We start from the raw sequence: 72089 nt of genomic DNA, 5'->3' as shown, positions 1-72089 counted from the left end.
TTGACTTCTTCTTTGCCGATTTGGATGCCTTTGATTTCTTTTTGTTGTCTGATTGCTGTGGCTAGGACTTCTTTTTTTTAAAATTTTTTTTTTTTAAGATTTTATTTATTTGCGAGAGAGAGAATGAGAAACAGAGAGCATGAGAGGGAGGAGGGTCAGAGGGAGAAGCAGACTCCCTGCTGAGCAGGGAGCCCGATGTGGGACTCGATCCCGGCACTCCAGGATCATGACCTGAGCCGAAGGCAGTCGCTTAACCAACTGAGCCACCCAGGCGCCCGTGGCTAGGACTTCTAATACTATGTTGAATAGCAGTGGTGATAGTGGACATCCCTGCCGCGTTCCTGACCTTAGAGGGAAAGCTCTCAGTTTTTCCCCATTGAGCTTTCCCCGTTTTTACTTCTGCTTCTCTCTATCCATGAGAGTCATTTTCTCAAGCCAACTTACTAGATCTTGTTTGACCGATCACAGGAGGATCCCGAGAGGTCTGGCTTGGGTCTTGAGCTCGCTCCTGGTTGGGGGAGGAGAGGTGGAAATATATTCTACTGGAGAGAGTGGGGGGAAGGGGGCTGAAAAGAAAGCAAGTGTCTGTCATCAGAAGCAGAGGAGGTGGAGGAGTCACAGTCCCTGAGGGGATTATTTTGGAGCAGGTGGCCACTGTGATTGGCATCTACTTATTATAGACATTATGGTCCAAATGTACTAAGCGAGCCTGGAGGTAGCCAATAAATCCATGTTATTTAAATCCTTCAAAGCCATTCATTCAACACCATTAGAATCTAGGCCTCGTCTCCCTTGTTCCCCCTCTCATGGAGGAAAACCCAAGTATGCTTCTGCTTATCTTCCTCCAGCATTTCACTGTCTACCCTACCAGTTAGAACCGATTGTTCCCATTAATCATCACCTCCATTCAGGAGGGCAGAAGCTTGAAATGGTCCCCTAAGAATCTACTCCAGTGCTGCTAAGACTTTAGTGGGCGTCATTCACCCTGAAGGCTTGCTAAAACACTGATTCCTAGGCCCCATCCCCGCAGAGTCTGAGTCAGTTGGTATGGAGTAGGGCGGGTGATCTTGCATTTCTAACAAGCTCCCCAGTAATGCTGATACTGTGGGTCCATGGACCATACTTTGAATAGCACTGAACTAGTCCATGCCTCAAAACCCATGTTTCCATAGTAACCTCAAAAACTCAGTGGTTTTCACCTGGGGGGCAATTTTGCTTCCTGGGAGACAGTGGGCAGTGTATCTGGCACTTGGCGCTTGTAGATATCTGGAGATAACTTTTTATTGCCGTTACTTGGAGAGTGGGGTTGGGGGCTACTGGAATCTAGTGGGTAGAAACCGGGGATGCTGCTAAACATCTTATTTTTTTTTATTTTTTATTTTTTATTTTTTAAAGATTTTATTTATTTATTGGACAGAGAGAGACATAGCGAGAGCAGGAACACAAGCAGGGGGAGTGGGGGAGGGAGAAGCAGGCTTCCTGCAGAGCAGGGAGCCCGATGTGGGACTCGATCCCAGGACCCTGGGATCTGACCTGAGCCGAAGGCAGACGCTTAATGACTGAGCCACCCAGGCGCCCGCTGCTAAACATCTTATAATGCCCAGGAGAGCTGCCCAAGAAAAAATTATCTGGCATAAACATATCAATAGTGCTGGGGTAAAGAAAGCCTACTTTAGTCCATGGGGTCAACCCACAGAAAGATGGACTTTGCAAGTAGTTTTGTGAATCTTCCACCTTTCTCTAAAAGGCAGCATCCAGTAAAAAATGCCCCACATCGTATGTCATCAGGGAAATGCAGATTAAAACAATGGTGAGATAGCACTACACACCTATGAGAATGGCCCAAATCGAGAAACACTGACAACACCATATGTTGGCGAGGATGTGGAGCGACAGGAACTCTCGCTCATTGCTGGTGGGAATGCAAGATGGTACAGCCACTTTGGAAAACAGTTTGACAGTTTCTTACAAAATTGAGCGTACTCTTACCATATGATCCAGCAATCACACGCCTTGGAATTTACCCAAAGGAGCTGAAAATTTATGTCCACATAAAAACTTGCACACAGATGTTTATAGCAGCTTTCTTCACGATTGCCAAAACTTGGAATCGACTTCCATAGGTGAATGGATACATAAACTGTGGTATGTCCAGACAATAGAATATTATTCAGCTTTAAAAAGAAATGAGTTCTCAAGCCATGAAAAAACATGGAGGAATCTTAAATGCATATTATTATGTGAAAGAAGCCAATCTGAAAAGGCTACATATATATGATTCTAGCTATATGATATTCTGGAAAAGGCAAAACTATGGAGCCAGTGAAAAGATCAGTGGTTGCCAGGGGCTGGGGGGGGGGAGGAAAGGATGAATAAATGGGATGTAGAGGATTTTTCGGGCAGTGAAATTACTCTGTACGATACTATGATGATGGAGGCTTGTCTATTATACATTTGTCCAAACCCATAAAATGCACACCACCAAGAGTAAACCAGAATGCTGTAAGGTGAACTATGGACTCTGGGTGATGATGATGTGTCAGTGTAGGTTCATCATTTGTAACACACGTCCCACTCTGGTGGGGGACGTTGCTAATGGGGGAGGCTGTGCGTGTGCGGGGGTAGGGGCTATGGAAAATCTTTGCACCTTCCTGTCAATTTTGCTGTGAACCTAAAACTGCTCTAAAAAAACAGTCTTAAAAAAAAAGGGCTGCAAAAGAAAGTAAATTATAGTATAATCAACTTAACATCTGTTGTTTTATATTGTGCTTACCTCCTTATATTACCAGCCTGGCCCCTAGAGGCATCTGAATTTGCAACCCTCTGATCTAAACCAACCTCTCTGTAGATGAGGGAGGAGTGCGGAGATGGGCCAAATAATTTGCCCAAGGTTCAACAGGGAACCCAGACTTGAAATCCAAGCCTGTGACAGTGATCACGATACCAGTATGAATCAACACACACACACACCAGCACTCTAGTACTTTCAGGTAAAACTATATTATGTATTCATTTATTTATTCTTTCAGCATCCATTCCCCATACACAGTGTTCTTATTTGCACGCACGCACACACATTAAATACTTCGATAGATAAATCAGAGGTTCTCATGTATTACCTAATAACAGCATTGGACACGTGACATGTCTGGCCCATGATATTTATTTAGCATCCCCTCCAAATGCTTAAAGATAGAGATGTTCCAGCAACAAGTTCTATTTTGGAAATACCAAATTGAAACTTGGAACTTATTATGAGACTGGATGGCTCTTCCATCTATCAATACAGAGTGAAAACAGCTGCCCTCTTAAAATGTGTGAGCTGTGGCCAAATCAGTTTTCTTCCCTTCAGAGACATTTGACACTATCTAGGGTTTTTTTTAATCTTTATCATTTTAGCATTAAAAGAATTGTAAAAAACAAAAACCAAAGCAATGAGCAACAACAAAACCACAGGATAAAAAATTCAAAATATTAAAGAGCAAAGAAAGAGGCTAAATTACACTTGAATGCTGCCCCTAGGAAAGGGGTTGGCATACTATGGCCTGCATGTCAAAGCCAGCCCACCATCTGTTTTTATAAGTAAAGTTTTATTAGAAGACAGCCACGTCCATTCGTTTACATATTTTCAATGGCTACTTTCATGCTACAGTGGCAGGGTGGAGTAGTGGAACAGAGACCGTATGGCTGGCAAAGCCTAAAATATTTACGATCTGGCTCTTTGTGGGAAAAGTTTACCAGACCTGCTCTTGATGATGTATTAGGTTGTACCATATGAAATTGCCAACATTTGGCAGTTTTGACCTATGCTTTTATATGGTTCACTCTCTCTCTTTCTTTTTTTTTTTACGATTTTTTATTTATTCATTTGAGAGAGAGAGCGTGCAAGTGAGAGCATGAGCAGTGGGCAGGGTCAGAGGGAGAGGGAGAATCAGACTCCCTACTGAGCAGGGAGCCCAACAGGGGGCTCCATCCCAGGACCCTGGGATCATGACCTGAGCTGAAGGCAGACGCTTAATCGACTGAGCCACCCAGATGCCCCTCGTATGGTTCACTCTCAAAAGCAAAGGATGTTATTCCACTGAAAAAGGGCATCTTTTTCTTGTAGGCCAAAACTTGTAGTGACTCTTGGAACACAAAACAGAATTTCACAATGGCCATGTTTATCAATAAAATCACTTCCTCATCTAAAACATAAAATAACATGAAAACCATCCTTCCTTTTCTCAGGAAATGGAGACCTCCATGAGAAAGGCCTCACTGGCCTTGAAACAGAATTTTCTAGTGAAAGATTTTGCAGCTCTCCGTAAACATAGATCCACCCTTCCCCACCTGTGAAATCTCTCTTAACGGCAGTTAGCCATTCATGAGGACTTGTTCGTAGCTCCCTCTGCCCATACCATTTTGTGCAAGCACTTATGTCTATGTTTCACTTAAGAGGTGGCGCTAATATGTTTGCATAACGTGGGGTGCTATAGGTCATTGCTAACGTAACAGAGTAAACCTCCACTCAGATGGCCTCAAGTTACACCACACCCATAGCTGTCAATTTTCATCTTCCTGTAGAAATATCCAGCATGGTGAGAGGGAACGAGCTTAGGCATGTGACTTAGGCCAACTTACTTTGGAATTCTGGCCCTACCTCTTACCAGTTGTATGAACTTGGGCAAGTTCTGTAGCTTTGATGAGCCGCACTTTCCTTAACTGTAAAATGGGGGTGGATGCCTATTTTGCAGAGGTTGTTATAAGGATTAATAATTATGTGTGGGCCACCTGGGTGACTCAGTCGGTTAAGTGTCTGATTCTTGATTTTGGCTCAGGTCATGATCTCAGGGTTGGGAGACCAAGTCCTACATTGGGCTCCGTGCTGGGTGTGGACCCTGCTTAAGATTCTCTCTCTCCCTCTCCCTCTGCCCCTCCCTGCCCCTCTCTGTCCCCCTCTCTAAAAATATTAATAATTATTATTATTATTATGTGAACAAAGTGCCTGACAATTAGCAAATTAGTTGAACCACATGAAATTGCTACCCCCCTCAAAATGGCAATAACATGTTATTTGACCTAAAGTTGTCCCCGTTGGGATCGGTTGCCGTTATTGTGTGTGCGTGGGCCAGGCCCAGATAAAGTGGACACAGCACTATGTGCCACCTGGAGCTTCCAGTCAGGGTCTGGACTAGGGTGAAGCTGGTGAGGCACCCAAGGTACAAAATTGAAGAGGCCCTCACTGTCAGGTGCAGCCCCTGCACCACCATGACTCTGAAAGCATGTGCTTTCTTAAGTTTTCCTCCTGAGGCACCTCTCTTGACCCTCCATAGTTCCAGCTCTGTTGCAGGGTTCCCCTTACCTAGCTGAGAAATTCCTCATCTCCTTAGCTCAGGTGCTCTGTGCCTCTCCCTAACCTGAAAACCATCTCTTGGGTGACCCTTTAATAACTAAGGGATGAATGAGTCACAGCAGATTGTAACATGACACCCTCCCCAAAATGCTTGCTTTAAGAGAGGATTAAAAATCTTAATTAAAAAAGAACTAAGGCAGGATTTAAGTCATGACTTAGTCAGTGGAACAGAATGTCGCAGGAGACCAGCAGCCTGTGGGGATCCTGAAAACTCTCTCAGTTGGCAGATAGTGTCTCGAGTCACCCCGCAGGTCCAAGCACATAAACATGTAGCCACAGAGAAACTGATGCACTGGGGACTTCAAGTGAGTCTTGAAGAATGGTTACATGGTCAGATAGATAAGAAGGGAAGGATCTCTTCCTCATTCTTTCTGTTTTTCCTTCTCCAAAAATGACTTGATATGACAAAGGACTCCTGTGGTAGCCAACTTCCAAGATGGCCCCCAGTGATTCTCCCCTCCTGGTACTCATGCTCATTATGTAGTGAGTCCCCTCCCACACTGAATCAGGGCTGGTCTGGGTGACCAATGGAATATGATGGAGGTGAGGGTATGTGACTTTTCAGGTTAGCACATAAAGGGGATTGTGCCTACTACTTTGCTCTCTTAGAATGCTCATTCTTAGAGAAGCCAACCACCATGTCATGAAGATATTCAAGCAGCCCTTTGTGAAGAGAACCATGTGTGAAAGGAACTGAAGCGCCATTCCAACAGCCAGCACCAACTTACAAGTCAAGTGAGTGCACCATCTTGGAGGTGGATCCTCCAGTTTCCGTGTTAAGCCCTCAGATGACTGCGGCCCCAGCTCACCTCAGACTACAACCTCCTGAGAGATCTTGAACCAGCACCAGCCCAGTCAACTGTTCACAAGTTCCTGACCCACAGAAAATATGAGATAATAAATATTTATTGTTTCAAGCTGAAAGGCTTTAAGAATTCAGACCAAAAAAACACCTCCTTAAATCAGTCAGAAAAGGGCAAACAACACAACAAAACAACGGGCCAATGACTTGAAGAGACACTTCACAAAAAAGGAATATCCAAATGGCCCATAATCATGTTGTTATAGACTGAATGTTTGTGTCCCCCTAAAACTCACATGATAGTATTTGGAGGTGATAGTATTTGGGGGCCTTTGAGAAGTGATTAGGTCATAAGGGTGGAGCCCTCATGATTGGGGTTAACACTCTTGTAATGGAGACCCTGGAGAGGCCCTCATGCCTCCTTACATGGGAGGACACTGCGAGAAGACAGCGTTCTATGGACCTGGAAGCCGGCCCTCTTCTCCAGACATCAGATCTACCGGTGCCTCGATCGTAGACGTCCAGCCTCTAGAACTATGAGAAATGAAGGTGTGTGGTTTATAAGCCACTCAGTCTATGATGTTCTGTTATAGCGGCCTGAACTAAGATAGAAAGTGGTCCCAAGAAATGGGGGTGCTGCTGTAATAAATACTTAAAAATGTGGAAGTGGCTTTGGAACTGGATGATGGGTAGAGGCCAGCAGAGGGTAGTGGGGCCTGCTAGAGAGAGCCCGGATGGCCAGGAGCGGGCTGTTTGGCGCAATGCTGAGCGCCCAGAAAGGAAAGAGGAGCAGTGTGTGGAAAGCTTCAGACTCAGAGAACCCCGAACCCAGAACAGAATGGCAGGAGGAATATGGATGGGGAAGGCTGATGGGGTCTTGGCCAGCATGAGGAACATGTTATGGGAAACCGGAGGAAAGGTGCTCTTGTTATAAAGCAGCCAAGAACTTGGCTGAGTGTGTTGGTGTTCTGGCGTTCTGTGGCAGGCGGACCGTGCAAGCGATGTGAGTGGAGAGATAGCTGCACCTGTTGGTAAGGCAAGCGGTGAAGGTGTGCCTGGGCCCCTCCTGACACCACCCACAGTGCCCCGTGGGAAGAGGGAAATGACTCGAAGACAGAAGTGTTAAACAAAAAGGAAGCAGAGCTTAAAGATTTGGAAAATTGTCAGCTTGTCCATATTGCAAAAAGGAGAATGCAGAGGATGTGCCCAAGTGACCTAGATAAGGAGGTCAGTGTGAGTCAGCCTTCTCTCCAGAAGCTAGGAGCTGCTTCCAAGACAGTGGAAGAATGATGCCCAAGGCAATTCAGAGAGGCTCAGGGGGGCTGCCCCCCCGCCCCCCCCATGCAGGGGGCTTGGGGGGCACCCAGCGCCTGCAGGTCCTCAGCACTCACTGCCCGGAGCCACCTCACCTCGCAGGCTCTTCTCCCCACACTCTGCAGCACCTGCCCCCCTAGAGGCTGATGGCAGCAAATGTGGTAGCCTCTCCCAGAAATGTCCTTTTAACCAGTCTGGAGTCACCTGTTAGCATGGGTGAGAAATCCGCCCAGCAGACCCCTTCCGTCCCCCATAGGAAGGTGACCTTGCCTGAAACAATCCACTTTTTGCTAGAAACTTCCTTTTCCTGCCCCTTTCTGCCTATAAAACCTTCCATTTTGTACAGCTGCATGGAGTTCCTTTCTGTCTGCTGGAAAGGATGCTGCCTGATTCATGAATTGTTGAATAAAGCCAATGAGATCTTTAAAATGTACTCAGTTGAATTTTGGTTTTTAATGCTGGCAGAGCCTCAGGCCCGGGACAGAGGTGGGGACCCAGACCCAGAACTGCTGTGGGCAGCGTCCCCGAGCTGTGGGGTGATGCTCCACGCACCGAAGTACTCTGCGGCAGTACCGTTGAATGAGCGGCCGGTACACACAGCGACGGAGCTGTCTCACCACATAGTGTAGACCTTCGTGCGGGAGGGGGGCTGGGGATGGCGGTTCTCTATTTTGTAATCTGGGTACGGATGACATGGATCTGTTCAGTTCGTGCAGATCTGCCTCACTGTAAGAAAAGATTTTGAAAGCATCCATTTTCTGAGATGTATTAGAAGGCAAGAAGCTCCCAGTTCAGATCCTGACATCCGTAGTTCTGAGTTCCAGGTTCAAGGTGAAGTCTCATTTGGATGCCTGTTCCTCGAACTCAGTGGTAGGCAAATTTATAGCTTGTAGGCAAAATCAAGCCAGCCATAGTTTTTTGTAAATAAAGTTTTATTGGGGCACAGACACATCCATTTACGTATATGTTATCTGTGGCTGCTTTTTCCCGACGTCAGCAGAGCGGAGTAGTTGTGATGGGGATCAGTTCCCTGGCCCACGAAGTCAACAGCTCTGATTGACTGAGAAGCTTCTGATGCTGCTGCATCTCTCACCTCTTCATCCTTTCGACCCTTGATCCTCCCTTCGCCCGGCTCGAGGCTGTGCATCGCATGCACATTATCTGAGTGCAGACAAGCCCTGTGATGCTCTGGATAAAGAACATGTAGGGCCAGGACCTTGCTGGCCATTGCCCTGCCTCTCCATTGCCACATACCCCAGGTGTTCCTGCAGGTGCACCCTGAGGTGGAATTATCAGAATGTTCATTTGGCTCATGACCAAGGTGCTCCTGAAGATGTGATTGAATCTGACAACAATGGTCATTCAGGGCATGCAGAATAGCTACCCACATTCAAGCCACTAAGCAGAAAGAGACCTGTAAGTGCATAGTTCTTGGAATAGGACATCTGGACAGAATCGTTTTGATCGCTAACTTCCACTCCACTGTAGCACATGATCGGAGATGGGCTCTGGGTTCCCATGGCTTTGTTTTTTGTTTTTTGTTTTTTTAGCCAAGAGTATGTGACACATGCCAGGTGTTTGGCAATTACATCTTGCTGAATGTGGTCACTTACATGGAAATACAAAAAAATCATCCACTGTTAAAAATCAAGAAAATTGTCACTGCCAGACATGTTCGAGATGTTATTTTTTTTTGAAGTATTTTCTCTCCCCCGTCTATACTCAGCTGTCTTTTAGGCATCATTTTTCTTTAAGAAAGGAAGGAGTCATTGGAATGGAAGAAAACACTTTGGAGAGGGATCGTCCAGTAGTTACAACTCTAAGTTTCAATTGAAAAAGTTGGCCGTCTTGTCTGCATTCTTCCAAGGCTTTGCTCTGTGACCTTGGGCTTGCTTAGCCTATCTGGTCTTCCATCTGTAAAAAGTAAATGTTTCAGTTCATGCTTACTCGACTTCCTCAACTGATCTAGGGGATGATAGTTGTTCACGAAGTTCTTTTAGCTGTCTCGGTGGACTCGAGATGGAATTAACCCCCTGTGACAAGAGCCAGTACATTTCCACGGCCAGGACTTTGTGATAAAGAGGGGAGATTAGCGGCCAGACTCGGTCTTAACTTGCACAGTCTCGTTGAGTGATACAGCCATTGGGTGACTTCACGTACCTAAGGGAGGCCAAGAGGAGTCTGGGTGAGGAGAAGAATTCCCTTCTGAGAGGGAGAAATTGTACAGAAGCACAAAGGGAAAGACCTTCTAAAAGTGTTTATTACTTTTTCTTTCTTTCTTTCTTTTTTTTTGGTTGTATTGGTTGAATGTTCAATTAAACCAGAAACACATACTGAACAATACATAATAATTCAGACACTATTGTGGATACATTTTAGAACCCTCTTTGTGAGATACTAAAGCTTTCAGAGGAAGAAACCACAAGTGCAAATTTTGTCTACACCTGTTACTGGATACGTGATCTGGGGGAGCCTACTTAGTTTATCTGAGCCTTAATTTCCTCATCCAAAAAATGGAGATAATCATCCATTATCCACCCATCCCTTAGCATTGCAGGGAGAAGGAAATGAAATAAAGGATATAAAGTGCTCAGTAGAGTGCCTGGAAAGAAACCAGCAGTAAAGCTTAGCCATGTGATCGTTGTTGTTACGTTAAACTGGGTTTTACAATTGAATCTACTTTTGTTAAGAAACAATTTCCAAAACCTAGAACACAGAAAGATTACAGTGTGCCTTTTCAGTGCCTGCCAGATCATTACCTACAGGCCCACGTAAGGGGCAGCTAATGTAGGCAACTTGGTTTGACTTATTATTTACTTGGTTAGACCCAAGTCTTTATCAAATTAAGTGATAACTTGTAGGAAATTGGTAAACTGGAAAAGATTTTTGTTAGGTGGAGATGTAAATGATTTCTAACAGAAAAGTATTACGGTTTTAGTACTCCATCAGATATTAACCATTCTGTCTTTAACGTGGAGATCTTGTTTTGGCATTCTTTCTTTCAGAGACTATAAATACTTCAATCTTCGGTATTCTCTTTTGGGCCAGCTACACCATCCTGCTGGCTGAAACATGCTTATTCACTGTAGGTATGTGAGCTTTGCTTTTAGCTCTTTGAAAATTATAATCTGAGGGTTTCTAGCCTCATCTTTTTTCTTTCTTCTTTGGACTGAGTAGAGGAGGAAGGTATTTGAATCTTCCAGGATGCTCATTGGAGGAGCTGAAGTTGTTCTGATGTGAGAGGGCTAGAATGTTTCGTAACAAAAGATCCATAGTTAAGGCAAAAAGTCATTGTACCTCAGTGCCTAGCACATGGTAGATGAAATGTGTACTTGCCCACCCCTAACACCCACCCCCATCCTTACACATTAACGTACCATCACATTTTGAATCTAAAATGTGTCTCTTGTGGACAGCATAGAGTTAGATCTTATTTTCTTTATCTCGTCTGACAGTAAGTGCTTTTTGATTGCACATTGTCTAAGCCATTATAGTTATTATCAGTATGGTTGGATTTATGTCTGCCATTTTGTTTTGTTTTCCAAATGTCTCAGATATTTTCTGTTCCTGTCTTCCACCTTTACTATATTCTGTTGTAGTAAGTGGATATTTTCTAGTGTATAATTTTCATTCTTTTAATCATATTTTTACTGTCTCTCTTTTTTTCTTCGTGGTTGCTCTAAGACAAAATACATCTTAACTATTATCATAATGCACTTCAGGTATACTAATTTAATCCCAGTAAGATGCACAAACTTCAGTCCCGTGTAACTCCATTCCTTACTCCAGTAACGTGTGCGTTACTGCTATACGTATTGTTATATCTGTTAGAAACCAAACAATACATCGTTACAGTTACCGCCTTATGTAATCTTATGTCTTCTAAAGAAGCTGAGAGAAGGAGAGCAAGTATATTAACCTTCTTATTTACCATTTTTGGATCTCTTCATTTCTTCCTGTGGATTCAAGTTAGCATTTGGTGTCATTCCCTTACTCTATACCCTCACAATTTAACTTCTTTATAAGAAATAGACTTTATAGTCTCAGCCTCTGTGTGTGTGTATGTGTGTGTGTGTGCGGGGGTGGGCGTTCTAGAGAAATAAACATGCCTTCTCTGATTCAGTGTAAGATCTTTGTCAATAAATTTTAACCTTACCTCTTCACATCTAAAATAAGAATAGCTGGATGTTAGCTCTTCTACACACAGGAAGACAAATACAAACATTTCTTATTACTTAATCCCACCCTAAATCCTTTCTCCTATAAAATACGTTTAAAACATGAAGAAATCAGAGGCCTTTTTATGGACACTGGTTTATTCCGACAAACGAATGACGGAATGTCCTTTAACTTCAACCTAAAAGCTTTTCCTGGGAAAAGACAAAAGTGGTTTTTTGGAGGGCTTTTGCTTTAATCTATTTTTCCTTCAGTTGCTGGGGATTTTGATAGGCGACCGCACTGTTAGCACACTGTGCATTTTAATTACAAAAAATCTAGCTCTGGTGACACATTGCTTGCTTTCTCCAGAAGAAGGCCTGCACTTCCTTCCACCACTAGCGATGTTTCTGGTTAGATGAAGAGGTGAGGGAAGGGAGAAGGTATCTCTTCTTTGGGCTAAAATATGGGAAGTGATCCTAGTGTTTCTGCTCACAGAGAAGCCACACTTGAGTCTGTTTCGAAGCAGTGCTTCCCAAACTTTAATATTCATACGAATGACCTGTTAAAATGCGGATTCTGATTCAGGACCAGGAGGGTTTGGCCCGGGAACCTGCAGATGTCGTTAGCGGACCCACAGCTCAAGCAGCAAGGGTCAGGCCACTCATTCTCAAACTTCCAGCGCCTGGTAATCAGTGCGGAGTTTTCAAAAACTCCTGGGGCCCATGCTCAAAGGTTGCAATTTGAACGATTGTGATTGTGATCGTAATGTGCGGACAAGTTTGGGAACTTATCGGGAATTGCAAGTTGAGAGGCCAAGAGACGATGATCAAGCCGGGAGTATCCTGTCCTGGTCCCTGTGTACCCCACACCAAGTTGGGTATGCTTCCAGAGTTGAGTCTCTTCGTGGTGGGCATGTCCCGGCCATGGCTACCAGGTAAATCTGCTTTCTCTTTTTTCACATCTATCCACATTCAGCATAACCTTCGTACAGCTGCCCCCAGGGCGTAGACCAACCCTCTGGGGTGCAGGCCATAGAGGGATGCAGGTAGAATGTTAAGCAACAGTTGAGAGACTGAAGACACAAATGGACAATGGCCCGACCACATAGGACGACAAAACCCTGACTCACAGCCTCTGCGGCCGCCAACTTGAGAAGCCAAGCCACAACCCCTGCGGTCATCAGGCCAGAAGGGCTGGACTTTGTCAGTGACTGGCAGCTCCCCTATTTTTTTGCCCCAGCTCCCAACACCGGACCAACCAGAGAAAGTCAAATATGCTCCCCAAACCAATGCCACAAGATGCCCCACTTGTTTGTTTGTTTTATTTATTTATTTATTTATTTATTTATTCATGAGAGACAGAGAGACAGAGAGAGAGAGAGGCAGAGGGAGAAGCAGGCTCCCAAAGAGCAGGGAGCCCGATGCGGGACTCGATCCCAGGACGCTGGGATCATGACCTGAGCCGAAGGCAGATGCTTAACCATCTGAGCCACCCAGATGCCCCATGATGCCCCACTTGTAATTGCTCTCCTCCAGCTTCCCCATGTCCGCAACCTCCAGTCAGGGCATACTTGGAGCCCTCCTGTGGTTCCAGACACGTTTCCACTCCTCTGCTCGTCTTTGAGTCTCAGCCAAGGTAAGTGATGGAGGCTGAGTCCCCAGCTCTGACTAATCAGCCTCTGTTCTCTTTCGGGTGGTCTTCATTATTTATACACGAATGAATCAGAGTCTGCTTTTTATTATCACCCTGCCCCAGCAACTCTAAATAATTTCAGTGATATAATACCTCCCCGGGGTGAGGGTGGCCTGGGCACATCGCCCTGGCCCCTTGGTGATGTCGCTGCTTTTTAGGCACTTTTCCTACTAATTTTTAAACCATAGCTGGGTGGCCAGGCTGGCCTGGAGCTCCAGACAGCTCTCTTTTCCCTGAACTTGCTGCATTTTGAGCCCGCTGTCTCCACACCAGGGGGCTCTTCCATTTCCTGAACCCTTCCTACAGCTGCAGCCCTTTTCCAGATCACATTTTTTTCCCCAGGAGGTCACAACCTCTGACTCACTCCTCTCCCCCTTTCTTCCCGGCAGCACACCCCGTCCCCCCACCCCCCCGCCCCCCACCAGCCAGCCCAGGGCCAGGCTCCAAAACCTCAGCCTTTCACTTTGGTTTCTATTGTTCTATTTCCTGCCAATTGATCCCTGGCCCAGTGAAAATTAACATTTTCAGCGTTGTGTAATTTACATGGGATAATCTAAGTGGCTCTTCTCTGTGAAAAAAGTGTGGGCATCCTTCAGTCACCAAGTGTGTTATTTAAAGTCAAAACTGCAGGTCATAAGCTGCTTCCAAACCAGTTTACTGGTTTCTGATAGGGCACGTTAAGCCTATAGTTATGGTTCGTGGTTTGTTTTTTTTTTTTTAAGCCACTTTTGTTGTTCTGTTTTGCCTCATTCTCCTTCCCCAACACCACCTATCCTCACCCGCCCCCATCCATCTAAATTCTTCACATTTCTGGGGTGTATTGAAAACTTTCACATCGTGAAGCCTAACTTGCCAGTGTATTCTTCCTACCGTCTTGATTATGCCTCAACATAGGGCAGGAGAGGAATAATATGTAAAGTGTTAAGAAAAATGATCCAAATCTCAGCAAAAAGGCCGGGGGCGCTCAGGATCTCCTTTCAATGCCATAGCGGTACCCTTTTCAGCGAGCCCAGCCCAGGACCACGCAACTGGCTGTAGAAGCTGTCTCCGTTTGACTTGCTATTTACTAGTTGGGACATAAGAACCCCGGACTACGTGAAGTTATGTGTTCACGTGTATATTTTGTCTGGAAAGACATGCAAATCATTTCTGGCTGGTGGAAAAGAACACCCCAAAGGTCATGGTGTCATAGACCCGTAGGACGCGGAACAGTGTCGTGTGCAACCTGGCAAGCTCATGCGAACGTCCTTCTTTTTACACAGTTTCCCCCCGTGCTCCTTGCAATACCTTGACTGTCTCATTGATCCCGTCGTTAAGGAATTGCAGAAAGTCTTCAACGGGAGCCATGTTTTTAACTTTTTGGAAATTACAGCTTTGAAGAGTCCGGAAAAGCCGGCGTAGGAGCCCCTCCTGGCCGCTGTGGGGGGTGAAGAGCATCTAGGTCCTTCAGTGCAGCTGTTCGAACCCTCTCAGAGAGCCCCCCTCGCAGAGTTATTTATTTTTTTTCCCAACCTATACTGTTAACGTCCGTCCAGGAACCAGAGCCCCGGGAAAGCTTTTCCACAACATTAATTAAAAGGGGAATCTGAACACGTAAATAACATTTGCGGCCTCCCCTGTGTGCCTGGTAAAGTATCCCTGGCACACAGTGAAAGAGCCCCAGGGTGCAGTGGGTTTTCCAGCGACTGGCCCACCAGCAACCAGCGCGAAGGAGGAAAGGTAACCGGTTTTTCCAGAATGATGAGGGAGTAATAAAGCAGAACCCACTCGAGTCTAAGCGTCGGCCACAAACACACGTGTTGGAGCGGCAGCAATTTCACAGGAATCTGGAAAAGCCCAGACCCCTGGTGAGTTCTAACAGCAAAGCCAGGCCAGGCCCTAGCCTCCGGGCAGGGGCGCACACTCGCTTGCAAAATTTGTTGGCAATAAAATATTTGAACAGCTGGGGTCCCGCGCAGAGTTCTGACATGGGCCATTTTATACAAAGGAGTCTTTTTTTGTTCTCCGCACTCCAAAAAGGGAAAGGTCTTTTCATGTTTGTATTGAAAAAGTAGCCAATCGTCCCAAAAGGTCAGTTGGTCTATTCGTTTTCTGGCTTCTTTAACACAATTCCTTGTTATTAGCTATGTGTTTTCAATCACCTGGCGTGCATTTAAGCAGATTATTCTAACATAAAAGGCATTTCACTTTTTAGAGATATTAGAAGGCACGTTTGTCTCTTCGTGGTACTGTTGGTATTCAGGCTACTGTTTGCGCTGTGGGCCACTGTTTTATGTGCTGTTTCATATTCATCTGCCTCTGAATGGTTGACTGCTCGGGAGAGACTGAGAGTGTTGATCTCCATCATTCAGATCTCAGAACTTAAGGCTTTTCCATTTTGTTTGGGTTTGAAATATTAAGGTGACCAAGCGAGAACATAAATGAAAAGCTTATTTAAAAAATAGTCTCCTTCGGGGCGCCTGGGTGGCTCAGTTGGTTAAGCGACTGCCTTCGGCTCAGGTCATGATCCTGGAGTCCCTGGATCGAGTCCCGCATCAGGCTCCCTGCTGGGCAGGGAGTCTGCTTCTCCCTCTGACCCTCCCCCCTCTCATGTGCTCTCTCTTTCATTCTCTCTCTCTCAAATAAATAAATAAAATCTTAAAAAAAAAAATAGTCTCCTTCGCTAAAAATACCCAGAATCCTTCCATGCTTTCTAAAAAAAAAAATTTGTTTATTTGAGAGAGAGAGAGAGAGAGAGAGAGCGAGCATGAGGTTTGAGGAGGGGAGGGGCAGAGGCAGAGGGAGAAGCAGACTCTCCGCTGAGCAGGGAGCCCAAAGCCGGGCTCAATCCCAGGACCCCGTGATCATGACCTGAGCCCACGGCAGACGCTTCACCGACTGAGCCACCCAGGTGCCCCCATTCCATGCTTTGGTAACTCTTTAGTGAAGCTGTTTTGTATTTTTTAGCAGACATGCAAAAGGATTAGCCAGGGCCTAGGACAGTGCCCTTGTAATTGCTGGCTGAGTTTTCTTAAACAATAAAAGCTACCTAAATGGTCAATTTGTATATATTTCATTTTGCCTTAGTCTAAGAATTCATCTGTGCCCAAATAAATCTAGAAAGCCGAGCCAAGGAATAGGGTAGGCTAAGGGTTTTACTATTACTGTTCTGCAGGGCGAAGCAGTACCTTCGTCCATCCTTGGACCTGAAAAAGGTTTTTTTGATCAGGGGTCCCCTTACCCCCGTGCTCAGTCCCCAGATCAGTGATGTGTTCACCGGATATTCGCTGCCTTCCGAGCTGGTGACAGGCTGATCTGTTTGCTCCTGGCTTTCTCTGGCTCCCCCTCCTCCCACGTAGTATGGCTACTTGTCAGGAAGGAAACACAGAGAGGACCCTAAAGACCTAAAGACCCTAAACTTACAGCGTTTTCCTTAAATGACTTTAATGCTGCTTATTTCACAATAAATTGAGAAGATCTCCCTGAAAGTTTACTGCTTCCTTTTGGAGGTATCAGCTCAGGCTTTTCCCTTGCATTTTCCAGAAAATTCCATCTTCAAAGAGTTGAACACCCTTGCCCCGTATAACAGGTTCAGGTTCCGGGTCTGCCTGACCCCCTCTGGCTTTCGTGCTGCTTTTGATACTCAAATTACTTGTTCTGCTGCAGGAAGACCTTCACTTACTGCCTCAAATTGGACTTGTAAAGGCTGTATTTATTGAAGAGGAGGAACTTGTCTGTTTTTCCCTTTTGTTCTGCCATGAAGCTAAGATTAATGGCCCCATATAAATTGCTGGTCTGCTCCTTTATCTGCAATACGTGAAAAGTTCTGACCCCATAATACAGGTAATGAAAGTCAGCGGTAGCAAATAAATCAGCTTCAAGTGGGTCAGTTCATTAGAATAGCTTGCTTTGTTGCATTTGTCTGGAACCCCTGGAATCTCGGCTCCACCCCTTCTAGTTCGGAGACACCGCTGTCCTGGCCCCCACCTTCCTCAGGGCAAGCTGCTGTTCCTGGGGTGGGGGGCGGCTAATCTCTTTCCCGGTTAGTGGCAGGCTTTTCCTTTGGCCTGCTCTCCTTCTCACAAGCCTCTCGGCCCGTCAGGGGAGACTTGGCTTCCTCTCGCTGCCCTGAGGCCTAGAGGAAGGGCTGACCCCTTTGTTGGGGCCACTCCTTCAGCCTCTACGCTGCTCTCCAACATGGCAGCCACGAGCCACACTGTAGCTATTGGGGGCTTGAAATGTGGCCACTCGGGGCTGAGATGTGTGGGGGGTGTAAAATTCATACCAAATGCCAAAGACTTCATACAAAATAAGTAAGTAAACAAAAGAATATCAAATACCTCAATAATTTTTACACATTATACATTGAAATGACAATATTTTGCATCTGTTGGCTTCAATAAAACGTATTATTAAAACTAACCTCATGATCTTCTTTTTACTTTTTTTTTTTAATGTGGCCACTAGAAATGTAAAACTCCGTACGTGGCTTGCATTTGCGGTTCTTGCTCCATTCCCATTGGACCGCGCCGGCCCCCCACTCGCTATTTCTCTGCCTTTGCACACGGGGTGGCCTCTTTCCACCTGTCGCGGCTCCCGGGACACTCCTCGGTCGTCCTCTGGGCTGGGATTCCCGCTCTTCTCCCTCCAACTCTTCTCATCCTAACTCTGGGCCAAGACAACTGTAACCGTAGCTACACGTAGCCAGTAAGTATTCGTTCGGCACTTACTGTTGTCAGGTGCTTTGAGGCTCTGGATCTATGTATTTCCTTACAGGGTAAGAAACGGATTGCAAAGAGCGTATCATCTCTTGAGAGGGAAGGGATTATAACCAACAGGACAAAACGAGAAGGGTTCTGGAACGGGTCTGTGTATAAAGCACTATTGGAGGCCACGGGGGAAGCACCCACGGGAGACAGAGGTGGAAAGTGCCTCGCAGGACCAGATGCCAGAGCTCCACGAGGCCAGGGTGGCAAGGCTGCAGGGGGGGGAGCGGACCAGCCAGCGCTCTGGCCGGGGCACCGGGTGGTCAGGCTGCAGAAGAGCAGATGATGGTGAGAGGAAGATGGGCTGATGGGGCCTCGGGGGGGATACGGCTGCAGTCCTGCTGGCTCCAGAAGCCGGAGAGGAGGATCTGGGTGGCGAAGCTGGAGCAGGGCACGGCACAGAGGCCCTTACAGGACAGGGGCGGGGTGCTGAGCTGGATCAGTGCTGAACCCGGTCATGCGTCTTTGTGAGCATCCACCGGGCACTGGCAGGGGGAAGGGGCCGGAGAACTTGCTCGTGGGTCCCGGCTTCTACAAAGGTCCGCAAGTCTGCTCTTGGACCGGAGAGAGCTGCTTTTGCACTCAGAAGTTTAGCAGAAACAATGACCTCGTTCACCAGCCTCCAAGGGGCCGGCTTGCCGAGGCAAAACGCCCGAGGTTTATTAAAAGTGAAAACTCATTCTCCAGTAAACGCCTTACCTGTCAGAACCTTCTCTCTACCTCCCCGTGACAGGAAATCCAGGGTAATGAGCAGTTACAGAGCCCATGTATTTTCTTGATTCTTGAAACCCAGAGACCACACGTTGGAGGACCCTCTCAGCTCAGGGTTGTTGCAGACCTGTGCCGGCGGGCCCCCCAAGACTGGATTTCAGGCAGCAGGTAGCTCTGCGTCCGTGTGCCCAGGACTAACACACCCACCCCTGTTGGCTTTCACCGCTGTGTGTGGACAGGGTGCTCGGAGGGGAGAAAGGCCTTGCTCCAAAAAAAAAAAAAAAAAGTCAATATTGGGGTGAAGTTTATTTTATAACGAAAATTAAGGCAGAATCTCTCCACCAAGCCAAGGCCAGAGCATTGCTTAGAGATTTTCAGCTCACGAGATTATCTGCGGACCTTAAAAAAACACCACCACAGCAAAGAGCTGCATCCCTGGAAAGTCTGACGTCATTGGCCTGATCTGGGCTTTTTTTTTTTTTTTTTTTTTCTTTGAGCACTCCCAGGTGGTTCCAATCTGCAGCCAAGGTTGCAAACCTGAAAACGACTGAGTTAGATTTTAAAAGTCCCTCTTTTAAAATTTTATGTATTTATTTATTTTGCACTTTACTCGGCTCTGATGTTCTGCCTGAAGTGGGAGGAGGGGAAATTGAGGTGGTTGATTCAAGGCTTAGGAAACCAAATCGACCAGTCCAAAGTGGCGGAGAAAGTCCAAGGTGTGTCCGGGTCGGAGAAATAAATCAGGACTGCGGCTGGAAACCTCACCTGGAGCGGGCTCCTCACTTACTGGACTTCTTTACTGCTCAGCAAAAGCCACGGCAATTGTCCTGAAAGAGCCAGAAAGATGTAGTTGCAGATCAACTTCTCTAAGGCCGGTGGTGTTCCAGTAGATCACCCGGAGGGGCTCGGGAAAACACTGATCGCTGCATCCCACCCCCAGAATTGCAGGTTCTCTAGGTGGGGCAAAGCCAGAAAATTTGGATTTCCAACAAGATCCCAGGTGATGCTGCTGGTCCCCGGAAGGCAGGGAAAAAGAGAATTATTTCAAATGAAGATTCAGCAGAAATCGGCAGGCGTTTACACCGAGCACCCACCGTGTGCTGGCACCGTGCCACACCTGGGGGTCCGGAGCCAGCACTCCTGCCCCCCATAACTTGACTGTCCAGAGACAGAGACCCAGAGGCCCTGGAGGGGACTTCCAGTTTCTTCTTGGAGATGGACAGGTCTAGAAAAAGCATGGCTCACACCCTTGCAATATCGAAAACACAGGCAAACTGCAAGTTCAAACTTTCCTTGAATCTCTGAGACATCTGAGGCTGCAAGCCAACCAACCAGCCCAGAATGGAAGAACAGATAGACACCTGCAACAGGAGACGGGACGGAAGCCCTTACTTCCTTGGGGCAGGTGCCGTAAGAATTTGCTAGAATTTTTTTTTTTAAGTTTGTTTTTAAAATTATTTTTGTGGAGGTCCTCTGTGGGTTTGGGGCCACAATTTGAAATTCATTTTGAGACAAGGTCCACGGTTCTGCCACTTCCGGTTTCCCCAGCCAGGCCATAGGGTAGGAGTGACGGAATAGGAAAAGCCCCAAACCTTCCGTTGTATAGGGAATCCTTCAAGCCAGGAATGAAACTGGATGAGTTTGAACAGTTGAAGGAAGCCCCTGGTTTGGGGTGCTTAGAAGGGCCAGCTGGAGGAAGCCCAGTCTACAAATGGTATTTGTGCCGACAAGCTACGCAAGTATGGATCAACAAGGATTCTTTTTACTAGCAATGTCTACCACTGGTGGGGCTCGCCCCTTTGCAGATGGTGGGGGACATCCCTAGAGCTTTTCTCTCCTGACAGTGTTTGCTTTCTAGCAACATTCCATGCCCGGCCTCGAAGTAAATTCACCCTGTGTCCTTACAATGGAAGACGTTGAGTAAGTGCAGTCTCTTAAAAATTGCCAATTGCTGGGGCGCCTGGGTGGCTCAGTCGTTAAGCGTCTGCCTTTGGCTCAGGTCATGATCCCGGGGTCCTGAGATCGAGAGAAATTTTTCAGACACATTAGGTGACTTGCCTAAAATCGCTCAGCTAGTAAATGCTCAGGTCATGGTCCCAGGGTCCTGGAATCGAGCCCCGCATCGGGCTCCCTGCTCGGCGGGAAGCCTGCTTCTCCCTCTCCCACTCCCCCTGCTTGTGTTCCTGCTCTCGCTGTCTCTCTCTCTGTCAAATAAATAAATAAAATCTTTAAAAAAAAAAAAATTGCCAGTTGATGGGCAGCTCCTGTAACTTTTTCTCTATATAAAAGTTTTAGCCGTGGATGTCTGAGAGAAATCTGGAATGTTATTGGAAGCTCTGAAATCTGAAAATATTTTTACTGGACTTTCTGAATTCTTTAAAATAAAGCCCATGGAAGTATATCATTTTTCTTTCCTGGGGACTTTTGGATAACATAAAAGAATTTCATGGGAAAAAATGTTCCTCTTCCAGAAAGTGCTAATAACCAAGATTTGCTGCTTCTCAACGAGAGGCCAATAGAAGTCAAACTAACTGGAGAAGGGAAGGGTAATTCTTCAACCCCTTTATGTTCCTTATTCATTGTATCTTATTCTTCATAGCTTTCAGAATTTCTCCGTCTCTCTGTAGCCCATACTCACTGGAAAGATGCCCGACTCAGTTCTTCCTCTCAGAATTTGTGTGGATGATTTTTACTTCCTGTGAATCCTTTACTGCCTAAACCGTCCTTTTTCCACCACACAGCTTGGCCCACATACCAGGAACCCGGGGTGGGGGGAGATGTAAGCCCTAAATTAAGAAATGTTCTCTCTTTAGTTGTCAACATAAAATAAACTTTCTAGAATTTCCAGGAATTCATCAGTAATCTATGGTGAATTCTTAGTATTTCCTGGAATCATTCACTTGCACTCATCCTCCCTTCAAGCTAATTGCATCATTTAGAGAAGAATCAAATCCATTTTCCAAATATCTGGAGTTGTGAGTCTTCTATATTCTATGCTCAAACAGAAATATTGACTAGCTGTCCCATACATGGTCCCCGGTCTCGCCAGGCTTGCTTTGGATCTGCCAAAGGAGTCTCACACCTAGAGTCTTTAAACTGGACAGTTGTGACCCTGATTCCCAGTTCCATATTCTGGGCTCTACATAAATTGCCCAACATACAGATTCACATTTGATTTGAGAACTCTTTTGGAACTGGCCAACTTCTCTCCACCAGCAATTAACCCAGGTACAAATCGGATGTCCTGAGCTGGCATCGACCTCAAGTTGACCCTTTGTGTCTACTCTCACCTTAACTAGCTGGTACTGAGTTGGTACGCAAGATCGAGGTGCCGTGAAATAGGCCTGGGCGGAAAGCACCTGGAATGATTTCCCCCCCAACATTTCCCTGGCAGTTGGCTTACCATTTGGGTTGAAGGAGATGATCTTTGTGAGTGACCAACCAAAGCTGAGCATGACATATGATTTCTTTCGCTTGGACATTCACATGGATTTTCTGAAAGTCCTTAAATACCCCCAGAACGAAAAGCCTCATGTCTCAGGAGAATAAATATATCGACCCCCCTGACACAGTCACTCACACACACTCACACAAGTAAGTCGTAGAAGAGTATCACCGCAAGGGAAAGGGATTACGTTAATGAAACGCTAAACCAAGGATCGGTGTCCATTCGCTCATTCTTGTTAGGATTAAACTGAAAGCCATTTATCTGCCACTAGTCGCTCAGGGATAGATCTTGGCTTTACTTCTGAAAGAGATTCTTGGCACAGTTTCATTGTTAGGGATAGAGGATCCAAGACAAAAAAGAAATTGTCCTGAAGGAGTATAAAAGAGTATGGTCCTCAGATCTTTATCTGTCTTGATGTTTGGAAAACTTGCTTTGAGAGCAATAACATGGGGCTGGAGTAGAAGGACGGGCAGGATGGGGAAGCTGAGAGAGCCGCCAGGAAGCTGGGGGCTAGCAGCTCTTCTCTTTTTCTGAGCAGGGGAATACGATTAGACAAGAGTTATAAATACACGAGTGTAAAACCACAGTGTGTCCGAGCAGAGTAGGGCGGTGCTGAGTCCCTACTGCTTGTGTGTGAGGGACAATTGAAATTCGTTCATGGAAAGTTCATGAAGAAGAATAAAGTTACTGCATTCAGCATGGCGTTGGTCCCTAACATGGGCTTCCCCAAGTTGTATCAGGTCTCCATCTCTGTCGATTTCCACTGAACCAGGAGAGCGAGTGCCAACTTCTCTTGATCTCTGTTTTTCAACATTAAACCGAGGTGTACTTCGTGGTGATGAGAGCTCTGAACCAAAGGCCCCAAGGACAACCTTGCAGGCCTGAATGGCGCATCCACCTGGATTCATCTTTATGCGGAAGTCTTCATTTACGCCTTCTCTCTTGGCCGTTGCTCCAAACCCGGTCACTGTAAACTATACAACATGGCTGTTTATACTGCACTTTTTAGAATCAGAGTAAAGACAGGGCGCCTGGGTGGCTCAGTCAGTTAAGCGTCTGCTTTCCGCTCAGGTCAGGATCTCAGGGTCCTGGGATCGAGCCCTGTGTGGGGCTCCCCACTCAGCGAGGAGTCTGCTTCTCCAACCACCCCTCCTGCCCCGCCCCCAGTCATGCTCTCGCTCTCAAATAAATAAATAAGAATCTTAAAAAAAAAAAAAAAAGAAAAGAATCAGAGTAAAGGCAATAGCCATCTTAGACATTTGCTCTTTCAATATAGACGTTACAAATATGTACTCCCTTTTGTGTTTGTTTGCTTTTCGCTGCCCGAATATGTGAAGAGTATGTCTTAACGGGGAAAATTACTACTAAAAAGAGTCTTCAGGTCGATTTTTTCCACCACCCGATGCATAAAATGCTCAGACTGCATTAAAATCAGTTTGATCACTTATCAAAATTATTGAGTCCATAATATATACTAGACACCATCGTGGGCACTGGGCACAATGCAGCAAATAAAATAGGACAGAAATCCCTGCTCGCCTGAAATTTATATTCCAGTGGTGATATAGGGAAAGATGAAAGAAGGGAAGAGGGTGGGGAATGCCAGTGGTCATGCAATAGGGCGATTTTATCGCGGTCGGTACCCAGAGGCCGTGTTTGCAGAGACGTTTGAGCGAAGAACCGAAGGAGAAGAAGGGAGACAAGTGGATGTGTGGGGCAGCGGATTGCTGAAAAAGGAAGTAGCGAGCGTGAAGGCCATGCAGTAGAAGGCTGCCTGGTGCACGGAGGCCAGGGGGGCTGCAGGGAGTAAGGGAGGAGGCCAAGTAGCATGTGAAATAATAATTAACATTTCAAAAAAGTGTTCTTTCTCAATGTGATTCTTAACCAAATTACTTTTCTGATTTTTCCTTGTCCATCCTGACAAGATAAATGACTTGTAAAGCTGTATTATCACTAGAAATATTAGCAATTATAATAAGGGTGTGCTATCTGATCTACTTTCCAGTATCACATTGATTATTGTCCTAATCACGATAATCTCCACTGTGACCACCAGTAACGCAGTGGCTCCTAGGTTTACATCGTCCCATTGACCCTGCAGTAATGCCTGGATAACTGTTATTTCCCCTTTTTGCAGATAGAGAAATTTTTCAGACACATTAGGTGACTTGCCTAAGATCGCTCAGCTAGTAAATGCTGGTGGAGTGTGGACTGGAAATTCAGTATTATTTTTGCTCAGTACTACATGCTGCTTGAATACCCGCAGCCTTCAGTATATACCTGCTCAGGGTATCTTTACCCTCTTGAATTGTTCCTTTCAGGAGGAAAGATTTGTAGCTGGAAAAGATTGGTTTACCAAATAAGGAAAAAGTAAACTAAACGACAACATTTATTTCAGTGTTCTCTATCATAGTGAAAAATGAGAAACAACCTGGAAGTCCAATAATGAGAAATGGATAAGTATGGTAGGCCGAATAGTGGCCACCCTAGGAGATCTGCGTCCTGATTCCTGGGACCTGTGAATATGTCGCCTCACACGGCAGAGAGGAGCAGGGCTGGGCTGGATTAAGGCCACAGGTGGAATTAAGATTGCTAATCCAGGAGATTATTGAGCGGCCGCTGTAATCATGAGTGTCCTTAAAAGTAGAAGCGGAAGAAAGGCACAGAGAGAGGCCATGTTGCTGGCTTTGTAGATGGAGGAAGGGCCACAAGCTGAGGAATCCAGGTGGCTTTTAGAAGCTGCAGAGGGCAAGGAAATATTCTTTCTGGAGCCTCCAGAAGGAACACAGCCTTGCGGACTCCTGGGCTTCAGCCTGGTGAGACCCATGTCAGACTGCTGAGTCATCAGATAATAAATCCATGTGTTTTTTTGTTTTTTTGTTTTTTAAAGATTTTATTTATTTATTTGAGAGAGAGAGAGAGAGAGAGAGAGAGAGCATGAGCAGGGGGGCAGAGGGAGAGGGAGAAGCAGACTCCCCGCTGAGCAGGGAGCCCGATGCGGGGCTCCATCCCAGGACTCTGGGATCATGACCTGAGCCAAAGGCAGATGCTTAACCGACTGAGCCACCCAGGCGCCCCAAATCCATGTGGTTTAAGCTGTTCCATTTATGCTAATTTGTTACAGCAGCAGTAGAAAACTAACATAGTAAGTCAATAAGGACTGTGTACTTAAGGGTCTGTCATGCACCCATTTCAATATGTATGAGGTCCAGGTGATAACACGGAAAATTTTTAGGATCTACATTTAAAAAGCATTACACAGACGTGTACACGCAGGGTGGTTAAAATTATGCTTGAAAAACAAAGAGACAAAAACTAGTTCGGTGGATGTAAAATCTGGGAGAAAATTGGCAAGAATGTGAAAAATGGGTATACCGTGAGTGGTGAAATGATGCCGATTCAGTTTTCTTTCAAATTTTATATGTTTTTCAAATTTCCTTTACGGGCCTGTACGGAGAAAATACGAAAATGAAGTTTTAGGTTGATTTATGAAGTAAAAATCCCATTCAGAGAACTGTAATGATACGCGTTGCCCAGACAGAACACTATCAATCATTACATCTGTGGGAAAATAGCAGTATTCTTTCCTATTTTATCTAGGAAGCCATATGGAGAAACAGTTATCGTTTTAGCAGCTGGTACCAGAATTTCTAGGTAGGGAGAGACCTGCCTTAATTGAGAAGTTGGAAAAAAGCTTTATCAAGGTCGCCGGCGAGAAGGCAGCCCTCAGGCCTGTGTGTCGGGCTAATGCTTGTGCATAGTAGAGAGGGAACTGGAGGAGCAGGGGACCAAGGCTGTTCGGGGATGGGGTCAGAAGAAGGTGGGGTTGGAAGAAGATCTTTGAAGGAAAACATACACTCGCAGCGTGTTTTCAAAGGAATTCAGTGTGTTGTAGATCGGGTAGCTCCTCGTCACCCCAAATCTTCAGCAAAACTGTAACTTATCCACATTGGATTGGATTTCAGGGGGAAACGCTAATAAGATGCATGTGGCCCATGTAGATGGGGAGAGAGAGCTGAGATCTGAATCACGTGTCCCTTCAAAATTCGGTCGGACATCCATTGGAGGTGTGCCCACCCTGTGCCTTCAACTTGGCTCAGTCACCAGTGCCACTGAGGTGGATGTCTCCTGCCCTGCTCACCATCTCCCCTTCCTGGGGTAACTCCTGGGCCTCGCATCCTGCATGGTGCATGACAAAGTACCAAGTGTTTACAGAGCTATTTCACTACCTTGAGTTGCATTTCCATCTTAGAAACCAGACCTTGGATTACCTGGGATTTGTGCCAGCTTGTTGCAAAGCAGCCTCTAACCAGATCCCCTAAGAGCCTATGGAAAGCTCCCCACTGCTGTTCCCCAGGCGCCGAGCAGCTCTTCATTCTCCAGCATGAGGTGGTTTCAGAGCCAGGAACCTGCAGTTATTCCGAGGAGTCATGGCACTCGGGCTGTCTTCAAAAGCCCAGAGGATGCTAGGAGGGGGAGGTTGTCAGAGAATCCATTGAGGATTTTATAGCCCCCGGGGTGTTCTTGAGAGCTGAGCAAACTTAACTCCCCTAGATACTCCAGAAACAGTTCGAAACTCCTGAGGTGCCCATGATTGAAAACAAGGAGCCTTCCCTAGAGATCCTTTGGGTCAAATCCATCTTTGTTCACAGTGGTCTCTCCAGAGTGGCAATGGCTTCTTAGGTTTGCTCCAGTCCTGTTTGGAGGGCTCAGTGCACCAGAACTCCCTTGGGATCAGATGGTATCCCAGAGGTCTATTGTCTGCAGTGAGTGGCCAAATTTGTTGCCAAAAATGTGGGGAAGTAGGAATGGTGATACCAGTGTGTGCGTGCATGCGTGTGTGTGTGTGTGTTCACGAGCACACACGTGTATACACTTACGCCCACTTACACATGTATACACATGTGTACACTTGTGCCTACGGGCAGGTAGGAGTGTATGTTACAAATTCAAGATTAAGTATAAAAAGTAAAATACATATTTAGAATGAGACAAAAGATTGCAACAAATGACAAATATCAAAAAAAAGCTCTCAAATACCAAAAGCATCACAAAATCTGGAATAAAACATATGTTTAATTAACTCCCTGGAACACTTGTATAATATTTTTTCCTACATTTTTTAGCTGTATTTGATTAGCTCTTCAAATGACAAAGCATTTTTTTTAAAGATTTTATTTATTTGAGAGAGAGAGCATGCACGCGCACACACACGTAGGGGAAAGGGGCAGAGGGAGAGGGAGAAGCAGACCCTCCCACTAAGCAGGGAGCCCGATGCCAGGGCTTGATGTGGGGCTCGATCCCCGGACCCTGAGATCATGACCTGAGCCAAAGGTAGACGCTTAACCGACTGAGCCACCCAGGCGCCCCGTCAATGCTTTTGTAATGTTTTCTGTAACAGGAATTAAAGGGCTTTCCTCTGTCTAGCATGATTGATTTTTTAAAAATTATAGATAGTACAGAAATTGATTTTCAGCTTCCCAATTCATTTTCAAGTCGAAATGACATTCATCGCCAAAAATCTCACATAAATTTTTAGAATCTGTTGCCAAGCTTGGAAGGCCTATCAAATTTCTTACATGTATGAGCTCTCAGGTTTCAGGGCATTCCAAGTTTCCTTACACAGTAACTAACCTTAAACATTCTTTGAACTGATGACCCTCATTAAACAATGTAACACCACTGATAGCCTTGTTTAGTGGTATACTATTTTTGTGTTAATCATTGTCGGTATCAGTATTTCTTATCAAATTGGCAAGAAATTTAATTTTCTTCATCTGTGTTTATATGATTCACTTTTTTTTCATGAACTGGATTAGCAAACAATCCAGGTGCCTATTCATTGCTCCTATTCAAAATTTGTTTCTTCTTCTTCATGTATTATTGATTTTGTTATGATCTAAAAGGATCCTTTAATTGTAATTCCCTTCTCAGTATCAGTGTAATTTCTATTGATTTCAAATATATATCATATACATGGTATATCTTTCTATTGATTTCATATATGTATTTTTTACTTATATAGTGAAATTACATATATGAGATATATATTATATGTAGTGAAATCCATATCCTATGAAATTATATTTCTTTTTTTTTTTTTTTTTAAAGATTTTATTTTATTTATTTGATAGAGACACAGCGAGAGAGGGAACACAAGCAGGGGGAGTGGGAGAGGGAGAAGCAGGCTTCCCGCGGAGCAGGGAGCCCGATGCGAGGCTCGATCCCAGGACGCTGGGATCATGACCTGAGCCGAAGGCAGACGCTTAACGACTGAGCCACCCAGGCGCCCCTGAAATTATATTTCATATATTTGAAAATAAATCTGTGAAATATGTTTCATATACACACATATGATTTCACTGTATAACGAGTTTATAACTGTATATACTGAGCTGCTGTAGTCTGCTCCTGATGGGAGAGAACTTCCATTGTAACTTGAGGTTACTGAGAACTAAATCTTCTACTTATAATTCAACTCACCTCATGATTGGAAGGTTTTCCACAGACCAGCTTCTGGCTTTCTGCATTTCAAACTTGCTTTCTCCTCCACTACCCCATAATTCTGGTGTTTCTAGGCATGACAGCACACATTAATCTTTTTTGCCTCTGGCCCTAAATGTCATGATTCCAGGTGAGTCATGCCAGGAGATGGAAGTACTCCTGAAAGCCATTCCTACATCAGGATGACTAGAAATAACTTGGGTATAAAATACAAATATTTCCCACTAAACGCACTCTCCCTTAGTTAGATTTCAAAAATGCCCATGGCTATCTCCCGTGCCACCCAATACAAGGACAGGGAGTCATAGTGGAAAGAGACAGTAGACTTAACTAATTGTAGGTGAAACATATTACTTTTGCAAATTTTACAAAAACATAGGAGCATGTGGAGACATATTGCCTTGGAAGGGGCCCAGGTGTGCTGTGGAGGCTTTAAGCTTCATTAGTTTCCTGATCAATTCACTTCAGGGAACAAGAGTAGGTAACTGGATGATGCATTCTACTAGAACCTTCTCTATCCCCTGTTGTTGAAGCCACCTATGGTTTTGCATATGCATATATTTTAATTACACACTCACACACCCCATATCTCTTTCACTCATTGTTCCAACATTTCCAATGGAAACAGCTATGTTAGAACCAGAGTTTAAAGCAATCTATTACTGGGGCGCCAGGGTGGCTCATTTGTTTAAGCAGCTGCCTTGGGCTCAGGTCATGATCCCAGGGTTCTGGGATCAAGCCCTGCATCGGGCTCCCTGCTCAGCAGGGAATCTGCTTCTTCCTCTCCTTCTGACCTTCCCTCCTGCTCATGTTCTCTCTCTCTCTCTCTCTCCCCTAAATAAATAAAATCTTTTAAATAATGTTTAAAGCAATCTAATACAAACAGAAACAATTTTTAACAGTTTTTTTTCCCAAATGAAGCAAGAATTGTACTTTCAAGTTGAGAAAGAAATTTTTTTTAAAAGATTTTTTACTTATTTTTTTGACAGAGAGAGAGAGCACAAGCAGGTGGAATAGCAGGTAGAGGGAGAGGGAGAAGCAGGCTCCCTGCTGAGCAAGGAGTCCGATGCGGGGCTCAATGCGGGGCTCCATCCCAGGACCCTGGGACCATGACCCGAGCCAAAGGCAGTTGCTTAACCAACTGAGCCACCCAGGCGCCCCGAGAAAGAAATTTTTATGTGATGATTTCAATAAAGGTAATACTTCGCCAGGAATATAGGAGACTTTAAAAAAAATAAAATTATTTCTACACTACCACAATGATAAAAGTTTCTGCCTATTATGAAAACAAAACTTCGAATAAAGAATAAAACAAGCTACCAGAAAGTTGTTTAAAAGGCTTTATTCTCTTGACTAACAATGCTTGCCATTTGAATAAGATTCATGTTTTCTTTCAAATCTCATCTACAAAGCTTTATAAGATGAATCTAGATTTATTAATCATCTCTATATCTTTCATCAGTAGCCGGAAAAACCTTAATAAAGACTCTACTGACATTAGAAGATCCATTGCAAGAAGAAAGACTCTTTGTGTAGATTTATACGGGGGAAAAATAAATCTGTGTCCTTCTGGTTCTTAGTGAATTCTTTCTGGTCCGTGTGTATGTGTGTGTGTGTGTGTGTGTTTGTGTGTTTCTCTTACACACAACCCAACCAAACACTTCCTTTTGCAAATATTATGATTATCATTATCTCTGTTGCACCAGGGGAATTTTCAGCATTCTAAAAATAATTTCAATTCTATGGAGTCCGAATGTTTTTAGTTACTGCTGCACAAACAGTGGGGTTTCACATCAGATCCATTTTGAAATACTATTAAAGACTCAGAAAATGATAAAAATATGAACAATGCTTTGAAAATTAGGATAACTTAACCTGATTAAAATCAACTTCTATACTAGCCAAAGGATAAAATCCTAGTGTGAATGGTTGAGCTCAAGGCCTGATAAAAACCTGTTTCCTTTCTCTTCCTCATCTTCTGTTTGCTTCCTTTCTCACTGTGTTTTTTTCTGTACTACTTTAACAGCAGCTAGGACTGGTTTCAGCCCCACGCTTAACCCCTTGTTTGCCAGCCTTCATTAGAAATCCTCAACCTAGGAGTAAGGAGCCAGGAAAGCTCTAGGCAAAAGGTCTACCTTAAGGCAAGTGGTTTTCTTCTTGTTTTCTTCCCAAGTCACCTGCTGTTGATTTTAGATTTTTGTACAACTGGATGAACATTTCCTCTCTCACTTGTACACATTTCATGACAGAGATAAGCAATTTGTTTTATTATCACCTTCACCCATGCAAAATTAACTTTTTCAATTTGATTCCTTTTGCTTATAAATACCGCAATGAAGACTAGTTACTGAAGTCCAAAAATTGCTCAATTCTTATAAAAAGCTTGGTGGTAAAAATTACTATTTGTGGAGATTGCCCAAGGAAAGTAAAATCCATTGCTGACTCTAGGTATTCATGGACCCCAGGTTAAGGACCTTTGCGGTAACTTAGAGTGTACGTTAGTTATTGCTGCAAAACAATGGTTCAGGAGCTTGCAACAATTATCTCTTTTTTCATGCGTTGGTCTATGGGTCAGCTACAGCTTTGTGGCACTCCTCTGGGATTAGGAGGGCTTGGCTCCAGGCTGCAGGCTGGTTTTAGGTCCGCTCCACGTGTTTCTTCATTTTCCTTGAACCAGAGCTAGTTGAGGCCTATTTTTCTCATGGTGAATCACAGGGGCCTAAGAGGTCAAGCCCAACTGTACATGTGCCCCTAAAGCTTTAAAGCTCCCGTCAAGTTTGCAAGCTTTCCACGGGCTAAGCCCAAACCCAGGGGGCAGGGACACAGAGTCAGCCTCCTCTATTGCAATGCTAGGTCATGTGGCACAGCGGAGAGGGAAGAATTAAAGACAATGACCACTGACCATTTTTTTTCTCTCTGTGACTTGACTTTCCCATTTGTAAAATAAAACAAAACACAACAAAAATGAAGAAAACTACCTCCTAGACTTGTAAGGATTAACGTACTTAGAACAGCAGTGCCTGGCGCACACATTTAAAAAAACAAAAACTTGGGGCACCTGGGTGGCTCAGTCGTTAAGCGTCTGCCTTCGGCTCAGGTCACGGTCCCAGGCTCCTGGGATCGAGCCCCGCGTCGGGCTCCCTGCTCAGCGGGAAGCCTATTCTCCCTCTCCCACTCCCCCTGCTTGTGTTCCCTCTCTCTCTCTGTGTCTCTCTGTCGAAAAAATAAATAAAATCTTTAAAAAATAATAAAAAAATTACAAAACAAAAACTTAAAAAAAAGATTTATTTATTTATTTTAGAGAGGTTGGGGAGGAGGAGAGAGGCAGAGGGAGAGAGAGAGAGAGAGAGAGAGTCTTAAGCAGACTCCACCACGCCCAGAGCGGAGCCTGACATGGGGCTCAATCTCACGCCCCTGAGATCATGACCTGAGCCAAAACCAAGAGTCGGATACTCAACTGACTGCATCACCCAGGTGCCCCACCCCCCCAAAACGTAATAAAGTTAGTTATTGTTGTTGTCATGTCCCAGTTATCCAATAAGAGGGAGAAGTTAATTCTTATGAATAGCCATACTTTCAAACATTATGCAGTCATCAAAAACAGCTATGAAGAGATGCAATAATTAGGGGAAATGCTTCTTCTGTAATAGTAAGTGAAAAAAGTGGGATGTACAAAAATACGTGGATAATGTCATCCCAACAATGTAAAAAATCTATATGAATCAAAGATTTAAAGGAAATACACCAATCATTAAATTGGCTGATTCTGGTGCTGATTGTTCTCTTCTTTCTAGTTTTCTATATTTCCCAATTTTCTTTTTTTTTTTAAAGACTTTATTTATTTGACAGAAGAATAGAGCGAACCAGAGAGTACAAGCAGCGGGGAATGGCAGAGGGAGCAGGGAGCCTGATGTGGAGCTCGATCCCAGGACTCTGGGATCATGACCTGATCCAAAGGCAGATGCTTAACTGACTGAGCCACCCAGGCGCCCCTATATCTCCCAATTTTCTATAATAAAATGTATTTTTCTCTAATAACAATAAATTTGAAAAACATTGTTAAAAATAGAAAGAGGGGATGTCTGGGTGGCTCAGTCGGTTAAGCTTCCAACTCTTGGTTTCAGCTCAGGTTGTGATCTCAGGGTCTTGAGATCAAACTCCACATGGGGCTCTGTGCTCAGCGAGTCTACTTGGGATTCTTTCCCTCTTCTTCTTCCTCCCCTCTCCCTCTGCCCTTCCCCCCATGCGTACTCTCTCTCTCTCTCTCTCAAATAAATAAATAAATAAATAAATAAAATCTTTAAAAATAAAATAAATAAAAACAAAGAGACCTAGGGTTTCAGGCATTATATGAGCATCTGATCCCAGCCATTAATTCTTTGTTTTGTGTTTGGGGGTAATTTTTGAGCTCCATGCCTTTCATCTTTTCACTATGGACCAATACTATTAGCTTGATTGTTCAGTTTTTCAAATATCCAGCTCCTTTCCTTTTACAGCTGGCTTTGGATTGTTTCAAAGGTTAAATGAGGTACTTTCCATGATTGGAAAAATACACAGCAGAGGTTGGGGATGCTGTAAGCTTAGGAATGCAAGGAGATGACACTTCAGGTAATAACACAATTCATCGAAACCCCTGATAAGTGCTGGGGGGATATCTATAAAAATTAATAGGTTATCTTTACATTATTTGTCTGTTTTAATTATTTGCCTTTTTCTTGAGTCTTCATGAATAATGGCACTGACTGTGAGCCTGACCCTTTTAGAAAAATGCTACACTACTGTAATTATATTTTAGAGATACAATATTATGTGAAAAGTCACCTTGATACTATTCAGACATATTGTATTATGTCTGGGACTAAGATCTTCGACGAATGCAAACTTTCCTGACATTACTCATTACATTTAGTGTAGATAGGTTGGCTGTGTGCATATTTTTAGCTCCATTAGATAAATTAAATTGGATTGTGTTTTTTATGTTTTTGCATTTCCAGACCTTCAGTATTTTCTGAAATCCAAATTCTGCTTATGTGGTAGCTTGAAAATATGTCTACAAATTCTTTGGTATTGCTTCCTGAAGAGGTTGAGTCTAATTCCTCTCCCCTTGAGGGTGGGCTCTACTTATGACTCATTTCTAACAAATAGAATGTGACTAAAGTGACGGTACGTGACTTCCAAGACTAGGAGCTAGAAGTATGGCCTCTCCTTGCTCTTCTTTGATCACTCATTCTCAGGGAAGCCAGCTGCCATGTTGTGAGAACACTCAAATAGCCCTACGGGGAGGCCCACTCAGCAAGGCACAGAGGCCTCCTGCCGACAGCCATGGAAGCAGATCCATCCGCCTCAGTCAAGCCTTCAGATGACCGCAGCCTTGCCGATGTCCTAACTACAAAATCTCGAGAGACCGTGAGTTGGAATCACCCAGGTAAGCTGCTCCCAAATTCCTATTCCACAGAAACCGTGTGGTAAATGCCTATTATTTTGAGACACTGTTTTGGAGTAATTTGTTAGATAAATAACACAGCTTACCACATAACTTTACTGCTGGAAAACTCTCCTGAGAGATTTTATATCCACACCATGTAGTGCCTACCATAAGTAGGGTCTGAACTTCATGGTAGGTTCATAGTGGTGAGGAAAACTAACCCGGGGAGCGCCCGGGTGGCTCAGATGGTTAAGCATCTGCCTTCGGCTCAGGTCATGATCCCAGCGTCCTGGGATCGAGCCCCATTATCGGGCTCCCTGCTCGGCGAGGAGCCTGCTTCTCCCCCTCCTACTGCTCCCCCTGCTTGTGCTCTCTTGCTCTCTCTGTCAAATAAATAAATAAAATCTTAAAAAAAGAAAAAAGCCCAGAATCTGCTATGGGGCAGCTTATCTTTGAATTCCACAAACATGGAGTAAAAGAAAAGGAGCCAAACCTTTGTGATGTTGAGGAAGTTACTTAATATCACTTGCCCTTGATTTATGAAATAGAGAATAATATTTACTTTGCATTGTTGTGAGGCTGAGAAATGATATTCAAGTACCTAGCACGAGTTGTCACTCATAAGTGCTTGCTATTATTAGTATAGAGGTGGATTTTCACCAGCAGCTTTTTTTTTTTTTTTCAGACTTCTAGTTAGAGCCCCTGCATGATGCCAAAAATGTACAGTCATCGCATGACTGTGGAAGGCAGCTTTGTCACTGCTAGGTTTGAAGAGTTAGTAACTTTACTAGGAAAAGCTCTCCACTGTCTTTCTCAGAACTGTTGGTTTGAAAACCTCACAGGTAAATGATGGTGCCATGGTTTAGATTTGACTCAGTACCTCTCACAAGCTGGTTGTAAATATATCTTCTCGCTACGAATCATTTCGAATAATAAATAAGCAAAGTTTTCACTCTGACGTGCCAACATACTAAATGCCATCAGCCATTTTGTTGAAAGGTAGAGGACTATTTCTCATGCTGGACCATGTGTGACATTTTATTCCAAAGCCATCCTTTCACCATTTAGATAAGTACTTATCCATCATCACATTATTTAATCCAAAATTGCACGGGTTCCTCCTTTCCTCAATTATACGGTAGCTTCAACTCCATCTCATCAATTATATCGATTTCTTAAGCTGTTGAGACAAGGGGCTCTGACATGTACTCACTTTATCCACCTCTGCTCTAATATTGTGGGAATTATCAAGAGAAAAAGCTCAGAACCTAAAGTTTAGGTCGAAGATCAGCAATTTTAAGAACCCAAATGTAGATAATCGGTGCACAAGGTGAAAGAATTAGATGGCGAGGAACAAGACTGTCGCTTCTGGCCGGAGGGCAGCTCTCCCTGGCTGCCAGGTCCTTATATGCATAATCGCAGCCCCTGGTTCGCTCTGTTGTTATGGCAACCACCGCTGTGTATCACACTAAAATCTGGTATTGAAATGTACTAGAAGCACAAAGCATACATTTTTCCCAAGTACTTTTTTCATGGTTTCATGTAGCAATCCAACATGAAACATTTATTGGAGCTTTAAAAATCATAAATCCATCATCTCCCACTCTGAGATTTAGAACTAGCTTCTCCGACTGTAATAGCAATTCCCCACCAAACGGATCGAATACATTTCAAACCATTAGACTTTCTTGGCAAAGAAACGGGGGTGGGGGGGGAGGGATTGCCCTTGGCGATCTCCTGTGAAGCTCATCTACATCACTCGTTCCCTGATGTAAGCAGAATTCGTCTTCAGATTCCAAACTGCCGAGAGAGACGATGTGGGGGGATTTTAAATGAGGGGTGACAGTTTTGCTTCTTTTCCACAAGGAAGAGGTCAATGTTGAAATTCTCGAGCTGCTCCGTTTAATTCACAGGGTAAAGTCAGAGGCTTCTTGAATGAAGAGAGCAGCCACTAGCTGTGAGACAGACTGTTATTATCAGAATTGCTGGCATTCAAATAATGCGGAGAAGGCTGTAGATTATAGTTAGATACAGAGCACTAAAACTGATTTAAAACAAAAAAAAAGCTTTCAGTGACCTAATTCAGGAACTACCTAGGATGCCTCCTGGAAAGAATTTTGCATTAAGCATTCAGATCAAGAGAAAGACCCACATCCATTTATCTGACACATTTAATTCACAACATTATTCCTCTTTCTCTAGGGAAAAGATTATATAACCGAAAATATCATAACTAATGGAAGTAGGACACAGGAAAACCCCGTTGTCGAGAACATTGCTGGTCCGATGTGAGTTCTTGCAAACATTTCTTAGATGCAAACCTAACAGCTGTTTTCAACATTAATATTATTATAATACTCATTGCCAAGACTAGACTGTATTGCTAAGAATTTGTGAAGAACTCAAAGATTTGGAGTTTTAAATCTGCTTTTTCAATATTGGAGATAATCCGCTGGTTGCAACATCCTTGCCTTATAATTTTTTTTCATGGAAAGGCCATTGCAATCATCTGGACAGTCTCGTCAGAATACAGCTTGAGAGGAAGGAAAGATTTTCTGTTAATAGCTAAACAACCCTAGGATCGCATTTATAAACTTTAGAAATGGAAATAAAAGTAAAGGTTGAATGAATTAAAATGTCCTTGAGCTAGAAAGTAAGATAGGATGGAGGGGAGAATGTCATCCGATTTATTTTGCTTCCGTTCAAATACCGTAAGCAAACTCCAGCTACTCAGAGGCCTCATTAAGGCAATATCCCCAACTAGAGGTGGTAGAGAACGGAACTAGGCCACAGCAATTCCCAGTCGGGCCACTGTCGAGGAAGCTGCTGACCTAGTGAGTTTCTGGAATAGGTATGCGGTGTCATCAGAGAAAATCGCCTCCTGCCTACACAACTAGCATCTGACTTTCCTCACGAGGAGTCACGTCAAGCAAGCTCTTGATTAAGCAGGTTCTGCATTCCTACTTGGTCTATTAAACCAGGGACTGTGCTCTTAGCACCAGGGCACTCAACCGTGATGCCAAATCACCCCAGATCAAGGCACACCCTGGACAGCGTAAACTAGGATATTTTCATCATAGCCAAAAGCTCTGTTCTAAATGCAGAGCAAGTGATAAAAATTAATCAAGATTAATGGGTTGGCTTTAGAAAGATTTCTTGAGATAACATGCAAGCTTTGGATGCTTTAAATTATACGACATCTTCCAAATGAAACATCACATGTTTTGGTGGCTAAGGGAAAAATCAATAAAGAAATAAAGGCTGCATCTAATCATAGAACCTATGGGATATTTTTCAGATTTTTAAAAATTTCTTCAACAAAAATGCATGGCTCTTCCCCATACCAGATACTGTGCCGGGCATGCATTCAAAATCAAAGAGATATACATCCTAGCCTCATGGTATGCTCTAAAGAAGGTCAAACAACGAGATATGAATGAGCAATACGGGTGATCAATACCACACAGGAGACCCTCCTCTGGGTGTGCAGAGGTTCTCTGGACCCCTTCGCAGTAAGGGGGCGTTGACGCCCCAGCTGTTGGGAATGTTCCCTACTTATTGCTTTCAGCTGACGCCCTCCCCAGCAGGAGAGCGCACTGGATTAGCCATGTTTTTGCATGGTAAATCTATCCAGGTATAAAAGGAAGGATTTCTTCCCTTCTCTGGGACGTCTCAGAATTTTCAGGAGACATAAGCCACTGGGCAGCCATAAGCACAAAGAGAAAATTCAAGGGAAGTAGTGATTAATGTTTAAGAGAGGGAGGTCATAGCAAAGCAGGTTTTCCTTATTTGATGTAACTGATTTTGCGACGTTTGGGGCTTGGGGTTGCAAAGGAAACAGTGTTTAGAGACATGGTGAGTTCAGAAGGAAAATCCAGTGTTGGCCAGAAAGAGATTAAAGGCTCAGCTGGGGCGGATAGAACAAGGCACCCTTATCCCTGTGATTGAGAAGGGTCTTCCTTTCTTCTTCTTCCTTTTTTTTTTTTTTTTTTTAAGATTTTATTTATTTATTTGTCAGAGAGAGCGCGCACAAGCAGGGGGAGCGGCAGAGGGAGAAGGAGGCTTCCCGCCGAGCAGGGAGCCTGATGCGGGGCTCGATCCCAGGACCCCGGGATCACGACCTGAGCCAAAGGCAGACGCTTAACTAACTGAGCCGCCTAGGCGTCCCTCTTTTGGTGTTTTAATGTATTATTGCTTATCCTAGAATTTTGAGATTGAATTTAAAGCTTTCTGGTTTGAGCCCGTTCTGCACTTAAATTCAGGAATGTCCTCTCTGCTTCTTTCTCCACCTCTATCTGCGTGTGAAGAGTAAAACCCACAGATAACTCAGTCTTCTGACTGGAGGGAAAAAATCATCCAGTTCCTTGCTGGTCGGAGTGTGGTCCTTGGACCAGCGGCATCGGCAGCATATGGGGGCTTGTTGGAAATGCACGCTTTCACGCCATACTCCGCGCTTGCAGAATCAGAAGGTGCACTGTAACAGGACGCCCAGGAGATTGGTGCTGCTAACGAGGGGCCCGCCCTCTGACTAGCACGGCTGTAACTCCTTCTCCTCACTGACTGGGGGACCAGGGTTCCTCTCTGCCGCTCACCAGCTGCGTGATGCCGGGAGCTCTCCTGACCTCTCCAAGACCAAGTTGCTTTTCGTGTTACAGGGAGTGATGCTAACTTCATGGTGAGAATGTGAAGACCTTTTGAAACGCCAAGCACCTGACCCAAGCCCGGTCACAGAATACGCTCTTCAAACTGGGGTCTGCAGACCAGCAGCACCAGTGTCCCCTGGGAGCTTGGAAGACCTGCGGTGTCTGGCCCCACCCCAGACCTGTGGCAGCAGACTCTGCAGCGTCACAAGAGCCTCAGGTGAGAATTATGAGTGTTAAAGTCTGAGCGAAGTTCTACAAGCACGTGGGTCCTCATTTCCCAGTTCCATGTGAGGGTACTGAGGCTCAGAGAATAGGGGTTTCTAGCCCCAGACCAGGCATCGGAAGCTTGAACCCCTAAATCTCCCCATTGTTCCCACTCTCTCCGATTGCAGCCGCACCCCGAGGATTTGATTCCCCATCTCAGGTGGGAATGCTCACCCTCACCCCAAGCACAGGTTTGCAGCGCCCTGGGAGGCACCCAATGCAGAGAACGCGCATCCATAGCGAACTTGCCTCCTGACCTGGGGCTCCGCCAAGAAATAGATCGAGCCTGAGAGGAGAGAAAGGATTTCTGTACCTGAGGGTTTGCTTGTTGGACTTTGTGATTTTTTGTGTTGGATCTTCACGCTGAGGTTCTACTGGAATCCTCGTGGGCAGGAGAGGAGTAGGAAAGAGAAGGGATAAAAGCAAAAGCCACGCAGGGTATAAGGAGTCCCGCGGGGAAAGACAGACTCTGGGCTGCCAAGGAGAATGACTTGCTCACAGGGAGAAACTGGGTTCTGTTAGAACACATGGTGCAGCTAAGTTCCCACCGCAGAAGTCAGCCCCCTCAATGTTCTGGTGTGGGATTCTTTGCGAACAAAGTGCTGTTTGGGAATCATTACCATTTGGTAGCTCTTTTATTGTACGAAGCAAATGAATCCTTCCTGAACGTTCTAATGAACACAATACAGAAGTGACTTTAGCAGAGTTAGAAAGGGAGCATTTCTTTTTTTGCATACTGATGAGTACTGACATCTGAAAAGTAATCTGACAGGAAATATAAAATAGCCAAATTTATTTGATAATAAAATTCTGGAAACTGTCCTTCCCCCATAAGTGTATGGCTAATTTTGTCATCGAACTTTCTCTTCGACACCTCTTGCGTTGTGACTGAAGGAGTCTGCTTTCATTTCATCAGACCTCATGGACCCGGGACTCCTTGTTCTTTCCTTGAGGCTGAGGGAGGCTGGATGCACATAAACAAGCCGTCATCCCAAATACCATGGCTACAAGATTTACACTGCCCATTATAGTGGAAATCAGTACAGCGATACTCACTTTAGAGCTAGAAGAAGTTCCGAGATGGGAAGTAATTTATCCAAAGTCATGGCCTGTCCAGGTTGGGGATATGCTTAAAATTTAGATCCCTAGTCTGAAGCCTCTTCATATAAAGCATAGACATAAAAATGGTGAGTTCCAAGTAAGAGCTAGATTTTAAACTTTGAGTCTTGATTTCTTTGCCTAGCTATATCTTCTCCTCCCTGGCCCTTAAGCATCGACATCTCCTGGATATAGCGCCAGGGTTATGTCCGTGAAACCAGAAGCAACTTTGGGGAAAATGGATTTCAGCTAGGCCTTAATCAAAAGCCCCCTTGTGAAAATTTGGCCTCCAGTTCAAGACTGAGCAGAGCCCCTTTGGATGAATCCACAGCTCAACTCATTTAATGAATGAGGGATCTCAGAAATTTGCCTCCTCCCCCTCCAATCCCCAAATACACTCCGGGATTCAGTGCGATGGGAAAATCAAACAGTGCCTGCCTCTAAGCAGGAGAGGATCGTGATTTTTGGCCGGGAAGGAAGGAGCAAGGGGGGAATTTTCTGGAGGGAAAGTAATGACCATTTTCACCGGGGTTTGGATTAGGTGGTGCGGCGCACATTTGTCCAAACTCACGGATACACTGAAGATTTGTGTGTTTCATTATATGTGAATTTTAGCTATCCTAAAACCTTGGGTAAGGAAACAAACTCCCAGGGGAAAATATTTGGGATGGTGACAGGGTTAAGAGCTAGAAGTGTTAAATTTGCATTTTTATCAGCTCTGTCATCATCCTCACCAACCACAAAATACAAAAGTCTTTAGACCACGTCTGTAGAGGGGGGGTGGGTGGAAGTAAGAAGCAGCCAAAACCTCTATCTAAAGTACACGATGCATGTTCCGGGGCAATTGTCCTTCTGCTGGCTTCCTTTAGCAGCTACTCCTTAGGTAAAAATAATCACTAGGGTCGTGGGGGGGTGTGGAGGACGGGGAAGCTGAAGGGCGGGAACTCCGTCGTGAAGCCCCTGGAGGAAACCCCGTGTAGGGTGGTGGGAATTGGGCATCTCCGATTCTCTGATGTCTTCCCCTAAGTAAACGTAGAAATGGGTCAAAAACTGGCAGGGAGGAGAGGCCCTGCTTCAGGATAAAATCCATTACATTATGGGTTTGGGAAAAATTTAAAAAGCATGTGGGTAAAGAATAAATGTTACTAAGATTGCATTGTTTGAGGGTCTTCCTGTTCGCACTTTGAGAATTATTCTGTTTCCCCAGTTTACCAGTGCGGTGTGCTGCTTTTATTATCATGCAAATTTCAAGCCTAGAAAACACAGAGAATAATATAACAAAGAGTAGTATACCCATGATTCAGTCTCGGAGCACCCAGCTGGCTCAGTCCGTGGCACCTGTGACTCTCGATCTGGGGGTTGTGAGCTCGAGCCCCATGTTGGGCGTGGAGCCTACTTAAAAAAAAGTATATTTCCATGATCCAGTCTTGTCGGATTACTGTTTTTTTTCTTTTTTTAAGATTTTATTTTTAAGTAATCTCTACATCCAACGTGGGGCTCGAACCTACCACCCCGGAGATCAAGGGTCACCTGCTTCACTGACTGAGCCAGCCAGGCGCCCCGGGATTACTTCTTTTTCGAGATTGCAAGGGTGTTTTACTTTGTGATCAGTGATTATTAATAACTAAATAGTTCAAATGAATCAGAGTTGTCCTTCTATGAACACTTATACCCTCTTGGCTTTTTCCTCACCTTTATGTTATACGTACTTGGATATAGGCGTTTGGACATGATAATTGGTAATTGGATACTACTCCTGTTTTCCTAAACAGGTACATATATCTCTATGAGTGACTGCTCTTAGCTTTTGCTATTTATAATTTACAGAGGTTTTTTTTTGTTTTTTTTTTTGTTTTGCTTAAGAGACTTATTGTTAAAATAATTGAGGCATATCTGCTTTTTTGCTCTACAGACTACAGTCTGGTTGCTTTATAATTATTTTTTTTTCAGCTTTATGGAGATTTAATTGACATATAACACTGAGATTAAGGTGTACAACATGATGATTTAATACACATATATATTGTGAAATGATTGCCACAATAATGTTAGTAACACCTCCATGATGACTTTTACAAAAATTTGTTGTTTACTTTTTGTTGTTGTGATGAGAACGCTTAAGGTCTATTCTCTTAGCAACTTCCAAGTATATAATACAGTATTGTTAACTATAGTCACCATGCTGTACATTAGATCCCCAGAAATTATTCATCTTATTACTGTAAGTTTGTACCCTTTGACCACCATCTCCCCATTTTCTGTATCCCCTAGCCCCTGGCAACCACCAATCTACTCTCTCTTTTTTTAAGATTTTTAAAATTTATTTATTTGAAAGACAGCACACACGAGCGGAGGTGGGGGAGAGGGAGAAGCAGACTCCCTGCCGAGCAGGGAGCCCAATGCGGGGCTCGATCCCAGGGCCCTGGGATCATGACCTGAGCTGAAGGCAGATGTTTAACCAACAGAGCCATCCAGGCACCCCACCAATCTACTCTCTGTTTCTGAGTTTTGCTTTTTTAGATTCCACATATAAGTGAGATCATATAGTATTTGTTTTTCTCTGATATATTTCACTTAACATAATGACCTCAAGGTTCATCAATGTTGTTGCAAGTGGCAGGATTTCCTTCTTTCTCATGACTGAATAATATTCCATTGTGCATTTACTTATGTATATAATATAATATCCATATAGAAACATCTTTATCCATTCATCCATCCAGAGATACTTCAGTTGTTTCTGTACCTTGGCTATTGTGAATAATGCTGCAATGAACATAGAAGTTCAGATATCTCTTTGAGATCCTGATTTCATTTCCTTTGGATATGTACCCAGAAGTGGAATTGCTGCATTGTAGGGTAGTTCTATTTTTAATTTTGTGAGAAACCAGCATACTGTTTTCCACAGCGGCTGCACCAAGGGATACTCCCACCAACAGTGCATGAGGGTTCCCTTTTCTCCACATCCTCTCCAACTTGTGTGAGCTCTTGTCTTTTTGATACTAGCCATTCTATCAGGTGTGAAGTGATAGCTCATTGTGGTTTTGATTTGCATTTCCCTGGCGATGAGTGAGTGACGTTGAGCATCTTTTCATGTGTCTGTCGGCTGTCTGGATGTCTTCTTTGGAGACATGTCTATTCAGGTCCTCTCTTCATTTTTTAAAATTGGATTGTTTGGATTTTGCTATTGAGTTGTATGAGTTCCTTATAGATTTTGAATATTAACCTCATGTTATAACACTATCAGCAATTTCAAAATTTTAAAATGGAAATCTTTATTTGTAATGTAAGTCAGCCGTTCTCCAACATTTAGTCTTAAGAATCATTGACGACTCCAGAAAGCTCATGTTTGTGTGGATTTTATCAATTGGTGTTACCAGGTTAGAAATAAAAGTGGAGAAAAATTTCTAAATACTTATTTATTCATTTATTTAAAATCACAATAGCAAACCCAATATATGCTAACATAACACATTTTCATGAAAATAACTATTTTCTTAAATAAAAAATTTATTGGGAAAATGGCATTGTTACACATTTTTGCAGTCTTGTTCATGTCTGCCTTAATAGAAGCTGGATTCTCATATTTGCTTCTATATTCAATAGATTTCTTTAAATGATTTTATTTATTTGAGAGAGAGTGAGAGAGAACGAGAGGGGGGAGGGCCAGAGGGAGAAGCAGACTCCCCGCTGAGCAGGGAGCCCAATGTGGGACTCAGTCCTGGCACTCCGGGATCATGACCTGAGCCGAAGGCAGACACTTAACCAACTGAGCCACCCAGGTGCCCTGTATTCAATAGATTCTGAAACATTGTTTTGTTCAGAAAATATAGAGAAAACCCAGCCTCCCAAGGATAAGTATTTGGAAATGGGAGGAGTATATTAACAACTTTTTCAGGTAGTTGTGGATATTCTTCTTTGGTCCTACACCAAGTTGTGACAAGTGGTAGTTTCTTGAAGAAAATATACATTATGAGATTTGAAACCATAGTAATGACGTTTTTGTACTCTGTTACATTAAAATTCATTGGTTTATCTTACATTTTGAATGAATATTTTACCCATGCATGATTTTGTAACGTCGTGTGTTGGTCATGAGGGAAATATTGTTTCATTGAGTTATGCAGATCTTCCTTATACAGTATAAAATAAAATCACACTCATTAATACCACTGATCTCCTGAGAGAAGTCTTTAAATGATGGGAAGCTGTCAAGCCCATGGGGGCATATTCAAGTTTTCTAAAATTGTAATTGTCACTTGAAAACTCAAGCTCAAACTCAAATTTTATTATTGGCAGCAAATACTGTCAATTGTTTTCCTCAAACTGACAAGCCCATTTTGTTCATTTTTGAGAAAATGTCTGCCTAATCCTCAACTCTGTAAAAACCCCTGGTTGTCAGTTAGCCTTTCAAGTTAAAATAGTATCACGTGAAAACAGCAGCTAGTTTACCTGGCAACTCAAATATTGGCACTTCAAACAGTCGCTGAGTGCTTTTCTTTTAAGATTTTATTTATTTGAGAGAGAGAGAGAGCGAGAGAGTACGAGTGGGGTGAGGGGCAGAGGGAGAAGCAGACTCCCCACGGAGCAGGGAGCCCGATGCGGGGCTCAATCCCAGGACCCCGGGATCATGACCTGAGCCGAAGGCAGACACTTAACCGACTGAGCCCCCCCAGGTGCCCCCAAACAGTCACTGAGGGCTTTTCCTTGAGACAATATATGAACATTGGTAGGCAGCAGAAAGGATTTAGACATACTTCTCATTTTGTCACACAGAATTTAAGAACATGTGTACTCAAGGGTTGAAAGATAGTAAAAGTAATAATTTTACTGGCGTTCGTGTTTTCTGCAAGTGCATGGTGGTGAGAACACAATCCCCACTAGTACAGCGTGCGCCAACGCCTTCATTCAAGTTCAGGTTCCAGTACCTTTACTCCCCACTGCTTTGTAACACTAGTGCAAATATCAGCATGGTGAGAAAGACAAATAACATCTTTGAGGCATTAGGAGAATAGTTTTGACTTCACAGAACCCTTGAAAGGGTCTTGGGGACCCCCCGGGTATCTGGGGACCACACTTTGGTCAGAATTTTAGTGTCAGAATTTTACCTATTTAGCATTAACAGATGAATTTAGCATTCTTTTACTCAGGAATTACGTGTGTATATACACCATAATGTGCCGGCAATACAATGGTGAGCAAAAGCAAAGTCTCTGCCCATATGGAATTTCTATTCTACTGGATGAGACAAACTGTAATCCAATCATTGGGTAACTGTAAATGTATAATTGTCATAAGTGCCATGAGAACCACAGTAGGGGCAGTTGGCTTAATCTGTGGGTGGGAGGTTAAGATACAGTGTTCCTGAGGACGTAATGTTTGCCTTAAAACCTCAAGGGTCAATAGGTATGAGCAGGTAGAGGAGGTGGTGATAGTGTTCCCAGGCAGCGGGACCAGCATGTGCAAAGGTCCTGAGGCAGGAGGGAGCTTGGCATGTTGCAGAAATGGGAAACAGCTCTGAAAAGGAGGGAGGCTGATGGGAGATAATGACAGAATGGAAAGAATAGATGAGAATATATTGTAGTCTCCACTAACATTTTGGCTTTTATGCAGAGAACAAAGAGGTGCCATTGAAGTGTTTCTAGAAAGGGTGGCTTGATCGAATTGGCAGTATAAAAAGTTCACCTGGGCAGCAGTGTTGAGAATCAATGGATGATGTTGGGGGGGTTGGGCAGATGAATGCAGGGAACCATTTTTCAGATGGGGAGATTCAGAAATGTTGATGTTTGCCAACAATCACACCACTCCCAGTCTTAAAACCAGACTTTCCACACTGTTTTTATTTTTCAGCTCCATTGAGGTATAATCGACAATTAGAATTGTAATATATTTATGCTATTTTTTTCTTCAAGCAACTGAATGATATTTCTGATATAGAGGCTTCTAGGTTTGGGGGGTGGGCGGTCACGGACACCTCTGGGATTCTACTGACAACTAATAACCTTCTCCCTAGCAAGGTTCACATTTGTACACACACAAAATTGTCACATTTCTAGAGGTTTTCTTTTGAAACCCATTCAGAGATTGCCCAAGACCATTTGAAACCCAAGGTTAACAAGGCTTATTCTAGGGCCTTTCAAAGCTATCACTGGTGTTAAGTCTGGTCACTGGTAGATTTTTAAAATAATCATCAAAAACACTAACCACTTTAGATTTCCAGATTAAAAATGGGTTACTCTTCATAGAATTACCATGTAACCAGCCGTTCCACCCCTAGGTATGTGTTCAAAAGAATTGAAAACAGGTGTTTAAACAAAAACCTGTACACGCATGTCCATAGCAGCACTATTCACAGTAGCCAAAAGGTGGAAACAACCCAAATGTCCTTCAGTGGATGAATGGATAAACAAATTGTGGTCCTAGGCATACAATGAAAGTATTTGGCAGTAAAAGGGAATGAGGCCCTGCTGTGTGCTACAACATGGATGAACCTTGAAAAGACTATACTAAGTGAGAGAAGCCAGATACAAAAGGCCACACGTTGTATGATTCCATTGATGTGACATGTCCAGAATAAGTAAATCCTTAGACAGGCAGAAAGTAGGTAGTGGTGGTCTGGGACTGGGGAGGGGGCAAAGGGAATGGCTGTTTTGTGGGTACAGGGTTTTTGTGGTGATGAAAATGCTCTGGAATTAGATAGAGGTGATGGTTGCACAACATTGTAAATGTACCAAAAGCCACAAAGTAGACAGTAATAGATGGGCTTTTTAAAGACTTTAAACCCGACGCACCATTCTTTGTATTTGTTCTTTTTGGCCTCTTTCCTGAGCTGCTCTGGGTCAGCTATTCCTCCCTTGTTGACTACAGCAGTGGTTCTCAGAGGTGGGGGCGGGGAAGGGGAGGTGGATTGTTGGGACTCCCAGGGGACATTCAGCAATGTCTGGAGACAGTTTGGTTGCCAAGACCTAATGCTATCTAGTAGATAGAGACCAGGGATGTTAAATATCCTACGATGCACCAGACAGCCCCCATAGCAAAGAATTCTCTGACCCCAAATGTCAATAGTGCCAAGGCTGAGAAACTCAGGATTATAGTATTGTTACCGTATAATTGAAAATGCCAATACCTACTTATTATGGGTGTTCTTATGGAGACAGCTCCCATTCTCTTGGTCTCTAGGGCTTGTGATGCCAAATGCTGAAACAGCCCCAAGGAGAGGGTTCTGGAACTCTATAGGGAAATCAAAGACCTCAGCCTTGTTATTTGTGGATCCCACAAAGGCTATATCCCATAAGGTCCTAGGGACAGCATGGAACTAGAAAATGGAAGTTAACCCTTCCATGTCTGGCTGCATGGTGTCTGCATGCTGGCCACCTGGCAAGGATGAGCGGATAAAGAATACAGCATAAGAACAACATGATCTATAAAGGAAGGAATGAGCATAGTACCATTTTTCTTTATCATTTCAATTATTCTAAGAATTGCATCGTCCGTAATTTCATTCTGAACCAAGGTTTATTTATTGATTTTTTTTTATTAATCTACTTATAGAAGGTTGGTCCTTTTATCTTACAAGGGAAACACTGGCTATATGGATCAGTTTCATTCTCTTTAATATTATTTGAATATTGGTAAAAACAAATGCTTTTAAAACAGGCATGATCTTGAATGAGAATCAGATCCTCCATTTTAAAAACCTTGTCACTGCCTTTCTTGAAGGGAGCAAACCCATACTGCATAAAATGGCAACAGATTCTTAAATATTCTCCTTATTATTCTGCAGAGAGATGACATGTTCAGAACACCCTTAACTACACTTACTCACATTACTTTAGAAAATACCTTAGGGAAAACCTTCAGTAATTATTTACTTGCTGGAAGATTTACTCTCTGAAAAATTATGCTTGGTCTCTCCCTAGCTGCCGAAAAATGTCACAACTAGGACATATCATGTTGAACACATTGTTTGACAGTTTGGAGGTCACATGGGGGAGGGGCTTCATTATAGTTCCTCTCTAATGGGTTTGGCAAATGCATCTGTACCTGCCCCTGCAGTGGTAAACTCCCCAGCAGTGACCATCCAGAATGAATGGAAAAATCATGTTCAAGGACAGGGAGCACTTGCTTATGTGAATTCACTCATACTGAAAATGCCAGGAAGTCAAATTCACATTTTTCTTCATCTAGGGGTCTGGCTCACCCTTTCTAATAACAGTGCACACTTCTATGAGGCCACTGAGGCCAGGACGTCATATGTTTGTGATTGGAAGACTATTGCTACAAAAGGAAGTGATGTATTTGAAAGAAATTAACAAATACACACGAGGGTGGGTGTGAGTTTCTCAGCATGGAAACGGATTCTGTCCTCAAATGGTTGCGTGGAAACATCTGTTTCAAACCATTCTGAACTAGGAAGAATGTGGGGACCAACCATATGGCTTACCTCACCCTCTTGACCTAAGGGATGGTGTCTGGACAAGGGAGGAAACAGAAGTGGCCTTGGAATCACATCCTTTTAAAAACAAAACAAAACAAAATAAAACAAAAACCATGTCCTTATGCTTTTTTGAAGGGTTTCTTCACAGCATAAAATTCCCCAAATATCCTCTTTGTGTTTAGTTTTTTAACCCCTTACACAGTTTCCCCACGGTTAGTATCTTTCATGACTGTGGCATATTTGTCAAAATGAAGAAACTGAAATTGGTGTAATTTAACCAAGCCCCAGACTTTATTTGAATTTCACCAGTTTTTCCATACTGTCCTCTTTCTGTTCCAGGATCCCATCCAGGACACTACATTGCATTTAGTCATTATTTCTCCTACTCTTCCTTCTTGGCTTTTGATGACCCTCTCTTCTTTTGCCTGACTATAAGCTTCAATGGGCTCTTAAGAAGCCCTTCTAAACATACCAGGGCCAACATTTCAATTGTGTCTATTGTGAGGGAGAAAAAAAAAAACTTTTCCTCTACCTTCTCAGTCCCTGCAGTTGGGTCCCACTGACAAAAGACAGGTTAACAAGGGAAAAACTGAGTTTATGAACACGAGCAGAGTGTGTATATGTGGAAGAAATTCAGTGATAACTTAAAGTGGTGGTTAGAACTTAAGCTGTTATGGCATCTTAACAAGAGCAATAGATTTGCAGAGAGGTGACAAGACAAAAGGAAAACAGGCTTAGGCTTTTATGGGTGACAAGCCACAGTAAAGTAAATATATGTGGGGAAACTAATGGAAGATAATGGTTAGCTAGTGAAGATCGTTATGGATAGATTCCTCTCATCTCCAGACTAATAAGAGGCTATGGTTGTCCCTGGTGCTTAGGAGTCTAAGAATTGTCCTCCTCTTTCTGGTATGAGAGAGAGACACCTTTACAAATGGAATTTTATGTTCTGCTCTGAGGCAAATGGGGAGAAGGCAGAGAGCTATTTTTGGCATCTGCTGTTTCTCAGTTTTCTTCAGCTCAAAATCTTATGCCAAAGTAGTTTATTTGGAGGTGGCATATTCTGATCCCCTGCACTATAATTCAAAAAACAAATAAACCAAAAACGAACAACAACAACAAACAATTTTAAAAACCAATCAAAAAAGCTTGGGAAAATTTAAAAATTCAGTCAAAAGGCTCTCCTGGTTGCCATTTTACCTACATAAAATCAGTCATCATCCATTTAATGGATTTATTTTCTACGATTTTTAGTGCCTGTTCTGGCATAACTCAACATATAGCTGGATCTATCTCATGGGTCAGAACAAGAGGTCATCAGGCAATAGGAAGGACTAGACTAGGCAAGCAAGGTATTAGAAACTAGACTTCTGGACTGGGAAAGGACAGAAATTTGGACCAGACCATGCCTAACTATGTGAGGGGAAGTTCAGAGAGCGGGACCATAGAACATCCGGGAGACCCCAGACAGGTAGCATCAGAAATTGAAGCAAATAGTAGAAGCATGGGGACAAGGGGTTGAGAAAGGTGGACGGGCAGATGGACTGGCAGTGAGTGCCAGACAGGGTTAGGTGATGTGCAGGAGCCAGTCAGCCATGAGCAGGAGGTTGGCCAGAAAGAGCAGAAAGGACATCAGCCTGGCCTCATGCTGCCTGTGAATCAGAGGCAGGATCCTGGTTTGAGATCTCAGAGCTTAGGTTCTGAGTTGTATCTCTGGCAGGGTTTGACCATGCAGGGACTACCCAGAAGCAGGATACCCGGGATACCAAGGTAGAGAGGTGAGCACAGGAACCCCAGCATTAGAATTAGGGCAAGGTAAGAGCAAGGTCAGAACCCAGGTTAACCTGAGATTATATTAACTTCCCTACCAAACAAAAGATACTAAATTCCCCCTGAATAGGAAAAAAAGTTACCACTAACCCTAACTCAGAGTTTCAACCTTGGCGCCAGTGAGATTTGGGACTGGATAGCTCTTTGAGGCCAGGGCTGTCCTGTGACATTGTAGAATGTTTAGCAGTATCCCTAGCCTTGACACACTGATGCCTATGGCACCGCCATCCCCTGCCAAGGTGTGACGATCAAAAATGTCTCCAAATATTGCCAAACGTCCCCTGGGGACAAAATCACTCCTGTTGAGAACTACTGCTCTAAAATGAGGCTGACCCAGTAAGAGGCATTAAATGGCCTCAGTTTTAGTAGAAAAATGTCTGGGGGAAGAAAACCAGGCCAGTTATTACAACCCAGAATAGGAATCAAGGGAAGTGATGCACCTAGTAAGGCAGTGTGGATGCAATGGCTCCTTCATAGAGAGCTACTGCATAGGCAGGTGTTAGAAAATGTTGGTCTTCAGTGGAGGGAGTCTGGGACCATAAATTGCCTTGCTCCATATCAACAATATATATGGTAGAGGTGGGTATGTATTCACTGATTTAATGGGTCAAATGAAATTGACTTGTGCTTAAAGCAATGTTGGACACATAAAGCCAGAAGAAATGAAAACTGTCTTTGTGTTTTCATACCATGAAAGCCATCCTAGCCTTAAAATGCCGTTGCCCAACGTGGGACGTATTTTACTGAATAATGCCCTTTTGTACTCTTAAGTGTTTTTCAGTTGAGTCTTATAAAGGCATTGTGTAGAACTTTTTTATCCCAGAAAATAGTGGTCATTGAAGCATTTTGGTGGACTTGTTACCACTTATATACAGTTCTAGCATAGATTTCTCTGATTTCCTGTGTGGTATTGATGTTTGGGAATAAACTGCAAAGAGCAATGATTTCCATATACTTTGCTGCTTAAATCCACGTGAATTTCTTAATTTCATGCCACGTTGCACCATTACACTGTGGTTGGCAACTTCCAAAATGGCCCCCACGATCCCCACTTCCTGGTAATTGATGTGGGAAACAAAGGCAGAAGAAAAATCATTACATTTCCTTACTCCCTACAGCCCACGGACAAGTCCCTGAAACAGGCAGAGTGACATTCCTCTGAGGACTCAGCTGCCTTGCTGTTAATACTCTGCAAAGGGCAAAAAGGCAATCTTAGCTCAACCCCCAGGATTCTGCAAGTCTACTTTAACATACAAAAATTCCTTTAGAAACTTCCTTTATCTCTACCCACCAAGATGCATGTTGACATTCATCCCCCAAGCATATGACCCACTGATATACATCCGAAGGGTCTCATGACTGAGTTTTTCCTAAACAATAATAATTGACCTTTCTCCAACAATGGCTAGCCCCCTCAGGATCCTGGAAATCTTGTTTCCAAAATACCTGGGAGGCTTGTGCTCTCCCTAACCCCCTCCCAACTTGAAAGTATATAATGGGCCACTCCTCATGACCCCAGTGCAGCTCTTTTCTGCCCACGTGTCCTGTCCCCGTGCTTTAATAAAACCACCTTTTTGCACCAAAGATGTCTCAAGAATTCTTTCTTGGCCATGGGCTTTGAACCCTAACGTCTCTCCTACATCAGTAGTCACACCTTGTGTAGTCCCCTCCCTTTGCGTGATGGCCGGACCTAGTGACTTGCTGTTGGCAAATAGAATATGGTGCAAGTGATAGGATATGGCTTCCAAGATCAAGTTCTAAAGATCATCACTTCAGCTTTGCCTTTTCTCTGGCTCTTCTTGCTTGCTCTCTCTGATGGAGCCAGATGCCATGTTGCAAACTGGCCTATGGAGAGACCTATGAGACAAAGAACAAAGAAAGACCTCTGGCCAAAAGCCAGCAAGGAATTGAGGCCTTCAGTCTCACAGTACGTAAGGAACTGAATCCTGCCCACAAGCACTTGAGCCTTCAGATGACTCTAGCTCCTGGCCAATACCTTGACCAGAGCCTGTGAGAGAGCCAGCTGAGCCACTCCCAGATTCTTGACCTGCAGAAAGTATAAAATCATAACTATTGTTATTTTAACTTGTTACATTTTAGGGTGATTTGTTAGGCAGCAATAGATGACTAACCCATACACTAAGGTCATTCTGCACTTAGATCTGTGGCCTATTCTTGTATCGTCCAATGAGGCAACACACAACTATGAAGACAAAACAATGAAACTTGAACTCCAGCTCCTGATGGGTAGAGAGGGGGCCCTGAGGTAGGAGGATGGCAACTGACCGTGACACACAGATTTTAAGGCTGCTGAGAAATGAAAGAGAATTACCTGCGACGTGGAAACAGGAAGTCCACCATTTGTAGCCATAAGACAAAAAGACCCGAGTGTATCTAATCTGCCCAACAGGGGGAAGCGGGAGGAAAGAGAAAAGCAAGGAGTAGCACCATGAATACCAGGCGCAGTCTGCATTGCACAGGGGGGAAGGGGCACATCCAGGCTTTGAGGAGCACCAAGGAGTCCTGGAAGAAAGTGACGATGGTGGTTTCAGGGGAAATGTGAAACATGCTTAAAAATAGATTTCTAAAATGTGATGCGTGATAAGAAGTAAAACATCTCTAACAACCACAACCACAACCCTCACAAAAGAAGAAGCCTCAGCCTCCCAGGCCTCTAGGTGACTAAACTATACTGGATTTTCTGGACAATTCCATAGGCCCAACAGACAGGAAAGAGCGAGAGAGTCAGGGATGTGAGAGTCCATTCTTTGTAACTGGACAAAAACACTTAAAGACAATAAGTACTATTTATTGATCACGGCACGAAGCAGTTTACCGTTTCTTGAAACTTCATGTTTTGCAGCTGAGGAAGCTAAGCCCTCACAACCAAGGCGTGTGACTGGTGGAGCCAGCGGAAACCCAGGTCACTTGATTCCGAAGCGCGACCTTTACCCACGGGTGCTGTTGGCAGCTGTAACAACCGTGCAGCCCAAGGTACGAGCAATCCGAACAGGATGGCCCTTGAGCTGAGCCATCCTGGGGACCCTTGCTGGGCCATGCTGGCCGGATCGCGGGAGGCGAGCGCGGTGACCAGGGAAGGAGGGGACCCCACACTTGCTCAGGTCACTGTTGACTGAGTATATGTTTATATACTAACAGGTCCTGCAGTCCTGTCCTTTGGTACTTAAGCATCCCATCAGATGTACCGGTGCGGGTGGGCAGAGAGCAACTCTGTTCCCAGCCAGTCTGGTCCCGGGCCTCCTTTCTGCAGGGTCCTGTCTCCACTTGTCACACAAAACCTGGACGTTTATTTCCAGCACAAACTGACTAAAAGTGAAGGAGAAACCAGACTGTCTGTTCTCTCGAGCATTTGTAGACAGACAACTTTTAAATAGAAGCACCCACATGGGATTCTGAAAGCTGCGCTGGCACGGTGAGTTCTGGTCGGAGATCCCTCTAGAAAGAGAAAACTCGAGCGACCGTCTTGTCTCGTGAAAAGGGGTGGGGGGTGGGATTTGGCTGTTTAGGGAAAAGCTGGTCTCTTCATCTCATGTAAAATCACAAGACCATGGTGTAAATTTAAAGTAGTCATAGAGTCGCCCTCCTCCAGCCTGGCTGGTTCATTTACGCTGAGTGCAGATTTGAGGAAGAAAGCCGTATATTTGGCCTTAGGCTGGGGGATGCCACTGACCGTGGAATATAAAGAAGTGCTTCTCCACCCTAGAGTCACCCTCCAAGGATTTTGGTAATCTGTCCGCGGTGTGGCCTGGCAACAAGATTAAAATCTCCCCCGATGATTGCCATGTGAAGCCCAGGGTGGGGATCACTGATCTAGAGGGATGGCAGGACGTTTGTAGGCACCACAGCTTGGATGGGGTTTTGCCACTTACAAGTTGGATCGAGTAAATGACCAGATTAGCCCGGTTCGTTTTCCCAATAAGCCACCCAGGTGTTGGCCCAGCTTTTCCCCTCTGGTGCATGGAGGGAACTGTGGTCTGGTCTTCGTGACTTGCCTCTCTGTTTTGTTTCCCCTGTTTGCACTTGAAGGGAGAATTAACGCTTGAACTTCTTCTTTGTGCTTCTGTTTTATCACCCTCAAAGTGAGAAGAATAGTCAGGGATTGGTAGCGGCTATTTTTGTCGCAGTCCTGCAGGGACATAGCTAATGAACCGGCCGGGGTGCTGTTGGAGCAGCATTTGGTGGCGAAAACTTGCAGAACCAGGGACAGTAGCAAGGGCGTGAAGCCCATTGCCTGGGGCATTCTAGCATGGCTGTGCCAGACACGGGAGAGAGACCCACACCCTGGGCTAAGCGAGAGGGTTAGGGAAGCCCAGACCCCTCCATGCATGAAGGTTCCTATAGAACTGTAACATGACAGAGCAAAAACCTTCCTGGTTGTAACTGAGCTGATATATGCAAGAACACTTCAACAGTTACAACATTATGCAAGGGAAGATGGAATTATTGTAAGTCTCCTATGTTTTCATGCATACCATAGTCCTACACATCCTTATTATTGCTCCTTGTTGGGATTTTCTGGGGCCATTTTCCAGATAGCGCAATATACCATTTCTCAAACTTCAATGTGCATGCCAATCACCCAGGGCTCCTCTTAAAATGTAGATTCTGATTCAGTGACCTGGATGGGGCCTGAGATTCTGCATTTCTGTATTTTCAGCATCTCAGTGATGCTGACGCTCCTTTTATAAAGAAGGTACCAAGCATTGTTCTAGTTGCTCCTCAAGGCACACATTATGGCCATCAAACATTGCCCATTGCCATCTTTCTCTGGTGTATTGGCCTCCGTTTAGGGGGGCCAGATGAAACATGTATGTCCCAAACATACTTAGGTAAAAGTTTACTTCTCGCTTGTCTGAAATTCAAACATAACGGGGCTTCCGGCTAAATCCGGCTACACTAAACCCCACTAGCCTCTTCCCACTTGTAATCTGCTGCCTGTAATCTGTTGGGGCAGCAGGAGTCGAAAACAGAGCTTGAAATGGGGGCTGCCAAGTGTAAGAAGCCCTCGATTTTTCCCCCCCGTTTACACTTGCTTCCCCATCGTGTCACACTATCTCTATTCTGACCAAATCTGTTTCCCCAACTCCTCACACCCGAGTTCTGAGACTCTGGCCCCCAGTTGCCTCCTCACCATCTCTGCCAGACTGTCTAGTGGGATTTCAAAACTAACGTGCTCAAAGCAGGACTTCTTGACCCAACCCCTCCCCGGCTCTCCCTGGGTTCTACCAGTTTCTCCTCCCCTAGCCTGCTTCCCCGTTTGTGGCACCAAGGGCCAGCAACCTAAGAGCCATTTGGGGTGATCTTTTCCACACACACCCCTTTCCAGTCCATCGACGTGGCCCTGGTGGCTCTCTCAGAACATTGCTCCAATCCATCTGTCCCTCTGTTAAAAAATGAAATTCAGCTGAGTACATTTTAAAGATCTTATTGACTTTATTCACTGATATTCATGACTCACTGAATAAGCAGCATCCGTTCTAGCAAATAGAATGGAGCTCCGAGAGCTGTACAGTATGAAAGACGTTTGTAGGTGGAAGGGGGTGGGACAGGGAACTTCCTGGGGAGGAATGGATTGTTTCAGGCAGTCACCTGCCTTTGGTGGCTGGCAGGGGTCCATCAGGCCAGTTACTTCACTGGTGCTGACCAGGTTATTCTAGATTGACTGGCTTAAGATCCCACTCCCGGGACAGGCTGAACCTGTAAGTAAGCCAAGTGATACGTCTCGGTTTGGTGATGTGGGCTTCACACAAGTGACTCCATTTTGGGCCTGTGGCTCCCTTTGGCCACCCCTCATTCCCACTGCTAAAATCCCTGTCTAGGCAATCACGCCCTCTTGCCTGGACTAGTGCATGGACTTACCTGGTCTAGACTCTCTTCTTGTCCCCTTGCCCCCCACTCCCCACAGAGCAGCAATCAGATAGACCCCTCACCTCCTCCCTCGCCAGCGGGCACACCCAAAACCCCGTAGCAGTTCCCTGTTGGGATTATTGACTAGAAGCTGGTTAAGTCTGCAACAGAGATTCCGAACTGGGGGTGATTTTGCACCCCCCACCCCGGGGCAATGTTTGGAGACACTTTGGGCTGTTATCACTAGGGGCATTACTGGCATCTAGTGGGTGGAGACCAGGGATGCTGCTGGGACAGCCCACGCACGGATGCCAAAGAATGTCCAGTCCCAAATGTCAGTCATGGAGAGGTGGAGAAATGGTGGCCTGAGGTGAGTGGGGTCCCAGTGCTGAAGATGAAAGAGTGAAGGACAGTTTCATGCTGACACACAGTGCTGCATTAATGAACACCTTCATTCTCCAGCTTCCTGCAGCTGCCCCAAGGGGGACCGCTCCTGGCTGGACAGATGCAGCAAAAGACATCAAGACACCGTGCTGAGAGCCTAGTGAGCTCCCACCAGGTACGCAAGCATTCAGTGGGATGCTTAGAGTTGATATAACATTGAACAAATGAAACCCCTAGTAAAGCGTAAAACAACTGAAAACCAGAGCCACGTGCGCTGAAGGGCTGTAGTTCCAGAGGTCCCAGGGGATGGCTGATGAAGGCCTTGAGCCAACGGGCCCTGCCGGCTGCCCAGAGAATTTGCAGAGAACAAAGGCCTCTGATTTTTTCCCCCAAGCTGTTAGCTTTAAGTGAAACAAGGGTAAGAAAGTTCCCTTTGGTGTCTCTTGACGATTAAAGGATGATGTAGGGAAAGTGTTTTGATTTCTCACAAAAACCATGAAATTTTTTTTCTTCCGTTGAAACATCTTTCCAATAACATTTCAACAAATTAACAAGGGCAACTTCAAAATGTGTGTTTCTTCCACCTTAAGAAAAATGTGACAACAACTGTTGTTCTTTTCCACTTCATTAAGCTGAACAGGCTTGAGATAAGGCCGGCCTTTCCTGCTACTGAGTAATCCCATGGAGTATGAATAAAGCCACCAAAGAACGAATAGTTGCTAATGATCTCCCTCCACTAGCTTTCCTGTTAGCCATTTTTTCCTGTTAGCCATGTTCCCCCTGCTGGGCAGGAAGCAGTCTATGGCGTGGTTTACCAGAGAAGCCCCTCTAATCTCCTGTCACTTGATAGGCAAAACCCAAACCTATCTTTGTCCAACAGCTCTCAGGAGCCCCACAGTGACAAATAGATGAAGTAACATGGCGGCGGTCCACGGGGTTGGTGGGAATGCAGAGGACTCCATGAGAGACACAAAATGGATGCCTTTAGGAATCAGATATTTAGGGGTTTCGGATGGTGAAGGAGTTCTCAACTCTGGCTGCGTGTTAGAATCACCTGGAAAGCTTTTTAAAAGTATCAGTGCCTGGGCTGGGCCCCACTCTCAGAGTTTCAGATTCAGTTGGCCTGGGGAAGGCCCGGGGCATTGGGATACTTTGAAAGTTTCCCAAGTGAGTCTAGAGGACACTGAGGGTTGAGAAGTACTGCCCTAGCCCAGGATTTCTCCACCATAGTGCTGGTGGTATTTTGGGCCAGATCGTTCTGTGCTGTGGGGGAGGCTGTCCTGTGTGCTTAGGGTGTTTAGGAGCATCTCTGGGCTCTACCGATGGGAGGCCAGTAACATCCCCTCCTCCTGTTGTGACAACCAAAAATGTCTCCAGATATTGCCAAATGTCAAATGTCCCCTGAGGGACAAAATTGCCCCCCCCCTCCCCGCCCCAATCCCCTGCATTGAGAATCACTGTCTTGGCCTTCGTGTGCAGAACGTAGTTCACTGGTGACCACACCAATGGTGTGGTTGGGGGAATGGGAGTGGAAGTTCAGCTCTCCGAAATAAAGATCTAAGGAATGAAAGAACTGTTCACGGTCCCATCCTCAGCCTCAAGGTGGGATCAGTGGTGCCTTCCATAACTCTACACTGAAATACCTTTCCTCTCAATTACAGACATACACAGACTACATTGGCTCTGTAATAAGTTATGGTCTATATATTGAATATACAAATCCATAGGCAAAATTGTTTGTATGACATTAAAGATCTATCTCTGAGAGGAGAAGAAGACAACGCATTCCCTCTCTAATCGAGTTATGTGTTCCCATACGTGGCCACCTCCCTTCCATTCCCTGCTGCTCCTGGGATAACTTTCCCGCTTTGGGGACTCCAACATCGCTGTCACCAGCCACCAGTCACATGTGGGTTGGAAGATTTCAGCTTAAATTAATATAAGGGAGATAAAAGTAGAAATTCAGTTTCTCAGGCACACGAGCCACATTCCAGTTGCTCAGTAGTCAGGCATGACTAGTGGCTACGATATTTTAATGCCACTAGCAAACATTCTCATCATGGCAGGGAGTTCTGTCGGATAGCCCTGTTTAACCGTAGAGCTTCTGGTGACATTTTCACGCTTACGTGTCCCTGCTAGTGCCCCACTGCTTCTTGGACCAGATTAGCTTGGCATTTAGGATGGTTCACGACATAACCCCAGCTGTCCCTCCCAGAGCCCCCTCTGCCCCTCTGTCTCCCGTGTACAGCTCACCACCCGATAGCAGAGACCACCACGCTCTTCCACCTCCATGGCTCTCCCTGTGCTGTTTCCTTTGCTGCGAATGCTATTTCTCTAACTTCTTCACTAGGAAAACTCACTCTTGAGCCTCAGATTCAGTTCAAAGTCATCTGCGTTCATGTCTCTTATGCGTAAGGCAGAGCTCCTGGAGGTCGAGGAGGGGCTCCCGTCCTCTTTGCATCGCCGAAGGCTAGCACTGTGTGGGCACCCACATCTCAAGCAAAAGAATTAATCAACTAGCTAATGAATGAAGGCGGCACGATAGACACATTTAACACCACAGAAGTCCCAACAACCCACACTTGGATGAAACTGATGGTGCCTCCTTGCGAGAAGAACATCTGCCTTTTATTTTCCGAGCAGAGTGAGCAGATCTGGTGACTCTGGGCTCTTGGCTGGGATAGAAGATAAATGCCCTTAAAGCTTGTATCTGATGGGTTGATAGTCTCGGAGAGTAAGAAAGAAAATAAAGGGGAAATTTAGCGCTCTCCTATGAGGATTTCAACTCTTCTATCAGTGGAGCAGAAATACCTCAAGAGAAAGAATATTTAAATAGTAAAAAACCAAACCAAAACAAAGGCAACAACAACAGAGAGGACCAGCTTAGCATTATAGCTGCACAGTGTTTCTTCCCTGGACCATTCTTAACTCTCTCTAAAGGGTAGTTTGTCTCTATTACAGACCCCAGTGTTGTATCTTACACTTCCTTTCTTTTTCCCTCAGCACCTAACATGGTGTCCAGCACACAGCTTCACCTCCTCCAGGAAGCCTTCCTTGACTTCCCCTGACAACCCCTCTTCTATGATCCGGAAACACCATGTACACTGCTTCATCATGTACTAACTTGTCTTACATACTCTCTCTTTAATGTCACTGTGTTTTTCCTCAGGTCAGAGACTATATCTTACTCTTCTTTGAGTTTTCATGGCTATTAAGAGTGTCTGACACTGCAATAGATCTTTGATAAATGAATAAATCTTGGTAGTGGACAATCCAGGTTTTAAAGGAGAACGACAGTATTTCTTTGCAATAGTTAACAGTATTAGTAGGAATTTTTAGAATTTGAAAGGAGGAGTGGGGGAAACTTTATGATTGTGAATTTTTTTGGATTTAAAAAAACCTTTGGGTGGCTTAGTTGGTTAAGCATCCAACTCTCGATCTCAGCTTGGGTCTTGGTCTCAGGGTTGTGAGTTCAGGCCCTGCATTGGGTTCCACGCTGGGCATGGAGCCTACTTAAAAAAATAAATGCATTTGTTAAAAAAACAAACAAACAAACAAATCTTTGGCGTTACTTGGTCTGGATAAAGACACAACGATCATTAAATAATTCTAGCAAGTAGAGACAATTCTAGAAAAAGAATCCATGCAAGATTCCTTTTAAACCTGTTGATTTCAATCCAATGAATAAATATTGAAGACTTAGGATGAGCAAATAACTCTGCCAAGAGAGAAAAAAGAAAATACTTCTGCCACTTAACATTTCATAATTCTGTGACCTTATGATTCGGAACGCCTACAGAAGGTATTTTTAAACCTTGGTAGTCACATGGGGTAGATTTACATGAAGAACCAGGCATGATGGAGTCAGACCTTGCTCTCATCAAAGTTGCACTACGAACTGGTGCCAACGGGTCACTTTCAGATTCAGGCCATCGGTTTATGGCTTCACCCCAGAGTGGGCTAGACAATCACGTGCCACTTGGCAGTTTTCAAGGTGCACGTTCTTGCTGTTTAATGTTCTGTCCCTTCCTCCAGCAGCCAGGTGGTTAATTGCCCTTCCTTAAGCACATGCACATGCACAGAAAAGGTGTGAGGAAGGGCCCTGGGAAGGGGAGCCTCTCACACAGCCCTGCCGAGTCATAGGATTGTCGACCCAAGGATGGTGCCTGAAAGCCTTTTCAGCCACACAAAACCCTGGGTTTCTTCATTAGCATATCAGAGGTGGCACAGTGGTGGGAAATGCCACAGGCAACAAAGGACACAGCTCAGTGGCATTTTGTCATTGGTGCTTACAGAAGCAGAAAAAATGATCTTCGGGCCAGGGCTGCAGTGATAGACAGATGTTGACATATTTTCTTGGGTGACCAATGTCTGCCCAGCACCCCGCCCTCCTCTTGATATGTACTCAAGGCTGCCCATCCCCCTCCAAGAGCACAGTTCCTGGACCAGTACACGAGAAAGCGCCGTGTACCAGTCAAAACCTTCCTCTAGCTAAAATGAAGACATAGTTTCAGTTTTAACTTCATTGTGCCTGGAAGGGACTTGCCCTTTTCTTCCAGACTTGAGAGCCTTAGCGGAAACATGATGTGACGATAAATAGGAGAATCGGTTGCCAGTAGCTAATACCGTCACAGAGACTGAATCACTGTTTATGTCACCGTAACTCTTGTCAGGAACCTGCCATCTTATCATTTCATCCTGAAAGGGAGGAACGGCGTTTAGTGACAAAGTAATTTCACATTCTCATTGTTAAATGATTTCCCTTCTGTGATCTATACTCTCTAGCAGTGGTTCTCAAGCGGGGGGGATTCTGCCCCAAGTGGACACTGGGCAGTGTCTGGAGACATTTCTGGTTGTCACAAGGAAGGGCTGTGTGTGCTACAGGCACCTAGTGGGTCCAGGCGAGGGATGCTGCTCAGCATCCAACAATGCACAGGGTGGCCCTGTATGACAAAGACTTCTTTGGTTCAAAATGTCAGTAGTGCCGAGGCTGAGAAGCTCTGCTCTGTGGCCTTTTTTGTGAATATAATTTACAAATTCCCATCAAGACAAATTGCTACTGATGAACGGGCACCTCGAGGGACTTAAGTTCCCATGTTCACTATATTAATTTGGAATATGGAACCATTTTTGACAAAGAAACAGGACCTACAGGATAATTTCTCATCTTTGGCTGTATCATTGGAAGATTTGATCTAAGCAGTGGGTGTAAAATTTTAGAAAATTGTATATTGAGCACAGAGGGGTGAAAATTTTCCTACGCGCAGTAATTCTGCTTGCTTACAGCCAACAACGTGTCTTTACTTCACGCTCAGCTGAGTCTTAAATATACTCCAAATGGCATGAAATGTGATTAAAGAATTCTTCCTCCTCACTTGGAAATATTTATAACCTCTTAGAATATGACACATTGGGGTAAAATATACATTGTTCAAATATGCATGCGTTATATATATTTTTATATATATATATATACACACACACACATATATAATTAAATCTATATCTAAAATCACATGTTGTAGTAGGTTTATGTTATTTCATATCATGTTTTCCCAAATCAAAATATTTTCAGTTCGATATTTAGAAATCAGAATATCAGTAATCTCATATATACACATATGCATCCACATATATAAATAGATACAGATGTATAGAAAATCATATACAGCTGACCCTTGAACAGTGTGGCTATTAGGGGTGTTCACCCCCTGTGCAGTCAAAAATCTGTATATAATTTTTGACTCTCCCAAAACTTTACTACTAATAGCCTACTGTTGACCAGAAGCCTTGTCGATACCATAAACAGTTGGTTAACACTTTTTTTGTATAGGTATTATATACTGTATTCCTGCAAGAAAGTAAGCTAGAGGAAAGAAAGCATGATTAAGAAATTCATAAGGATGAGAAAATACACTTACAGTAGTGTACTGTATTTACTGAGAAAAAAAATCCGCATATAAGTAGACTCATGAAGTTCGAACCTGTGTTGGTCAAGGGCCAACTGTGTTGTTTTCCTTAGATACCAGTTGTTCTACCCAAGTAGCTAAACCACTCCAGATCCAAAACTCTAAGGACTATTGATCACTAGTTATTATATACATTGCTTTATAAGTTAGCTAAGTACCTTCTTTGTAGTGTCAAGTAGATGTTAGATGCCAGGGGAAAAAAAATGATAGACGATTATAATGAACTTTATAAAGAGAAACATAAAATAGAGACCAAAGTGAATTGCCTTAATCCATCTTCAGTTATCTTATAGTCTGTAGAATATATGGTTTTTTTCCTTAAAAGTTCCTAATTAAAATTATTCTATTGTTTAAAAATCACTCAGGCCTGAGACACTGCCCAAATCAGAGTATGTGCTCTGGTGAAGATATTTCATATTTCACCATTTGAAAAAATAGTTTTACTTTCTGTAAAACACAGTGGTTCATATGAGAATCAATTGAGCTTTAAAAGCATACTCAATTCTGGGGCGCCTGGGTGGCTCAGTCGGTGAGCGTCTGCCTTCGGCTCAGGTCATCGTCCCAGGGTCCTGGGATCGAGCCCCGCGTCAGGCTCCCTGCTCCGCGGGAAGCCTGCTTCTCCCTCTCCCACTCCCCCTGCTTGTGTTCCCTCTCTTGCTGTGTCTCTCTCTGTCAAATAAATAAATAAAATCTTTAAAAAAAAAAAAAAGCATACTCAATTCTTAGGCTTCACTCAGACTGATCAGATTAGAATAACTGAGGATGACATTAAAACAAAATAATACACACACACACACACACGTATACACACATCAGGCCAGTCCACCATGCCTCCATAGTGGGAAGGCTGGCTGGAAACCCAGTTCTAAAGCACAGACTACCAGAGACCACCAAACTGGCAGGTAAACTGGGCAAATATTGCCCCATAGAGATGGTAACGACATTTCTCTGTCTTAGTCTGGTGGAGGCAGGGAGTGGAAATCGTCCAGGAGAATACTTTTGGTATGTTAACAACTTAGCAATGATTCATTCCTTTTTTTTTTTTTTTTAAGATTTTATTTATTCATTTGAGAGAGAGCACAAGCAGGGGGAGCAGCAGAGGGAGAGGGAGAAGCAGACTCCCCACCGAGCAGGGCGCCCGACGTAGGGCTCAATCCCAGGACCCTGGGATCATGACCTGAGCCGAAGGCAGAGGCTGAATCGACTGAGCCACCCAAGCACCCGCGATGATTCATTCTTTAAATTGCCATCTTGAATGAGAAGAGCACCTTGGTATAAAGTAAAGAATGCTTGGGGTGCCTGGCTGGCTCAGTTGGTAGAGCGTGCGATTCTTGATCTCGGGTTTGTAGGTTCCAGCCCCACGTGGGGTGTACAGATTGCTTGAAAATAAACAAACAAACAAGGATTGCTAGAATCCAGGCGGTGTTCTTAAATCTGGCTCTTTCTCCGACTAAGCTATGGGTGAGCTGTGTCAAGTACCTTCATGCTGCCTAGCCTCAGTTTACTCACCTAGAGAATGAGAGGGCTTGGTTATGTGATTTCTACTGTTTCATTTAATTTAGAAAGAAAAATAACTGAATTTAGAAAAAAATGAACGAATTTAACATTTTATATTTTTTATAAATTTATAAACCATTATATGACAAAATAATATACAATTTATAAAGGAATTTGGGGCAATCTGTCAGAAATATATTTCATCCTGTCATGAAAATGGGCCTAGTGTTTTGGTTATATGATATTTCTATAGCTTGCTATATCTTAGACTGGTGATCAGCAAATTTTTCTGTAAAGGAGCAGATAGTCAATATCTTAGGCTTTGAGGAGCAGGCTCCAGGAAATGTCTGTTGTGTAATCTTTTCTTTTTAGTCATTTAAACATGTGAAAAACAGGTGATGGGCAGGATTTGCTGACCCTTGTTTTAAACAATAAAATTTACATTTGCGTAAAACCCAAATTGCTTGCTTTATGACAACAACAACCAACCTACTAGAAGCTCTTGTTACACGTTGTTACATGGAAGCTGAATTTAGACAAAAAAGAAGCCCGCTGAAGTTGATCCCTAATGCCTCCTGGGGCCAACCAGCCATCTGCTGGCTGACCAGCTTATCCAGTTTTAGCCCTGAAGTCCCAAGTCCCAGGAACCCGGCATGGTTGGTCACCATCCACATAAAACCCTTGGACAGGTTTATTTCATGGGAAATCTGGGACCAAATTAAAAGGTAAAAAGTTTGAAATGGAAATGCTTTCAGGAGCTTTGATACATAAACAGCAGGCCAAGACCCCAGCTGGAAGACTTTAAAGGGAAAATTACAAGAGACTATTTTTGTAGTCCTTTTTTGGATCAAGCTTGATTGAGCCTAAATCTGCCTTCCAGTTACAAGTCCCAACCCAACAGGCTGCAGATGAGGAAAAGGCTTATTCACAGGCGTGGCAGGTGGTTTTGAGTACAAGTTTATACATCCCCTGGAGATGATAAATGCTAGATGTTAGGATGAAACACAGCCCAACCTTATTACTCAAAAGTGACAGAGTTTATAATTACTTCCTGGGTTAGTCTGAGAAAGACACGTGGCATGGACCTAGCTGTGAGCCTAACTATGAATACGAAAAATTACTAGTTGGGACTGCTTTGGAAACAGCCAGGAATAAAAGCGAGAACAGGATTGTCAACATGCTTCTATGTGCATTATTATCATTAATTTGAATCTTTAAGACTGCAAACTCGAAACTCAAAGGCCATTTTTCTCTTAGGAACTTGCCTTGAAATTAGGTACACTGACCCTAGGGGAACTTTGTTGTGACCACATGGCTTTCCATTTGTACTTTATAAAAACAGGAACCCTTGTTAAGACATAAATACTAAAAAGCAGATCTGATAGCTTGAAAGAGGACGTCGTTGAGTAAAACAAAATCCAGGAGATAATTTAGAATCTTTTGCAATATTTTTTTCATTGTCATCAGTTTGTTCCCATTCTGATCCTAGTTTGGAGCAGTGGTAGTGTCTTTACGACTCATCCTGTTTGGGTCATAAAAGCATCTCTTTTTTTCTTGGCATCAAAACCTCTTGCATCTTTTGAAGCTATGGCTGTGGGTAGTTCTCTTTAGAATCTCCTTTAGCAGAATCAGTGATGCTGGAAAATAATCACACATTTCTCTTAAATGGATCTTCCTGCCCCTTCCATGGTATTAAATCCAGGGGAAAGAGGGGAGACCCATTTAGGGAGTGACTTGATATCTTGATTCTACAAGAAACCCAGCAATGAGTCTTTCCCTAAGTGGAAACTTTGCTTCGTTGTAAGGAGAGAGGGGTGGGGTGTTAGGGCCACAAACTAGGGAGGTTCGGAGTGGAGCAAGGTATCATGGGGGAGCAAACAAAGAGACCAGGGACCACTTGGGCATACTGAGCATGGCCATGCAGGGTCTGAGAGGTGGAATTTGAAGGAAATATTAAAGTAGTACTTCACCAGGGCACCTGGCTGGCTCAGTGGGTGAAGTGTCCAACTCTTGATTTCGGCTCGGGTCATGATCTCAGGGTCGTGGGGTTGAGCCCCTTGTTGAGCCTCTCATGTGGCTCTACACTCAGTGGGGAGTCTGCTTGAGATTCTCTCCCTCTCCCTCTGCCCAACCCCCCACCCCCGTGCTCGTTCGCTCTCTCTCTCTCTCTCAAATAATAATAAATACATCTTTAAAGTAGTGCTTCATCAACTCTCTGCCAAGGCATGTAAATGCATATTACAGTACAAAATGTGATACGTGTGTCATAGGTTCTGTTACTCACCCACTGCCATTCACTCAACTCCGGAAAGCAAGTGGATATCCACTTCCTATTTTACCTGGTGACAAAGCAGGAAGCTCTTAATCATGTTTCATTGCATTTTAGTATCTAACTTCCAACACCACTGGGTGAATGTAAGTTAAGTGTTTCAAGATTAGTTTCTGAGCTACACCTAAGTACAGGAACTGCTTTTTCTCAATGGCCTACGTATATAGATGAGGACTTAACCCTGCTCCCTTACAAACTCCTCCACTGAACGATGGCTGACATTGAGCCCCATCCAAACCCAACTTTGAGGCCTGAGCCAAATGCCCCAACTCTCCCTGGCCCCCTGTGCTTTCCACTGACCCCCCACCCCCGAGTCAATCCCTGGCTTCAATATTGTTCACAGGAGAGTCCATTCCCTGGCTCCCTGCTACTCTCTCAGGTCAATCCTGTTGCCCTTTGCTACAAGATCTCCCCAGGCCACAGTCCCTCTTTTGTGTATTTTCTCCTTCTTAGACTAGTTATTAAACCATAGTCTCTCAGCTCAAGCCTTGCCTTCTGGACTCTGCCCTCTGATGCTGGGGCTGGAACTCTGCAAACCTCATGGCCCCTTTGCCATCTGTCTCCCTGTTTGGCTGTCCCAGTAAGGGTGCTAGCTGGGGAGAGAAGCACGAGGGACAGAGGACGTGACTTCTTCCCATTTGCTTGCTGGTCCTGCCAGGGTCACCCTGGCCATGCTTCCTTGCCCTGTAGCTGTTGCTTCCAGGAATAGTTGGTTCCGATTTCCAGTATTATTCTCCATCCCCTTAAAGGTACCAACACCAGCCAACTAGCAGCTGCCTCCTCAGAAGTCTGGAGCCTGGCTGTACAAGCCTCTGCTCATAGATGTGGGGTTCTGATAGCCCCAACTTCTCTCTGCTCCTGTAGGCCCGGGAGTGACCACTGCTTCCAGGAGCAGTGACTACTTCTGTGTCACTACAGTCTTCCCTCCATGACTTCTCAGTCCTCTAATACCTATTTCACTAAACTCTCTGTTAAAATAACTGGTGTGTTTCCTCCTTGTTTAGTTGCTTCTCTCTTTCTCTCTCTCTCTTTTTAAGTTTATTTATTTATTTATTTATTTATTTTTAGTAATCTCTACACCCAATGTGGGGCTTGAACTCATGACCGTGAGATTACGAGTCGCATGTTCTTCTGACTGAGCCATCTTGGCACCCCTTTTCGTTGCTTCTTGACGGAGACTCTTCTCTGTAGGCTTCTAAGGTTCAGATTCCTCAAACATGTCACGTATCAATAGGAGGGAGCCTAGAAACATCCCTTCCAACTTATCCAGCGTTGACTGTCCCCTCACTGGGGTCTATGTGCTTATATAAAGTGGTCCCCAAAGGGGGCTCCTCCTTCTCAGATCCACACACCCCACATACCCATGCCTGCTGCATGGATTGGCCACACGCCAATGGTTCTGCCCAAGGGTTCTCTTTCATCTTTACTCAGAAAAAAATCAACCTGCCTGCTAGGGAACCACAACAAATAGCCTGGATTCCAGAACATTCCTATCATTGATTCCATCCATAGCAGGATGACCTGTATCTTATTCAGGGGCAGCCTGCTTCCCATTCTGACTATTTGGGAGAGTTGGCCCCTCCCCAGAAGGCCACACACTAGGTGATCAGAGGGCTTCTAGACAAGCCCTAAGACTCCTCATTTTAGGTCCTTGAGTCCCTTCTTAGATACACTTAGAGTCTATAAAATGGACCTTAAAAATTATCTATCATCTATTCCAACCTTTCATTTTAAGGAGGACCTATACATTCTATATTTCTTTTTAAATGACAGTTTTGGGCAAATAAAAATTGGCTGAAAAGATAATTCACAGAACACTAATATTCCCTTTGCCCGATGCTGTAAAACAGCCAAGGTATTCAAAGAAATCTTATAAAATACATTTAGACCATGCACATCTTCAAGCCATGGGGTTACAATCTCAACAAATGCCAGGTTTGGGAACATGTAGATTTTATGGAAGAGCACTAAAGCAATTTTCCTATGATTATTCAGCAGCTGCCACTCCTGAAAATTGTAATTGCAGAGAAATAGAATGTTCTTACATCATGATGAGGGGAGGCAATGTTCTGTGATCTGGAGCATGCAATCCTAGTGAGGAGTACAGCATATAATCTGAATATCTTGAATATAAAATGAAAATATTGTTAGGGCATATGAGGCCAGCATTCTTCAGTTAGTCAAAATCGTTGACAATATTTTGGTCCTTCGAACATCAGTGGTCACATTCTGATGTGATCCCATGTAATCCTCTGTGTGTTCTAGTTTTGATATTTGATTATGACATTCCCACCACTATTAAACAACCACGCTATGTACATTTAAAAAGCACTTTAAACAATGAACTCTTTCTTTTCCCCATAAATGTACAATAGCAGCCCAAGTTGAAAAACAGGGATGGGTCTCCGCAGTAATGTTTAAATGTCTTCGTTCCCTTCATGATGTTAGTGCTATGGTTATCTGTTCGTTTTGTATACGAACATAGCAAACTCCCCCAAATCATAGTTTAAACCAGCAAACATCTGTTATCTCACCACGTCTGTGAATCAGGAAGTCAAGAGCACCTTAGCTGGGTGATGGCTCTTGGACCCTCATGAGGTTGCAGTCAGGCTGTTGACCAGGGCTGCAGTCCCCTGAACATTGGGCTGGGGTTGGAGGATCAGTTTGCAGGCTCCCCCATGTGATTATCGGCTCGCCTCAGTTCCAGGGGGCTGTTGGCCAGAAACTTCAGGTCCTCCGTAGGCCCGATCAAAACAGAACAGTGTGTTTCCCTCAGAACACGTAATTTTTGAGACCCTGCTCACAATTCTTTTGGATATATACCCAGTAGTGGAATTACTGGATCATGTAGTAGTTCTAGATTTAATTTTTGGAGGACTTGTCATACCCTTTCATACTGCTTGTACCATTTTACCATCTTGTCAGCAGGGCACAAGGGTTTCAATTACTCCACATCCTCAGTACTATTTGTTTTTCTTTTCTTTTCTTTTTTTTTTTTAAGCCATCATAATGGGTGTGAGGTGGTATCTCATTGTGGTGTTGATGTGCATTTCTCTAATGGGTGAGTGATGTTGAGCATCTTGTCATGTGCTTGTTGGCGATTTGGAGAAATGTCTGTTCAAGCCTTTTGGCCATTTTTTAAAATTTTTTTTATTTTTTAAAGATTTTATTTATTTGACAGAGAGAGACAGAGCGAGAGAGGGAACACAAGCAGGGGGAGTGGGAGAGGGAGAAGCAGGCTTCCCGCTGAGCAGGGAGCCCGATGTGGGGCTCGATCCCAGGACTCTGGGATCATGACCCGAGCTGAAGGCAGACGCTTAACGACTGAGCCACCCAGGCGCCCCATCTTTTGGCCGTTTTTAAATCATGGTATTTGTTGTTATTCTTATTGAGTTGTAGTTCTATGTTCTAATTATTCACCCCTTATCAGATAGATGATTTGCAAAGATTTTCTCCCATAGGTTGCCTTTTCCCTTTGTTGATTATGCCCTTGGATAGACCAGCTTTGTTTTCTTTTGCTTTGTTTTGTTGGTTGGTTGGTTTGTTGATGTCTGATCTTATTGATTTGTTACTCTTAGAAAATCCTTTTTGACTAGACTCAGACTTGGAGGTAGAAGCTCTCGGAGAGGACAACCTCCGTCTCTTGGCAATCTGTTCCTGGCGTTTTCCTTTGTCCTCCTTCATCCTCTTGGCCAAAAGTTTAGCATATTCTGCAGGCTCGTCCTTATTTTCCTTAGTATGCTGTTTCTTCAGAGAGATACACCGTCATTTGCGTTGGCAGACACGTGGAATAACAAGACGCTGAATCTTGGTCGCTTTGGTTCTAGGTTTCTTACTGTCTTTGTTTAGGGCCTTTCTCACAACATACTGGTGGACATCACCTCTAGAGAGATTGAAAAGTTTATGGATTCTGCTGGCTCTTTTGGGCCCCGGGTGATGGGGCACAGTATAATCAGTGAGTCCAGGAATATCCTTGTCCTCTTTTTTCACAACGACCAAGCTGAGAACATTGAGATTGATATCCACAGTGCAACCCTGAGCAGATTTGTGCTTTCTTTCTCCAGTCCTCCTTGGTCTGTAGCAGGAATGCCCCTACTCAGGCACAGGTGGACATGGCCATGGGTCAAGACACCCTGCTTCCTGGGGAAGCTTTGTTTCTCATTACCACCACTGATTTGGACCATGTAACCCTTCCATTCTTTACCCAGAGCATCAGCAGCAACTTCTGTAGCCATATCCTTCTTCTTCTCTTTTTTTAATTCTTTAAAATTTAAGTTCAGTAAGCCAACATATAGTAGTACATCATTAGTTTTTGATGTAGTGTTCAATGATTCATTAGTTGCGTAACACCCAGTGCTCATCTGCTTCTCATAAAAGGTACGAAGTTTGCATTCATTATTCACTTTACTGAGTTTCTGGCAGCCAGTATCTGGGAAAGAGATGTTCATCTTTATCCTAAAGCTGCCTACTGCCTCCAAGGCACCACAAAAAAAGAGTGATACACAAACGCTTTTAAGTTTGGTAGAGTCTCGTTTGTCTATTTTTGCTTCTGTTTTCAGTACTTTTGGTGTCATTTCCAAGAAATCATTGTCAAATCCAAAGTCACGAAGCTCTTAGCTTTATGCTTTTGTCAGGGAGGAAGACCGTGTCCTCTGCCCTTCAAGGTCCTTCGGCTAAGAGTAGAACTTAGAATCAAATTGACATGAGACAGATTAACAGGAGAAAATCAAATTTAATAGCATAGATACAGGGAATCCACACAACATGAGATTCTGAAGACCATGAGGTGATGTGAAGCTTATATGAGTTAAGGAAAAATGTTGGGGTCTGCTGATACAAAGGGGAGAAAGCTCATTAGCAAGAAGGTGAAAGGAGATGTTTGGAAAAACAAGATTGTTCTATTATGCAGATGAGTTCCTTCCATAAAAGGGGCCTCTGTTCATACTTCCCCTCCTGTTGCAGGCTCTCCTTTCCAATGTAAATGTAGGCAGAGCACCTTTCCTGCATCCTGCATCCGCTGGCTTTTTATTACTTTTAACTCAAAAGGATCTTTATGTCAAAATGGCACATTTTGGGGTGTCTCATCCTGTACCCTTTCATTTTCTTCTGGGAGTTTTACAGTTTTGAGTCTTAAGTTCAGGTCTTTAATCTACTTTTAGTTAATTTTTTTATATGGTATAGGAGAAAGGTTCAACTTCACTCTTTTGCATGTGGATATCCAGTTTTCCCAGCATTATTGGTTGAAAAGAATATCCTTTCCCCATCAAATGGTTTTGGCACCTATGTTGAAGACCATTGGACCACCTATCTGAGGGTTTATTTGGGGGCTTTCTATCCTATTCCCTTGGCCTACAGGTCTGTCTTTATGCCAATACCACACTTTTTTTTTTTTTTTTTAAGATTTTATTTATTTATTTGACAGAGACACAGCGAGAGAGGGAACACAAGCAGGGGGAGTGGGAGAGGGAGAAGCAGGCTTCCCGCCGAGCAGGGAGCCCGATGCGGGGCTCGATCCCAGGACCCTGAGATCATGACCTGAGCCGAAGGCAGACGCCCAACGACTGAGCCACCCAGGC

General features: G+C 44.1%; 1 pseudogene; it reads right to left on the bottom strand.

Moving 5' to 3' along the window:
- Positions 1–18369: 18369 nt before the first annotated feature.
- LOC118541328 (small ribosomal subunit protein eS6 pseudogene) lies at positions 18370–70961 on the bottom strand (annotated as a pseudogene).
- Positions 70962–72089: the final 1128 nt, after the last annotated feature.

This window comes from Halichoerus grypus, chromosome X, assembly GCF_964656455.1.
Source record: "Halichoerus grypus chromosome X, mHalGry1.hap1.1, whole genome shotgun sequence".
In the NCBI taxonomy this organism is placed as follows: domain Eukaryota; kingdom Metazoa; phylum Chordata; class Mammalia; order Carnivora; family Phocidae; genus Halichoerus; species Halichoerus grypus.
Note: the sequence above shows the minus strand (reverse complement) of the source record. Positions and strands in the feature narration are given on the sequence as shown.